Genomic DNA, 72,089 nt, shown 5'->3' with positions numbered 1-72,089 from the left:
TAGTTGGTCCCAACCAAGTTGGGTCCTAAGAGATTAGTCACAATAGGCTTGGCTACCCAAATGGTTCTTTTCTTGACACCACTTTGAGTACCAACAACTTTGGCAAACACATTGCCAACCTTATCCTTCCCAAGAGAATAGATATCATCAATAATAATTGGGTTGGATAAGTTACCACTAGTGCATGAAGAAGCGAGGTGACCTTTCTCACGACATAGGTAGCAACGTCTACTCTTCACTTTCTTCTCACTTGATTTCTCAACTTGAGAACCATTAACTTGAGTTTTCTTGGGAAGAGGCCTTTCTTCAACTTGAGGTTGACCATGAGAGTGAACTTGGGGCCGCTTCCCTTGTTGCTTGTCACTAATGGGCTTATTCTTCAATGGGCAAGATCTAACATGATGTCCTTCTACTTTGCACTTGAAGCAAACAATATTGGCCGAATTCTTGACTTGTTCTTGGCCCTTCTTTTTGTGCATCTTGGACTTCTTCTTCTTATTGGAGTTGAATCCAAGTCCACCTTTTTCATTGGGGGATTTTTGCACACTCAAGATATTGTTGAGTGTGGCCTTCCCTTCATGACACTTTTCCAAGTCTTTCTTCAAAGAGGTGACTTGTGCCTTGAGCTCTTTGATTTCCTCTACATAGTTAGTCTCAACACAAGCACTAGAGGAAGTATAGGCTTCATTGTTATAGAAACAAGGCAAGGAAAGCAATTCATCACAAGATGTACCAATGTTATGCATGGATGAATCATGAGGACTAGCACAAGGCAATATAGCATTTTGACTAAAAGTAGTGCTAGTATCCACATGAGGCTCACTTGATGTTACCTTAGAAATCATGGCCTCATGAGCTATCTTTAGCACATTAAGGGATACCAGAAGATCATCATGGGAGCTTGAGAGCTTTTCATGACTTTCTTCGAGTTTCCCATAATTGCTAGATAGCAACTCAAGTTGAGCCCGTAGCTCAACATTTTCCTTCAAAATGGATGCTTCACAAGAAATAGAGTTAGTAGCACAAGCATCATAATTGACAACAAGAGGAGAAGTCAACTTGGCAAGCTCTTTCAAATAGGAAGCTTTAAGTTGATCATGAGACTCAGTGAGTTCAATGAGCTCACTGTTAATGACCCTAGAGCCATTTTCGAGGTGCTCAAAGTCCTCAAAAAGTCTAGCATGAGCAACTTCAAGCTTAGCATTTTTAGTTTTGAAATCATTGGCCACCTCAAGAGCTCTATAATGAGATTCCCTCACTCTAGATAATTCTAGAGCAAAAGTCTCCTCAAGAGATTCGGAGGTGGTTTGTGCATGTTCAAGAGCTTGAGATAGCTCTGCAATCTCATTTGCGTAATCACGCTCATGAGCTTCCATTTTCTCAATGGTGACCTCATGCTCCTCTAGATGAGATTCCAACTCCTCAATGTATTTCTTGCCTTCAATGGCAATGGACATTATTTCCATGAAGTTGGAACGGGCAATTTTATTTTTATGTAGAGCTTTAAAAATCATTTCCCCCTTAGTTTTTAAGGAGGCAACATTATCATTCTCTTCATAATTATCCTCATCAGCATTAGCATCAGCACCATCATGAAGAGACATATTGGGGTTCAAGGTAGGAGATACCTTTGAAGCCTTGGCCATAAGGCAAAACGCAATAGATGATAATGAATTATCCCTTGTAGCACCATTCAAGACCACATCTTGTTCCATGGAGTGTTGGGTTTCCTCTACATTGTTAGCACACCAACTAGAGGGAATACAAGCATTTTTATCATGGCAACAAGACATAGCAAGCATATCATCATGAGATTTGAGCAAGCAATCTCTACATGATAGGCAAGGAATATAAACACAAGCATGTGAACCATGTAAGGTGCTCGGAGTGTTAAAGTCCAAAGAAGGACCATTGCAATAAGATAGTAATGAAGGATCACCAAGAACAAGCACACTATCATCATTGTAATGACCAATACTACTCACCCTATCATTACCTTGTGGCAATCCACATGTAGGTGAAGTAGAGGAAGTTGAGAAGGCAACACGGCCGGAGGTGGAGGGAGAACAATCATCCCCACAAATCTTGGACACACCATATTTATCTTGAAGCTTTGTCCACAACTCATGAGCATCCCGGAACTGCATGAGTTGAAATATAACTACAGTGCTCAAAGCATCAAAAAGCACATTAGAAGCTTGAGCATTGAGATAAGAGTTTTTCTCATCCTCTAAAGATAATCTTTGGGGATCCTTTGGAGGAGAAAAACCCATATCTACAATTCGCTCTAAATTTGGGTCCATGACCTTAAAGAGATTAAGCATGCGAATTACCCAAACATCAAATTTTGTGTCATCAAAACTAAGAGTGTCACAGAATCCTAAACCCCTAGTTGACATGCTTACTCTCTAGGAGGTTAAACTCTATAAAGAGAGACAAGGCTCTGATACCAATTGAAAGATTGTGGATGTCGCCTAGAGGGGGGGTGCGGAATAGGCACTTTAAAATAATTAAGGTTTAGGCTTGAACAAATGCGGAATAAACCTAGCGGTTAATTTGTCAAGAACAAAACCTACAACAACTAGGCTCACCTATGTTAACCAACAACTTATGATAAGCAAGATAAGTAACTATATGATAGCAAGATATATGACAAAGCACAATATGGCTATAACAAAGTAAAGTGCATAAGTAAAGGGCTCGGGTAAGAGATAACTGAGGCACACGGAGACGACGATGTATCCCGAAGTTCACATCCTTGCAGTTGCTAATCTCCATTTGGAGCGGTGTGGAGGCACAATGCTCCCCAAGAAGCCACTAGGGCCACCGTAATCTCCTCACGCCCTCGCATAATGCAAGATGCCGTGATTCCACTAAGGGAGCCTTGAGGGCGGTCACCGAACCCGTACACTTTGGCAACCCTTGGGGGAGGTCACCGGTACCCGTCAAATTGCTCGGAGCGATCTCCACAACCTAATTGGAGACCCTGACGCTTGCCCGGAGCTTTACACCACAATGATTGAGCTCCAAACAACACCAACCGTCTAGGGCGCCAAGGCACCCAAGAGGAACAAGCTCTAGGGTGCCCAAACACCCAAGAGTAATATGTCGGCATTCTGGGAACGGGGGTCCCCAGACTTGCTTGCCTGTGGCCTGTAGCGTGGCTCAAGCAGTGGCCCAGTACGGCCCGACTTCATCAACCCAAGTTCAAGACCCTCGCGAGGGCCAAGCCTCACGGGGTGGACGACACAAGGCTTCCTTAGGGGAGGCCTAACCAGGCAGGCTCGCGATGAGGCGAAGAGATCAAGGCAAGGAGTACCTCGCGAGGTGCTCGTGACGCAAGCCATGACGATCAAGACCAGGCGGGCGCTAGGTGGGTGCCAGCCAGCGCAGCGTCCTCGTTTCCTCTTTGGTGCAAAGGGGGCAAGCGCAGGCATGGAGTACCGAGGCATCAGACAAAGGTTTCCATATCGGTGCAACAAGACCAAGACCAGTAGAGCGGCAGGACGGAGATCATCGTCGAGCTCAAGACAGCATCATCACGAGTGCCTTTGGCAGACGAAGACCAACTTTAGTCAGGATAGCTTGTACTAGTTGTCCCCCTTCAAAATGGCCGTTGTTGGATCCCTTCCCGCTCAATATTTGGGATGAGGACCAAGGCCTCTATATATAGAGATAGCCACCACAGTAGAAAGGGATCGAATCCTTCCCAAGCAGAACACGGCACCAGCTCAAGAACACCCCTCGCGAGGTTGTTCTTCCACTGTATTATCCATCATCAGCCCCAGAGGCAATCCACCACACCACACACTGGATTAGGGTATTACTCCACATCAGTGGCCCGAACCAGTATAAACCTTGTGTCCCTTGCGTTGTTCATCGTGCTAGCCTAGATTCGCTGCAAGGTTTTGGGGTGTGGATTGGTAGGGAGTAGATCTTCATGCGCACCTGAGAGTCCGAACCTTAAGGGTTTTGCCGGAACTCGATATCCGACATTTTGCACGCCAGGTAGGGGTGCACCGGAATCTTCTTTCCGCGGTACTGTGTTCCATCGCTTCATCGCATCCATGGCGGACGCTCGCCGAGCTCGTGCTGAGTGTCGGGCTGCTCTCGCCGCCCGCGGTTCCTAGACGGCTCCCGTCAGTGGGCCTCCTTGTTGTTCTCCGTCGCCTGCCGCCAACGCTGCCGCTGGCCCAGCGGGGAATGAGAAGCAAGCGTCATCGCTGCATCCCTCAGTGCGGCGGGAAGGCCGCACCACCACTCCGTCACTAACTCCAGTCGGTTTGTCGTCTCACGCTCGTCGCGCTCCCACGGACGCGCAGGCCGCGTTGCTCCTGGCACGCGAGCTCCTGCACTACTGCCCCGTCGACGACCTCTATGAGGAGTGGCTCGCTCGCATCACCAAGCTCGTCAGTGCCGCAGGGGGCTCTCCTACGCCGTCCCTCTCATTGCCTTGCCCTCTGTCTAGCATGGGCGATGCAGCTCAGGAGGTGCCTCCGCCACCTCCTCCCCAAGAAGGCGCCCTGGCCCCAAGGCGCGTGGCCCCTGGACGAGACCCACCGCGTCCAGCACCCGCGCGACAAGAAAGGAGCTGCCAAGAAATCGCTCGGCCTCAAGAAGGCGCTCGCGTGCTCCCTGCTCCAGCACGTCAAGACCACATCCACGCGCCAGTGCGTCAAGACCCCGTGCTACCTCTGGCAGCGGCACGCGGGAACCATCAAGAGCAAGCCCCACGTCTGCAAAAGGCTCTGATGGCCACGACAGGCTGTCGTGCCTTCACCACTGAGTTGTGCAGCGTCGCCTGGCCAGGCAAGTTCAAGCCAGATCTACCTCCCCGCTATGACGGTACTGCCGACCCTACTGAGGTCCTGCAGCTCTACGAGCTGGGCATCGAGGAGGCCAACGGAGATGAAAGGGTCATGGCGAACTGGTTTCCCATGGCGCTCAAGGATGGTGCCCGCACCTGGCTCCTGAACCTAACTCACGGCTCGGTCTCCTCTTGGGACGAGATGCGCAGCCGATTCATCGCCAAATTCCAGGGCACTCGTGACAGTCCCCCGGTCGTGGGTGACCTGCACCACATCAAGCAGCAGCCTAGAGAGACCCTACAAAAGTACATACAATGTTTCAACAACGCTCGCCTCAAGATTCCCAAGGTGACTGAGAAGGCCATCATCTCGGCGTTCTCTGACGGCGTCCGCGACATCAAGATGAAGGAGGAGCTCGCCATCCATGAGGACCTGTGCACATCTCTAGAGCTGTTCAACCTGGCGACCAAGTGCGCGCGAGCTGAGGAGGGGCGCCTCTCCCTCCTCGAGCTTCGAGTTGCCGACCCAGAAGAGAAGAAAGCCAAGGCCAAGGACATGAAGCGCAAAGGAGCAGCCGTACTCGCGGTAGAACCAGACACGAAGCGGGGCAGGGACCAGCCAGAGTCGTCCAGGGGCAACCGGTTCTGCGCCTACCACAACCTCTAGACCCACAACACCAACAAACGCCAGGAGCTCAGAGCCGTTCGAGAAGGATGCATCGGTCGACGCCCTGAGTGCAACGACCGGGGCTACGACCGAGGAGGAAGAGGTGGAGGATGATGGGACGACCGAGGCCCTCGCCAGGAGTGGCGTGACCGACCCCGCGAAGATCCCTGGGAGGACCAGCCTCGCAAGGGGGCTTGCAGAGATCAGCCTCGCGAGGATCGCCAGCAGGGCAGCACAAGCCTTCCTCCTCTGCCACCACTGCCAAGAAGGAACGATGACCACCACCAAGACGAGGGGGCTGGGGGCTTCCAGGAGCCACGTGCTATCGCTTGCATCCTGGGCGGTGCCCAGGCCCCAGCCTCTCAGCGCATCTTCAAGCAGTTTGCTCACGAGGTGAATGCAGTCCTCCCCAAGCTTGAGGCCACGCGCCCTCTCAGGTGGTCCATGTGCGCCATCACTTTCAGCTCAACGGATCAACTCAAGTGTGCGGCTACGGCCGGCATCCTCCCCATGTTCTGTTCCCCAGTCATCAGCAACGTGCAAGTTACCAGGACCCTCATTGATGGCGGCGCAGGACTCAACGTCCTGTCCATCGAGATGTTCAACAGCCTTCAAGTACCATATGATCAACTTCAGCCAACCAAGCCTTTCTCAGGAGTTACTGATGGCTCCACTACTCCAATAGGGCAGGTCTGCCTCCTGTCACTTTCGGACAGCGCAAGAACTACCGCACTGAGCTCATTGACTTTGACATTGCCCACATTCGTCTGCCATACAATGCCATCCTCGGGTATCTGGCCCTGGCCAAGTTCATGGCAGTGACCCAGCATGGCTACAATGTCCTCAAGATGCCAGGAAGCGGCAGAATCATCACAGTCCCCTACGAGGAGAAGGATGCGGTGTGCTCCCTCGAGAGCGCCTTCCAAGCTGCATCAATCAAGGACCCAGACAACAGGAGCGAGAGCCCTCCCGAGGCAGTTCCGAAGAAGAAGAAGACATCGCCCAACTCAAGGCCTCAGTAGGTTGGCATCTCCGGAGGCGTCGCGTCAGTATTTGTGCCCGTGCAAGGGGCGCCTCCCTCCATCGCATAGGAAGGCATGCCCAGCGCCCTCCTCGGGCAGAGCTCGGGGGCTCTCTTCTGGAGGGCCTCAGACTTTGCCAAGATCACGAGGGAGGCATGCCTTACGGCACATTTCCCTCAGGAAGGCATGGGGCAAGGAAGGCCCAACCCTGAGGAGTTCATCACCAAGACCACTCAGGAGTTGCGGGAATCAAGGGTCATACGCGGCAATCACCGTCTGCCTGGCGTAGCTTCCCATCCAGGCGAGGATGGCGGGCTGCGCGTCTGCATCGACTACCTAGGGCTCAACCGAGTCGCGTCTCAGGAGCGCCTCTGGCCTTCGCGCGTGGGACGCTGCGAGGGCCTGCCGCACATCTACGTTCGCATGCCTTTTGGTCTGCCGAACACGGCTGCCGCTCACCAGCGCCTTCTGCGGAGCATTCTGGCAACTCAGGAGGCCAGGCACCACACGATCTTGGCGGAGATGGAGATGGTCCTCGAGGAACTGCCTGGACCCCCAGAGCCTCCCGAGGCTCAAGGCTTCGGTGGCTCGTGAGGGCCGGCCTCATCACCACGTGTCCTTAGCTACTTCAACACCCCCTCTACAATAGTACCAAGTGACATCTTTCGAGTTCATTTCAGCTAGGAGCACCCTCAGGGCTGCATCATTCCCAGGTCGCGTGGATTTGTCCCTACAGCATGTATCCCTTTTGTTTATATCTTTAGTTTACCTTGCTGGGGCGCCCCTCAGGCTGCATCATCCCCAAGCTGCTCGGGCCTGACCCAGTGGCATGCATCCTTCCTGCTTTTATCTAAGATGATTTGCCTTTCACGCTTAATCTGCCTATGATTATCATCTCCTGCCTATCACAGGCCTTTTCTCCCTCATGCTAATCGCTTGCGCGTTAAAAGGGGGGCTCCTGAGCATCGCAACTCAAGAGCTCTTACTGGCTCTCCAGCCCTTACCCCCTGGCCTTGTCCACGGCATCGCGACCTGGCATACCAGTGGCGGCTGAGCTCGCTCGAGGGCCGGGACCTAAGGACGTAGAGCATTTGTATCTAACCATCTCGCAGGAACACGCAGCCGCCCAAGGCTCAAGACCAGGCGCAACCCGCCTTGAGGTAGGGCCTCGTGAGTCCCGCGCTAGCTCACAGGTGCCCAGATACACCTCGTCTAGCCCTGCCGTGCAAGCCACGTGTCAGGGCGGGGCTGTACACGCCCCGGGGGCTCCTCCCGGAGGGGAGCCCCCATCCCATGTACTAGTGGAAGCACCATGCTCCGCGCTGGCTGACGACACTGCCGAGGAGCGGCTATGCCCGTACACACACGGAAGCGCTATGCTCCGCACTAGTGATAAACAACTGAGGGCGGCCCACGGCCGTATCAACCTCAGGGAGCCCAGAGATCAGTGTCTGGCCTCATTGCAACGCCTCCCCTCGGGAGCGCCACGCGAGGGGGTTGGACACGGGGGCTGCGCCCGGGTCACGCCCGAGCGCACGCCACCCAGCCGGATCCCTCGGACCTGGTCCTCGCACGCCCCTCCCCGAGCGGAGCCAAGGTATGAAAACCGCTTGAGCATCAAGGGGGACTCCTGAGCATCGTGACTCAGGAGCCTAACTGGTCTTGTAGCCCATCACACCTTAGTTCCGCAAGGCTAACAACGGTTGAGGTATGCGCGGGGCCGGGCCCTATCGACGTAGAACGACAGATCTACTCCTGCGCCCCCTTCCTATTTGTTGTTTGCGCGTCCAGGGGGACTCCTAAGCATCGCGACTCAGGAGCCTAACTTTTCACGTAGCCCCTCACTCCTTGGTCCCGTCCTGGTGATCTAGCCGGGGCTAACGGCGGCTGAGGTATGCGCGGGGTTGGGCCCTGCCGATGCAGAACACAAGCTAATAGGAAGGAAACCGCAAAATCCAGAAGCAAATATTACAAACCATAATTGTCTTTACGACATCAAACGCAAGTTTAAACGCCTCCACGAGGCACGGTGCATATTGCAGGAATTAAAACAGGAAAGAAGCCGCGGGAAGATCACCCTTGGGCAGCGCCGTCACTCGCCAGGAGCCCCGCCTCCGTAGTGGTGTTACCTCCATCAGCTCCACCTCCCGGGACCACGGAGTCAGCAGCACCTGCCTTGGGCGCAGTAGTAAAGGTGCGGAACTTCTCTAGTAGGGCTTTCGCTCGGCCCTTCACGGCTTCGGCAGCAGCGGCGGAGCACCCAGCGTCCACGGGCTCCAGCAGATCATCGAGGTTGGCGTCGGGGTCGCGAAGGTAGACGTGGCTGAGGACATGTGTCAGCACTGCAGAAGAAACGACGCGAGCTTCGACCTCGGCCATGGGGCCGACACCGGTCACGACTTCCTCAAGCGCTTCGACCAAGAAGGGAAGCAGCTGGGCGGGGCCATCCTTGGCCCCGACCAGCGGCTTCTCCAGGCCATCGTCGTAGAGCGACTTCAGCGCCTTGTGAGACCTCACCTCAAGATCCATGAAGGCCACGCGATCCTCGGCCAGGACCTTCGCCTTGGCGTCCAGCTCGGCCCTTTCCACCTTCAACTTTTGCTCCAGCTTCTTCAGTCGGCTGTGTTCAGTAGCCAGCTCGGCGTCCACGGTCCCCGATGGCGCTCTCCCGAGCCTTCATCTCCTCCTCCTTCACCTGGCAGTCGCGAGCTCCCTTGGCGAGCTCATCGCATAGACCCTGCAGCTTGACCTCCATCGCCTTGCAACGGCCCTGGGCGGCCGTAGTGTCTTTTAGCGCTACATCGCAAGCGGTTGCGGCCTGCGTGGTGATTTGCTTCTCCTCCTTGGAAGCTGCCGCAGCCCGGCTCAGTGCCGCTCGAACAGAGGCGTCAGAGTGAGCCCAGCCAGAGACCAGCTCCAGGCGCCCGGCTACCAGGTGGGAGTTGGCACCATGGAGATCTTCCCGCAGCCGGCCCAACTCGACAAAGGTGCGGTCCAAGACGGCGGAGGAGGCTGAGGAGTCAGGAACCAATGGTGCAGGGGGAGAAGGCGAGAGTGTGACCACAGCTTGGGAGGCTGGGAGCTCCCGAGTCTTGGCAACCTTAGCGACAACATCAAGCGCCTGCACCTCTAGGGTCAGCGGGGCCACAAGGGCTGGCACCTCGTCAGAACGCTCCTTCAGGCCTCGCGAGGACGACTGGGCGGGGGAGGTGAGAGCTCCACTGCCTCCCCTCCCCACTAGCGAAGGCGCAGCTGCGGCACATGAGCCTGCCCCAGGCGGAGCCACCGTGCCCCCTTCAGCTTCTTCGCCGCAAGTGGTGGCCTAACCAAATGATGGAGGACGTCAAGCCCTGACAGCAAAAACAAGAAGAAGACGGAGTTCAAGCACTTACTGGTTAATCGCGGCATGTTCTGGCGGTCGCTTGCCGAGCTTAAAGCCCGTGAGTCTCTTGGTCCGAGGCGCAACCTTGATAGGTCCAGAGCCAGAAGAGGACGCACTAGAAGGGCTAGAGGCGGCTTCGGGCAGTGCCTGGGCAGGAGTAGCCCCTCGGGAGATCATCCCTGACCTGTCCTTCTTCGGGATCACGGGCAGGTCCTCTTCCTCTCGCCTGGCAATGGCCTCGTCGTCATCCGGCAGGGTGCGGAGGATGTTGGCCCTGCGTCGGGGGGGGGGGGGAGTCTCCCCCATCCCCTTGGTGGTCGCCTCCGAGTCGCGCTCCTCTTCTTCGTCGTCTTCCTCTCCTCCACCGCGGGAATCATCAAAAGACAATTCCACCGGCACCGTCGCCTCCTGGCCCTCGGGAGGCGCCTCCTGTACCAGACCGCGCCCATCAAAGGTAGGCATGGCGTCCACCACCTGCTGCCAGTCATCGCGAAGGAACAGGGGGCAGAAGCCCCCTCCATACCTTCCACGTCCTCCCCGACCAAGAGGCAGAGGGCGGCAACCAGATCCTCGTCGGCCAGGGCCACCAAGTTCAGGCAGAGATAGTCGTCCGCACCCCCAAAGCCTCCACAGTGGGCGCGAATGCGCCTGAAGTGGAGCCACCCGCTGTGTCAAGAATTCCCTTAGGAGCGTGGCCCCGGTCAGCTTCGCAGCCTTCATGTTGGCCGGCCTCAGGTCGGTGTTCATCTTCTCTAGTACCGACTTCGCCTGCCGGTCGTCAAGCTTCGCGCGAGACCATGCCTCGTTAGCCTGGGGCTGCTCCGTGGTCAACACCAACCGAGAGTGGATGCATCCGGCATCCAGCATGACCCACTTGCTCTGGAAGCCATCAACCCTCTTCCCGGTCTTCGAAATCGCGTTGGCCTTGGAGTACGCGACGAAGCCGGCGGACACCAAGGTATGGCTACCGGTGATTCGGAGGGAGAAGAAGTGGCACAACAAAGCCACGGACGGCATCACCCCAATGTGCGCCTCGCAGTAGTAGGCGAAAATCGACAAAAGGAGAACAAAGTTTGGATGGAGATGAAGGGCCTGCAACCTGTAATGGCGGAGGACGGCGTAGAAGAACTCGGGGAAAGGAGGCACTAGGCCGGCGATGACGGTGCTCATGAAGAAGGGGTAGAAGATGCTCCCCTTAGCCTCCGGCTGGGCGGAGCCGGCCCAGAGTCCGGTCTCCCCCATCTCGCTGCATTGCACCGCCATCATCAGGCGCGTAGCGGCGAGATTCTTCTCCGTCATGTTGGGGGGATCCAGGGCTGGCGAGTACCAAGCCGACAAGGCCTTGGCCGTGGCCTTGCGGGGCGCCATCACTCGCTGGGAGAAGAAGGATGGAGCGGATTTGGAGATTTCAGAAGCAAGAGAGCAAGAGCAAGGAAGGGGATCTGGAGCAAGGCGAATGAGAGCAATGAAGGTAAGCCTAACCCAGGCTAGCCTTTTGTCAATCGGGCAGTTGCCGAGGCAGCATGGGGAAGCAGAGACACCCACGTCCAATCATCCTCCACGCGGCGATCAAGGCCGCAGACTGTTGGGGCCCGCGGCGCTCCGCGCTTGCCCTTTGGCTTCACTGCTAAGCCAAGTCCGAGCGCGCCTTGGGCCCGGGGGCTACTGTCGGCGTTCTGGGATCAGGGGTCCCCAGACTTGCCTGCCTACGACCTGCAGCGTGGCTCAAGCAGTGGCCCAGTACGGCCCGTCTTCATCAACCCAAGTTCAAGACCCTCGCGAGGGGCCAAGCCTCGTGGGGCGGACGACACAAGGCTTCCTCAGGGGCGGCCTCACTAGGCAGGCTCACGAGGAGGCGGAGAGATCAAGGCAAGGAGTACCTTGCGAGGTGCTCGTGACGCAAGCCATGATGATCAAGACCAGGCGGGCGCCAGCCAGCACAATGTCCTCGTTTCCTCTTTGGTGCAAAGGGGGCAAGCACAGGCGCGGAGTACCAAGGCATCAGGCAAAGGTTTCCATATCGGTGCAACAAGACCAAGACCAGCAGAGCGGCAGGACAGAGATCATCGTGGATCCCAAGACGGTGTCATCACCAATGCCTTTGGCAGACGAAGACTAACTTTAGCCAGGATAGCTTGTACTAGTTGTCCCCCTTCAAAATGGCCGTTGTTGGCTCCCTTCCCGCTCAATATTTGGGATGAGGACCAAGGCCTCTATATATAGAGATAGCCACCATAGTAGAAAGGGATCGAACCCTTCCCAAGCAGAACACGGCACCAGCTCAAGAACACCCCTCGCGAGACTGTTCTTCCTCTGTACTGTCCATCATCAGCCGTAGAGGCAATCCACCACACCACACACTGGATTAGGGTATTACACCACATCGGTGGCCAGAACCAGTATAAACCTCGTGTCCCTTGTGTTTTTCATCGTGCTACCCTAGATTCGTGGTGAGGTTTTGGGGCGTGGATCAATAGGGAGTAGATCTTCGTGCGCACCCCAGAGTTCGAACCTTAAGGGTTTTGCCAGAACCCGACATAATAAGCTTCTCAAACTTCACCTTCACGTATCACCTGGAGAACTCAAACAGATGCACCAAATGCAATGAAAAGGGCACACGGAGTGCCCAAGTCCTTCTCTCCCAAATCCCACCAAAGCAACTAATGCTAGGGAGGAAAATGAGAGGAAGAACGAAATAAGAACACGAAGAACTCCAAGATTTGGATCCAAGGGGTTCCCCTCACTTAGAGGAGAAAGTGATTGGTGGAAACGTGGATCTAGATCTCCTCTCTCTTTTCCCTCAAGAACTTGCAAGAATCATTGGAGGGATTGAGAGTTAGCAAGCTCGAAGAAGGTCAACAATGGGGGAAGAACACGAGCTCAAAGGATAAGGTTCATTGGGGAAGAAGACCCCCTTTTATAGGTGGGGAAAAATCCAACCGTTATGCTCACAGCCCGCACAAAGCGGTACTACCGCTCGACCTCACGGTACTACCGCTAGGGGTAGCGGTACTACCTCAAAGGGTAGCGGTACTACTGCTTGTGAGCGGTACTAAAAAAATACATCCGTGCCTACCACCGCTGAACTTGTGACGAGTTTTTGGTCCGGAGCGATACTACCGCTGTAGTAACCGCGGTAGTACTGCTCTGGAGCAGTAGTAAAAAATTACATCCGCTCCTGTCCGCGGTAGTACCGCTTCAGCCTTTTCAGAACACCAAAACTGCCACAACTTTTGCAAACGGACTCCGAATTCGATGAAACCAAGTTTGTTGGAAAGATAGCGACAAGGGCTAACACAATATTGGTAGAAATAACAATAAGAAGCAAATTAGAAAAGGCCCATAAGAAAATGGTGAGAACCCTTCTTCGAATAAGACCAGTAAAACCTCCAACACCGAAAACGCAATAGAAGAAGCATGTGAAATCCATTTTTGAAGTACTAGAGCTTGTCACGGAGATAAGCACAAGCTCTAAAACCACAAAAGACAAAACAAATAAGAATCAAGAAAGATGATGCAATGGTTTGAGCTCTCGACGAACAATACGATCAAGCTACTCACTTGAGAGCCCCCCTTGATAGTACGGCTATCAATCCTATAACTCGGTATCCAAACTATCACCATGAGACCGGTAAAATATAAAACCTATCAAGGGCAAACCTTTGCCTTGAACGAAGTCCACTTGAGCTAGATGATGACGATCTTGACTCCCTCAAGTTGGACCACCATTCTTGATTGCGTTCGCTCGATGAAGACTAGTTGATTGCTCCCCCATACTCCACTATGGGTGAGCCACTCTTTGGCACATCTTCACAAGTCCATTGATACCATAATGGACGGCAAGCTACAAGCATGATTTCTTCGTGATGCTCCACTTGAACTTGCACAACACAACCTTGATTTAATGTCATCCTCCATGGGTTGTATGTGATCTTACTCTTGACGCAAGCCCATCGAAGCAAACCTAACCCCACATAGAACTCTCGCAAAGACCATGGGTTAGTACACAAAGCGCAATGGACAATGCTTACGAACCCGTGAGATCACTTGATCCCACTCGGTGTATCTTCTACACTTTGTGTTATGATCAACTTGAATCACTCTCTGTACTTAGTCTTGATCAACCTTGACTCTTTCCAACTCTCTTCATTTGGATGATGTCTTGAAGGTAAACATGAATAATCACACAATCTTCTTCTTCAAGACATGCTTGCAATAAGCTCAATACTCACATGACCAATCTTTGGACAATTCCTTAATAGCACCTTGGTCAACTCATAAATTCCTTGAAACCAACACATGTATTTCAAGAAATGCCTATGGACAAATCCTTCAAATATAACTCAATGCAACCGTTAATCCATAGAGAATGTCATCAATTACCAAAACCACACATGGGGGTGCCACTTGTCCTTTCAATCTCCCCCATTTCGGTAATTGATGACAATCACTTTCAAGAGAGTTTATATAAGGAATTATGCATCACCATGCAATGCAACAACCAATGATGCAAGAGAATGAAATGCAAATGCTTAGGAACAAAAACAAAGCAAGGAGAGAACTCTGAAAACCTTCTCCACAAAACTCTCTGAAACTTCTCCCCCATTGGCATCAATTGCCAAAATGGGCAAAAAGCTTAGAAGGCCAATATAAAATGTGTTCCTCCATAAATTATGTATTTCTCAACAATATAGTGGAATGCCATACACATATCCAAAGTTAAATACTTGGAGGAATACAAACTATATTGAGGCACAAAGATTGCTAACGAATGATATGCCACAAGGACATAACAAAGAAAGACGTACATAAGCAATCAAGCAATCAAAAGATACCAATTGAAGCAAGCAATCAAAGGATATCAATTGAACCAACTAGAGCAAGGATCCTACGAGCCAGAGGAATAAAGGATATTATGATATGGGCGACGGAGTGTTCTAAATAAATTAGATAAGCTCCCCATGATTTGTGCACACATAAGAATTTTTGTATTTGGATACAAAGTGCACAAAATAGGATCATAGCTCCCCCAAAATCAATAGAAACTTACAACAAGTGCAAGTGAGCATATAGGAAACAAAGCCTAGCACTTGCAACAAACAAATGATTGAGCAATCATGTAAAAGAGGCAACTAAGAATAGGCTCAACCAAAATGATGTGTGTGAGTCATGGAAAAGCACTTGAGAAGACTAAAATAAGGATGAGCATTAAGCATCGACATAGTCTTGGATAAATGAGATACACGGTGCATGACATGTCCTCTCCACACACACCCAACTAGCAAATGGGTTCACAAGCTCACTAAAAAGATAACAACAAAGCTTGCGACAACCCATGGTAAAGATAGAAGATGAAGGCCTCATCAAGACGAGGGATACCAATTAAGATGGCAAAAGCCTCGTAAGATAAGCATGAGGAAAATAATCTTCACCACACAAGAGTGCATCAAGATGCAACAATATAAGACACACACTCAAGGCAAAAGCTTTCACGGAGCCACCAAAGAAATAACATAAGAAAGACAAGGTGGACGTGAAAGAAAGGATATCATCTAGATATGCAACTTCTCTCAAGTGTATAAGATTCTAGGTAGACGAAATCATGGTGATATATATCTACAAAGAAGGATGTACACCCGAAATAGTTACAACACGAAGGAACGGGATATCCAAAAGGAAGTCATACGTATACGATAAGATATTTGCTTGGAAGCATAGCACATGGCTAGATATGGTCTTATTGTATATAAATGAATTCCTACCACACAACCATCAAAGACATCACAACTAGAAACATGAGATAATCGTTGAGATGCTTTAAGAAAGGAAACAAGTATCACAAGATGGAATGAATAGGATGCCAAGATGCAACCTACACAAGGTTGAATGCAAGAAAATAATGCATGAAAAGATACTTGTTACCGAGATATCGTTGGAAGGATGTAGAAGAAACCAATTGAAGGTAGTAGATAGTAGTTCATTGAGCATCCTAGCTTGACTCCAATAAGCTCATGGTGACACCACCTTCCTTGTGAGTGAGACGAGCATCCAATGTATCTCCAATTGTTCCTAGAACAACAACACAAACAAAATGGTACCCAACTTCATTGGGACCAAAGAGTTAGAGAACCAACAATACATAGGACAAACTCCACATAAATATGTGCATATAGATATGAAAATGAATTTCATGCACATCTCATCCAATTTGAGACTTCGTGGAGTTTCCCCTATATATTGGGTCAAAGAAAGAAAGCATGCCAAAGAGACTACATGAAGTTAATATACATGCTCAATACTTTCAAGAACCAAAACCAATTGACAAAGAAATACCAAGTGAAGAAAAGATACCAAATGAATAAATCAACACTTCGAGGATATCCATAACAGATACATCGAGGAAGGAGATATCCATTGATAACAGTAAATAAAAGATATCAAACTCCCAAAAGATAGGATGGTTCCAAACAAACCAAGCTCTCTACAAAGTTTCATGATGGTAAAAAGTACCAAAAAGAAAACAGCTTGCCTTCCACCAACACACACTTGATAAGGATCACAAGACGAGTGTTTTATAGAAAATAGGATAGCTCCCCCAAGACTAGTGCATTAGCATTTGAATACAAAATGCACAAGGTGGGATCACCACTTTCACTATATCTAGAAAACACTAGACAAGATCAAGAAATTAACAACATCCACGAGTGGTATGGAAGACATAGGGAGTTGATACATTCCTTGGCAAGAGAAAAGGCAAATAAAAGAAAAAGTCAATGTAAAGATGATCAATAAATTCTACCACACAAGTGAGTACCAATTGTCAAAAGACAAGAAGTAAGTGGAAATAATTCCCGGTGGTAGATAGCAAGGATATCCAACATAATCTTCACACCATACACAAGCAAATTGCAGCTTGTAGAGCTAACATGCCACCTAGGAACAAGATAATTTACAATATCAACTCTAGGTGACAATATCTCAAATGTACACATTTTCTAGGCTTGTAGTATGCGCATAGCATATTACTCCCCCATAATGTGATACCAATAAGAACTTAACAAGAGGCAATAAGAGGATCCAACAAGAGATAATTAATGGACTATTTAGAATTTGAATTTCTCATGAGAAGACATACCACATAGCGACTAGATAATCTTGTAATATCAATACTAGATGGTATTCCTCATGTACACAAATTTATAGGACTGTGAGGTGTACAAACAACATCACTCCCCCATAATGGGATATTCCATTAATCTCTCACAAGATCCAACTAAGATATAAACAAGATGCATAAAGGCTCAATGTATGACACACATGTTCATGATGTGCAAACCAACACACACATACTTGATTACTCAAGATAAGCAATTGGAGGCACAACATATACAAACACATGCAAGGAACAAAACCAAAACATGAAAAGGGCAAGTAACTTTCAATGTAAACAATGTAAGTACAAGTTACCGGAAGGAGGCACATTGGATATAGTATAGAAACTTTATAACCCAATTAATTTGGCTTGAGACACTAAGAATGATGAAGTCCCCTTAATTCTTCATAAAGTAGCCAAGTCTCCAATGCCCTCCAACAACACCTATTGATCAAGTTTGAGCTAGTTGGTCCCAACCAAGTTGGGTCCTAAGAGATTAGTCATAATAGGCTTGGCTACCCAAATGGTTCTTTTCTTGACACCACTTTGAGTACCAACAACTTTGGCAAACACATTGCCAACCTTATCCTTCCCAAGAGAATAGATATCATCAATAATAATTGGGTTGGATAAGTTATCACTAGTGCATGAAGAAGCGATGTGACCTTTCTCACGACATAGGTAGCAACGTCTACTCTTCACTTTCTTCTCACTTGATTTCTCAACTTGAGAACCATTAGCTTGAGTTTTCTTGGGAAGAGGCCTTTCTTCAACTTGAGGTTGAGCATGAGAGTGAACTCGTGGCCGCTTCACTTGTTGCTTGTCACTAATGGGCTTCTTCTTCAATGGGCAAGATCTAACATGATGTCCTTCTACTTTGCACTTGAAGCAAACAATCTTAGCCAAATTCTTGACTTGTTTTTGGCCCTTCTTTTTGTTCATCTTGGACTTCTTCTTCTTATTGGAGTTGAATCCAAGTCCAGCTTTGTTATTGGAGGATTTTTGCACACTGAAGATATTGTTGAGTGTGGCCTTCCCTTCATGACACTTTTCCAAGTCTTTCTTCAAAGAGCTGACTTGTGCCTTTAGCTCTTTGATTTCCTCTACATGGTTAGTCTCAGCACAAGCACTAGAGGAAGTATAAGCTTCATTATTATAGCAACAAGGCAAGGAAAGCAATTCATCACAAGATGTACCAATGTTATGCATGGATGAATCATGAGGACTAGTAGAAGGCAATATAGCATTTTGACTAAAAGCAGTGCTAGTATCGACATGAGACTCACTTGATGTTACCTTAGCAATCATGGCCTCATGAGATATATTTAGCACATTATGGGATACTAGAAGATCATCATGAGAGCTTCAGAGCTTTTCATGACTTTCTTCCAGTTTCCCATAATTGCTAGATAGGAACTCAAGTTGAGGCCGTGGCTCAACATTTTCCTTCAAAATGGATGCTTCACAAGAAATAGAGTTAGTAACAAGCATCATAATTGACAACAAGAGGATAAGGCAACTTGGCAAGCTCGTTCAAATAGGAAGCTTTAAGTTGATCATGAGACTCGGTGAGTTCCATGAGCTCACTCTTGATGACCCTAGAGCCATTTTTGAGGTGCTCAAAGTCCTCAAGGAGTCTAGCATGAGCAACTTCAAGCTTAGCATTTTTAGTTTTGAAATCATTGGCCACCTCAAGAGCTCTATCATGAGATTCCCTCACTCTCGATAATTCTAGAGCAAAAGTCTCCTCAAGAGATTCGGATGTGGTTTGTTCATGTTCAAGAGCTTGAGATAGATCTGCGATCTCATTTGCATAATCACGCTCACGAGCTTCCATTTTATCAATGGTGACCTCATGCTCCTCTAGATGAGATTCAAACTCCTCAATGTATTCCTTGCCTTCAATGGCAATGGACATTATTTCCATGAATTTGGAACGAGCAATTTTATTTTTATGAAGAGCTTTAAAAATCATTTCCCCCTTAGTTTTTAAGGAGGCAACATTATCATTCTCTTCATCATTATCCTCATCATCATTAGCATCAACATCATCATCAAGAGACATATTGGGGTTCAAGGTAGGAGATACCTTTGAAGCCTTGGCCATAAGGAAAAATGCAATAGATGATAATGAAGGATCCCTTGAAGCACCATTCAAGACCACATCTTGTTCCATGGAGTGTTGGGTTTCCTCTACATTGTTAGCACACCAACTAGAGGGAATACAAGCATTTTTATCATGGAAACAAGACATAGCAAGCATATCATCATGAGATTTGAGCAAGCAATCTCTACATGATATGCAAGGACTATAAGCACAAGCATGTGAACCATGTAAGGTGCTCGAAGTGTTAAAGTCCAAAGAAGGACCATTGCAATAAGATAGTAATGAAGGATCACCAAGAACAAGGACACTATCATCATTGCAATGACCAATACTACTCACCCTATCATTACCTTGTGGCAATCCACATGTAGGTGAAGTAGAGGAAGTTGAGACGGCAACACGGCCGGAGGTGGAGGGAGAACAATCATCCCCACAAATATTGGACACACCATATTTATCTTTAAGCTTTGTCCACAACTCATGAGCATCCCGAAACGGCATGAGCTGAAATATAACTACATTGCTCAAAGCATCAAAAAGCACATTAGAACCTTGAGCATTGAGATAAGAGTTTTTCTCATTTTCTAAAGATAATCTTTGGGGGTCCTTTGGAGGAGAAAAACCCATATCTACAATTCTCTCTAAATTTGAGTCCATGACCCTAAGGAGAATAAGCATGCGAATTACACAAACATCAAATTTTGTGCCATTGAAACTAAGAGTGTCAAAGAATCCTAAACCCCTAGTCGACATCCTTACTCTCTAGGCGGTTAAGCTCTATAAAGAGAGACGAGGCTCTGATACCAACTGAAAGATCGTGGATGTCGCCTAGAGGGGGGTGAATAGGCACTTTAAAATAATTAAGGTTTAGGCTTGAACATATGCGGAATAAACCTAGCGGTTAATTTGTCGAGAACAAAACCTACAACAACTAGGCTCACATATCTTAACCAACAACTTATGATAAGCAAGATAAGTAACTATGTGATAGCAAGATATATGACAAAGAACAATATGGCTATCACAAAGTAAAGTGCATAAGTAAAGGGCTCGGGTAAGAGATAACCGAGGCACGCGGAGATGACGATGTATCCCGAAGTTCACATCCTTGTAGATGCTAATCTCTGTTTGGAGCGGTGTGGAGGCACAGTGCTCTCCAAGAAGCCACTTAGACCACCGTAATCTCCTCACGCCCTCGCACAATGCAAGATGCCGTGATTCCACTAAGGGACCCTTGAGGGCGGTCACCGAACTCGTTCAAGGCACCCAAGAGGAACAAGCTCTAGGGTGCCAAAACACCCAAGAGTAATAAGCTTCTCAAACTTCACTTCCATGTATCACCGTGGAGAACTCAAACCGATGCACCAAATGCAATGGCAAGGGCACACGGAGTGCCCAAGTCCTTCTCTCCCAAATACCACCAAAGCAACTAATGCTAGGAAAGAAAACGAGAGGAAGAATGAAAGAAGAACATGAAGAACTCCAAGATCTAGATCCAAGGGGTTCCCCTCACTTAGAGGACAAAGTGATTTGTGGAAACATGGATCTAGATCTCCTCTCTCTTTTCCCTCAAGAACTTGCAAGAATCATTGGAGGGATTGAGAGTTCGCAAGATTGAAGAAGGTCAACAATGGGGGAAGAACATGAGCTCAAAGGATAAGGTTCATTGGGGAAGAAGACCCCCTTTTATAGGTGGGAAAAAATCTAACCATTATGCTCACAGCCCGCACAAAGCGGTACTACCGCTCGACCTCACGGTACTACCGCTAGGGGTAGTGGTACTACCTCAAAGGGTAGCGGTACTACTGCTTGCGAGCGGTACTAAAAAATACATCCGTGCCTACCACCGCTGGACTTGTGACGAGTTTTTGGTCCGGAGCGGTACTACCGTTGTAGTAGCCGCGGTAGTACCGCTCTAGAGCGGTAGTAAAAAATTACATCCGCTCATGTTCGCGGTAGTACCGCTTCAGCCTTTTCAAAACACCAAAACTGCCACAACTTTTGCAAACGGACTCCGAATTCGATGAAACCAAGTTTGTTGGAAAGCTAGCGACAAGGGCTAACACAATCTTGGTAGAAATAACAATAAGAAGCAAATTAGAAAAGGCCCATAAGAAAATGGTGAGAACCCTTCTTCGAATAAGACCAGTAAAACCTCCAACACCGAAAATGTAATAGAAGAAGCATGTGAAATCCGTTTTTGAAGTACTAGAGCTTGTCACGGAGATAACCACAAGCTCTAGAACCTCAAAATACAAAAAAAATAAGAATCAAGAAATATGATGCAATGGTTTGAGCTCTCGACGAATGATACGATCAAGCTACTCACTTGAGAGTCCCCCTTGATAGTACGGCTATCGATCCTATAACCCGGTCTCCAAACTATCACCATGAGACCGGTAAAATATAAAACCTATCAAGGGCAAACATTTGCCTTGCACGAAGTCCACTTGAGCTAGATGATGACGATCTTGACTCCCTCAAGTTAGACCACCTTTCTTGATTGCGTTCGCTCGATGAAGACTAGTTGATTGCTCCCCCATACTCCACTATGGGTGAGCCACTCTTTGGCACATCTTCACAAGTCCATTGATACCATAATGGATGGCAAACTACAAGCATGATTTCTTCGTGATGCTCCACTTGAACTTGCACAATACAACCTTGATTTGATGTCATCCTCCATGGGTTATATGTGGCTCGCCGTAGCAGCAAAAGCTCGTCATGCCGATGTGTTGCACGCGGCGACGGAGATGGAGCTAAAGTAGTGGTTGCTCTTTACCCGCAAAAAAAAGGAGTGGTTGCTCTCCCTCGTGCGGGAGAAGAGGATAATGAAAAAAACAATACGAAGGAGGAGTGCTCCCTTGCCTGCGGGACACGCGATCAAGAGCGATTACAAGGCGTGCCTTCATAGGTACATGTAGCAGGAATTTTCATCCGTTTCCTGTCCAAAAAAGTCCAACTCGGTTCTCTGTCTCCCGTTCGAATGTGCCTATTAGTCTGGGGTGCATCTAAAAACAAAACAGTAACAAGTCTAGGGTGGAGGAGTACTTGCCATCTCAACGGGCGAAGGTTCCAAGGTCAACGGAAATGTTCTCGACCTGTCCATGTGCACTGACGAACGATCGAGGACTACAGCACGAGCCTTTGGTGTCGGCGATCTTGCGATGGTGGTCGAGACAAACAAGCTCCATGAGCCTGTGGAGATTGAACTCTGCGTGGAAAACTAGGCGCCCGCGCGCGCTCCGGTGACGTACGTGACCCCACTTGCCCGCTCGGATGGGGGCAAAAATCACATATTTGACCTGAGGACGAAATCAAATCACAAACTGACCTGGTCACGAAAAAATTTCACTCTGCTGACCCTTTGGTGTGGTGCCCGGCAGCTGGGCGCCGCACCCTACTGTGCAACGCCCATCACTTAGGCGTCACACTTCCTGCCAGCGTGGCAGCCCTGGTCCAGTTGCGGCCCCACAGACAGCACTGCAGCGCCTAAGTCTTAGGCGCCACACATGTAATGTGCAGCGCCTAGCTCTTGGGCGCTGCACAGTCTGTGTTCCACTTGGGCTGGCCCCACCCTCTTTCCCCTCCCACCCCCACCCCACACACCCCCACCCCACCCAAACCCTTAGGCTTGTGGCCCTCCTCTCTTCCCCTCTCCCCCCCCTCTCAAATCATTCTCAAATCTTGCAAATCCGGAGTATTTGACCGTGGATTTCGAAGCCAACCCCTCCCTTAAGGTAATCTCCTCCGATCCCCTCGTTTTCATCCATAGGAATTGTCACATTTTCTCAAATCTTGCTAGTTTGGGGGAAACCCTAGTTTTGACTTGGATTTGCAAATTTGTGTTGAATGATGTTATGTTTCTTTGCTAAGTAGGGTTGGTTAAGCTTCCATAGTATGCTAGGGTTAGGGTTATGTGTGTTTGATGTTGGTGTTAGGGTTATGCTATGGTTATGGTTGTTATGTGGGGTTAGGGTTATTAATTCATATATATGTTAGGGCATATGTGTGCAAATATTTTTCTTAAGTATTTACTTGATATATGTGTGTTTTTATTATTGTAGGGATGGGGAGAACATGTGTTTATGTTCATCATGTGGATAGAGAGGCCTTTTTGAAAGGCAATGTTGAGACGGACCCGGATGAGCTTGACATGGTGTTTGAGAGTAGTCCTAGCTATGCGGAGCTTTTGGAACAAGTGAGGAAAGATTTGAATTGGATGGACCCAAGTGACGTTGTTGAGTTCGAGGGAAGGCATAATGTTGGTTTTGGAATGCACATCCGTTGGAAGACAATGCGTGTGAACTCCGAGCAACGTTGGGTTGCATACAAGGAGACGGTTGCCGAATCTCTAGACAAGGCTCTTGAGTTATTTGCCTCCAAGAAGGTTGAGTCTACTTTGAATTTAGACTTGAACCGGAACCCCTCCCCGTTGGTTGCTAGCACTCCCCCACCCATGAACCAAGATCAAATGAGTGAACCTCAATTCACGCAACAAGATTGGCCAACATTGAGCCCGACTCCAAACAACCAAAATGAAGGTTTTGAAGAGGAGAATGATGAGTACGAGGAGGATGACAACGAAGTTGACCTCCATGACAACAATGTGGGTGATCTCGACCAATATCATGTGCAAGAGACAATGGACCAATCCATCCCTTTTTCCCGTGCATATGCATCGGACTCGGATGACGATGGTCCCGATGAAGAAGTTGATGAGGAGGGGTTCACGCCGAAGGAGGCCGAAGCATTCAAGAAGGTATTCGGGCGGGATCACAAGACACCATTGTTCAAGGATCTTAGTCTCGCGGATGAAGCCGTTGTGGATGGTGGCAAATGCATATCTCTTGGAGCTAGGCCAAGTTCTCACCGTGATTTGGAAGACGGCAAGAATGGGATATATCCCAGTTGTGAGTTTCAATCCTTCTTGGAATTGAAGATGTGGCTCGAAAACTACTCGGTTACACATTATCGTCCACATAAAGTGGCCAATTCGGATGTTAATGTGCGTTACACGGTCAAATGTGAAGTGCCAACATGTCCATGGATTGTGCGTGCAAGGCCATGGAAAGGAGGTCCCACTTGGCGCATAGTGAGTTGTCTACCAACTCACATGTGCCCGCACAAGAATGCAGATGGCAAGCTTGTGTACCAACAACACCGACAACTCACGTCCGAGTTCATTGCTTACAAGCTGTCCAACCAAATATCCACACTTCCAATAATGAGCATCAAGAGTGTCATTGACCTTGTGAAAGCCATCTTTCATTACAAGGTGAAGTACGACAAGGCATGGAAGGCGAAGCAAGCCGCATTCAAGATGTTGTATGGCAATTGGGAGGAAGCATACAACTGACTCCCTAGGTTGTTGTTAGCTATGGCCGCCACAAACCCAGGCATGGTTCACGTGGTTGAGCCTCATGGGCACCAAACTTTGATTCATAACGGGAGGACCGTCCGAGTATTTGGCCGTGCATTTTGGGCCTTTGAGCAATGCGTGAGGGCTTTTGAGCATTGTCGGCCCGTCATCGCCATTGATGGCACGTTCTTGACTGGACAATACAAGGGCACTTTATTGGTTGCAATAGCAAGTGATGCCAATAACCGGGTGTTGCCTTTGGCTTTCGCTTTGGTTGAGGTGGAGAACAATGATAACTGGGAGTGGTTCTTGCGTCAACTGAGAACTATTATATTGTCATTTTCATAGGTATGGAAACAATGAAGGGGTGGAGGACACGGAGGGGGAAGGTGAGATCCCTTGGTGGTGCGAGGAGGGAGAAGAATAAGAAGAAGAAGAGAGGAAGAAGAAGAAACTACATGGACCGTGATTTGGACAAGTATATGTGCTATGTGTGTATGACTATGTGAGGGGACTAATATTTCTGTGTATGACTATGTGAGACCCTATGTGTGTATGACTATGTGATTTGGACAAGTATATGTGCTATGTGTGTATGAGTATGTGATTTGGACTAGTATTTCTGTGTTTTGGACAAGTAATTCTCGGTTTTGTAGGCATGGCTTCATCCGGTTCCATGACGAGGCCACCGTGTGCTAACCAAGAAGACATGCCGAACAAGTAGGAGGACGCATCTTTGGACAAGGTGAAGGAGAAAGATGTCAACATCCCGCCATGTTGGTGTGGATGTTTGCAAGGTGAAGGTGTCCACCGACCGAAAGAAAGCATGGACGGAAGGGCGGAGATATTTTGTATGCCCGAACTATGCTTATGATCGTGCACTTCCAACTAACGCCTATGACCAACCACCGGTAAGCTCGAGAAGTACTTCACCGCCTCCTCTATGCAACACTAAGCTCGAGAAAATGTTACTCTCAAATGTGTGTCAACACTAACAACAAATTTTTATGCAGTCACCGCCTCCTCTATGCAAGTACTTCACGTGGATAGATCTTGAAGTGCCAGAAGATGTGAAAAAGGACCAATACGCAGATTGTCTTAGGCGGCAATGGCGGTTCGAAGAATCATTTCGAAGAGGCTTGGAGGAAGAGCGTCGTCGGAAGGAGAGGATGGAGCGGAAGAAACGAGAAGAGGAGAGGGCACGCCAAGCGAAACTTGCTCGTGAGGAGGAGAGGGCAAGAAAGCTTGCAAAGGCTCGCGAGGCGCAAGAGGAGGACTCGGAACGTGACAAGAAGGGGAAATGGCATCGCTCTACTCAGTAGGGACTTCGCTTCGGTGCACTCGTCGTCAACTATCTTCTAGGGCAAGCTGCCATTTGTCATTTGTAATGAATGTGTCGTGAACCATGTCGTACTAATGTTTGAATTATCTTAAGTTATGAACTCGTCAGCATAAAATTTGTGTTGGTTCAAATTGTTGTGATGCTGCAGTCATTGTAAGTATTATGGATGTGATGCAAGCCATGTGAGTAGTGCAGCGCCTAAGGGTAGGGCACTGCACTGTACAGTGCAGCGCCTAACGGTTGGGCGCCACACAGTACAGTGCAGCGCCTAACTATTGGACGCTGCAGTGCTGCTATAAGCAAAACTGCAGAAACAGATGCCATTTTGGCCTCCTGCAGCAGCACTCACATAACTAGAACATCAATAAAAGTACTATAAACTGGACATGCTAAGCAAAGAGAACTAATAACTTGAACATCATATCATTTAAGACAATTCAACATTACTTCAAGTTTGCAAACACAAATACCATAACATAACCTCACAAGTTCACAAGTTCATCATATAACATAACCTCACAAGTTCATCAACCTAACACAAAGCACTAATGCCTTCCGCGCGTGTTCTTGGTGCCACGCCTGCAGGCAATCTTCTTCTTCTTAGGAGCATGAGGCTCCTCTTCGTGCACTTCCTCCTCCGCCTGCGGCTCCGCCTCCGCCTCCTCCTCCGCCTCCGCCTCCTCCTCCGCCTCATCATCCAAGCTAGCCATTCGCGAGGTCCCTACGACCACCTTTGGGTTGCCTCTGTTGTCATAGTCGTTGGGCGTGTACCGGCGTCTGGGCTGCCTAGGCTTGAACACATATGCGGACCGAGCTTGAGCGTCCGCCAAAGTCATGTCATCATCAAGTTCATGGCCCTATCACACAACGAAACAATATGGTGAAGGCCGGTGTCGTAATCAAGTGAGAATCACATCTAAAGGATTAGTCATACCTCTTGGGTGATCCCACCCTCATCATCCATATAAGCATATGAGGAACTCACATCGTCCCCCTCATGGTGAGATGCGGGGTCTGATGGTGTACCAAACCTAGAGGTAGATGGTTCATCATATTCAGGATCACGGCAACCGAGAAGGTTCGATAACCGCCTTAACTTCTTGGCCTGGCGCTGTAACATGAACAAGTGTGTAAGATATCAAACTTCGCAACATAGACTGGCTCTCATAGTGAATGCGATATGTACCTTGAGGAATGCTCGTAGTGAGCCATCATCATTGCCAGTTCCAACCGGTGTCTTCTCCAGAATAGACTGGCTCTCATCGGCTGCTTTCTTGATCTCGGTGCGCTATGGATGAGAAAGAATGAATGCCTTAGCCATTCAAACATGTGTTACGGTCAACGGGAAAGTAAAGAAGGGAACACTTTACCACATAGTTAATCACCGGAACAGCAGGGACTCCGTGCCCTTTCTTGACATCTCTGTTGTACTTCCCCTTTGCTAGATCCTCAAAGTTTACAGGTTCTTCAAGAATATCCTCATTATATGCCGGTGGGCATATCTCAACTCGAGTAGTTCCAATAAACCATCGTACGTAGTTATCAAAAGCTTGTTGGCTGTGCTCACGAAGCGGGGCGCGTGCAGTGCTACGAGCTTGCTCCACAGAAAGCTGGAAGCGGGTAACATACGGAGCATGATGCTTGCCCCAGTCCTTTATCTTCCGCTGCCTTCTCCTGTCCAACCTGCGTGGTATAAAACCAAGCATTAGCACAATCAAAAGGAGTCCCGATGCTTAGACAATATGCAGACATGCTCTCTTACCTATGAAGTTCTTTGTCCGTGTCCACCCAGTCCGGCGGGTGAGGCTGGAACAGACCAAACTGACGATACACGCGATGCGGCAAATGAAACTCAACCGCCCAGTTGCATATAAATGGGCACCGCATAAGCCAGAGATCCTTATCCTGCAAGCACATCGGGTTGAGGCGGAACTCCTGGGTGTACCGCAAGCTCTCACCCGCGCCATATGGCTGCCATTCCACCTATGAAACAGGGCAACAATGCAAATTTGATGACTATTTTTCAAGCAAGCATGAGAAAGGACTGAAGTAATGACCTCCTTACCTGCTCAGGCGTAATCGTGTCCAACTCGGCAATGTACTTTTGGTACATGAGATTGACATCGTTCGTCATCTCGGAAACGATATCCCACTTGTAAGCCCACGTGGGGCGCCGTAATTCGTCATGTTCATCTGCATACCAAGGATCAAACCTGACGCTCTTCGGGCGTCCAACAGGCAGACGCTCCCAGCTCCATACAGAAAGTAGAAGCAGATTACCACCAATGCCTGCACTATCTGTGATCCTGCAACACGCATCGTCCAGCTACATATGAAAGAAAAAACAATGTTAACTTGACAGCAAGCTTGCATTGCTAATGAAGAAATGAGTTGATCACAAAACAGACCAACTACCTGCCGGTACAAGTAGGCAAGAGTCGCTGAACCCCAGCTCCATTTGCTATCGAAGACGGTCAACGCCTTCAGCCACATCCATGGAGCGTTCTTGCCAGTGGAGTCAGGAAACAAAGTCCTAGACACAACGTACCACATATACACACGAGCATGTGTCTGGATCACATCATCAGTGGCATCCGGAGGGCACGTCGCAAAGTTATTTTGAATCCACGTGAAAGCAGCTCCGGCTGCTTTCCTTTCCCTCTTCTTCTTCTCTTCTCCCTCCTCTACATCAGCCTCAGCCTCGGTAGGAGCCATACCGATAAGAGCAATCATCTGCTCGTGCCACCCATCAGAATCAGTGCTCATACAGAGAGGCCTCCCGTCGATAGCAAGACCGGTGATCAACGAGACATCCTCGAGCGTCACGGTCATCTTCCCAGTCCGAAGATGGAAATTGTGCGTCTCCTGCCTCCATCGATCAACAAGAGCGGACACCAGTGGAGCGTTCAGATTCGGCGTGGACCGGCTGACCAATAGAATCCACGGGAGTAGTCCTGCCTGCTTGATGTACGGTGTGTACCGCTCGTCGTAAGGCATGGCAGGACCAGAAACCCCGTGATACCGAATCTTCAGAGGTTCAAGCTTCTGCAAAAAATAAGTAATGACAAATCTTAGGGCATGTAAATTTCAACTAAAGACAAATTTGCAAAAGATTTAGATTACTCATTATTACCTTATCCTTCTCGCGCATCATGTAGGACCGGTGTTGCACGTCGTAGACATCGTCCAGAAGCCAAACCATCCTTACAATTTCAAACAATAAACATACATGAGTTCATCTTCATCTCAAATATACACTAAACATATAACATGTGTTCAACTAAAAGAATCTCAACATCTCCTTCTCACACAATGAATATGTCATATTTGTTCAAATACACTAAACATCTAATATTTCAAATAAACTAAACATCTAATATTTCAAATGAACTCAACATCTAATATATATCTAAACAAACATCTCATATATGTCTACAAAAATCAACATCTCATAGTTATCTATAAAAATAGGCATCTCATATATATCTAAAAAAACTAAACAATCTAGGGTTTCACTAACAAGAATCATATATTGTGAACTAATAAATAACACTATGGTACTACCAATATGAATACACATCCTAAATCGAGCAAATCAAACAAATCAAGGGTTCCATCAAATCTTGGACAAATCTCTAAAATGGCAACAAATTTACGGAGCAAAAGAAAGAGAACGGAAGAGTTTACCTAGTAGGATGGATTGGGGATCGAATCCACGGATCAAATCTTTAGATCGGAGAGGGATGAGGGGCGGGGGGATTAGATGGGGGCGCCGCCGCTGCTCTCTGTCCAGAGAGCGGAGAGATGAAGAAACTGCCTGGTCGGGCTAGGGCGGCCGCGCTTAAGTCACCGTGCAGCGCCTAAGGTATAGACGCTGCACGTCACAGTGTGGCGCATATCCCTTAGGCGCTGCACAGGTGCGTGTGGGACCGCAACTGGACCAGGGCTGCCACGCTGGCAGGAAGTGTGACGCCTAAGTGATGGGCGTTGCACAGTAGGGTGCGACGCCCAGCTGTCGGACGCCGCATCAAAGGGTCAGCAGAGTGAAATTTTTTCGTGACCAAATCAGTTTGTGATTTGATTTCGTCCTCGGGTCAAATATGTGATTTCTGCCTCGGATGAGCGGCGGCGGGGCGACTCCGCTTTGCAGCTAGCCGATTGCAAGACGCGCTGGACGCGGGGCGGGCCGGTCTGCATTGCAACCGGCAGACATCCGACATGACCCGGTGTCTGGGCGCGCCGGGCGCCACGTTCCCGGCTGGACCGGCAATGGCGTGTCCCATCTGAACGTCCGGTTCTTCACCGTTGGCCGGTGTCAGCAGAAGGGTCAATACTTGAAACCTACGCAATTCCCTTGGGAGTGAGAATTTTTTGAAGTTGGAATAATCTAGCCAAGTCAAGGATTCAGGTCCGGAAAGGAGATAAAATCCGCTCCCTCTGAAACGGTTCATGGAGCTTGTTTGTCTCGACCTCGAGGGGGAGAACAAGTCTAATTGTTTTCCAGTCACTGTCGGCGGGCCAGGCGCCACAGTGCATGCCATGTAGGCGCTGTTGAGCGGCTACGAATGAAACTTGCACTGTGAATGAAAAAATTCTCAAAAAAGAATGAAACTTGCACCGTAATTGCATCGCGAAAAGTTTGTGCATCATTTTTTTAACTTTAAGCATTAAAGTGCTCATTCTATGCAATTTGATGGATCATCAGTGTTTTTTTCCCTCGAAAAGATCAAATTTATTATAAAGATTCACCGCAAGTATAAAACACCTCAAACATAATAAAAATCACATCAAATTTTGTGGACCACCGAACGACCATTGCCGCCGTCAGAACAAGTCGTTGACGCACCCTGTCGCCGCTCCCATACTGGAGCCGATCTGACCTTGTCGATGACAGCCGAGAAGTGTTCATGCACGTTCCCCTAAGGACCAGCGCCTTGGTGCCGCAGTCATCGCCGTTGAATCCTTGAATAGATCTGAAGAATCTGCCACCAAATATCACCGTTGCGTACGCAAGATGACAAACCCTAACCTCGCCGCCCCGAGAAGCTGGCAAGGGTCTACGCCGGAGCTGCGTCTAATCCATCCCAATGGACGAACTTGAGGAGGACAAAAAACTATTTATCTACTAGCCAGATTCGAGGTACCAGAAATCCCCTCCTCGACACCGGCCGCCGAAGCGGCAAGCGGAGGGGAGGCGAATCCACGGACTTGCCGATGGAGATCGGGGGAGGAAGGCTTTCCCTAGTCACCGGTGAGTATTATAATGATCCACTATTTGACAAGAAAAGCCCAACCAAAAAAATCATCAAAAATCAAAACAAAAATTGCACTTCTGTGGTCTTTAGTACTCCATGGTATAATTGGCCGAAGGGGTCGTGCTTCATGGACCAGCCCAAAAGCACGCATACTCGCACATCACATGCTCGGCCCGAGACACGACAAGCCTAGGGCTATTCATGGGCTGCGAGCTAAGGAGAGACCCCTTTTTTTAGAACAGATGGAAACATAAAAAATAGATCTAAAATAGCCCAAATAAAAAAATAGCACGTGGTCCACCTGTCATCCGACACGTTTAGCTAATGTATCATGCTTGGGCCTCAAGAAGAGGTACGCGTGCTCGACTCGACCCGTGGTCGCGAGAGCTATATCTCGCTTATAATGAGCATAGCTCCCGCCTCCCCTGAAGGATCTGTAGGTATGGGTCGGCCCATTTAACACGTTTTCTCGCTGGTTTGCTCGGTCGCTGGTTCATTCACTAGGTCGTTCACTCGGCTACTCGGTATTTTTGTTTCTGTTCTTTTCTTCTGTTTTTCACTTTCTTTCATTTTTGTTTTGGTTTTCTAATTAGTTTTCTTTGTTCCCGCAAAAAAAGAAAACTATTTTTTTTTCTGTTTTTCGCTTTTTTTTGTTTCTTTTCTCTGTTTCCACTGCATATTTTTCCTCTTTTTCTGTGCTTCTTTCCTCGGTTTTCACTATTTTCCTTTTCTTTCTTTCTTTCTTTTTTCATTTTTGGTTACTATTTGTTTTGCTTTGTTTCCTCATCGGTTTTCAGGGTTTTCTTTGGGTTCTTTCTTTGTTACCGAGGTGTTTATTTTGTTCTTTCTTCGGTTTTCACCATTCTTTCTTTGTTTTTGTTTTTTTTGCAACACATGGCTACATTTTTTCACACACATTTGTACATTTTAAGTATGGATCAAGAACTTCTTTTATACCTCTTTAACATTTTCCAAATGCATGATTAATACTTTTTATGACTACATTTAATGAATACTTTTTTCATAAACATTGTACATTTTCGATATATATTAGGAACATGTTCTAATATATGTTTAAAATCTTTAAAATATATGATTGCAATGTTTTTGATACACTATCACGTTTTCGTTGAAAAAATTGTGTTTTTCTTTTCAAATTTTTAAGTACATGTTCTACATTCTTTTGTATACATCACATACATTTTTACACCTTTAATTTTTTCAATAGACAACTAAAATTTTAATAAAAATTGTGTTTCTTGACTACTTCTTTCATACACATCGTACATTTTCAATATATCCTAGGAACTTTCTATAATACATGTTTAACATTATTGAAATATATGATGACCATTTTTTGTATCAAAATAATTTAATATTTTTGTCCAATTGTTTTATTAAACGTTCTAATTTTTTAGTATACATCAGGAACATGTTTTTGTACACCTTTAACATTTCTGAAATGGATGATTAACATTCTTTAAAATAATTTGTACATAAGGACTACTTTTTCCATACACACTGTATATTTTTGGCATATATCAGAAATATTTGTTGATAAATGTTTAACCTTTTTTTGTTGCATGATCAATATTTTTAAAAATGCTTGATTTACATTTTTTAAATACATTATCAACTTTTTTCATCCATGTTATATATTTTTTGGATAAATTTTCCGCATATGTAAGAAACATGTTTTCTATACATATTTAAGATTTTTCAAATAGTAAAGTAACATTTTTCTAAAAAAAATTATGTACAGCGGTTTTTTGCAATATATACCCTTTTCCTAAGTATAGGACCTTTTAGAGAACATGCGGAGCAAAATGAATGAATCTACACTCTAAAATATGTCTATATACATCCATATGTAGTTCATAGTGAAATCTCTAAAAGGTTTTATATTTAGGAATGGAAGGAGTATATTTAGAATATTTGGGTGTGTAAAAAAAGAAAACAAAAAGCAAAGTAGAAAACAAAAAAGTGAAAGAAAAACAGAAAGAAAAAAACTAGGCTGAGGCCTCCCACGAGCTGGGCCGGCCAGTATGGCGCTCCCTCACGCGAGACTAGCATCCAAACTCGTGTCGAGCGAGACCGCGCCCGCCTGTTGCGGCCAGTTTGTCGTGCCAGGCACGTTTAAGGGTGGGCCGGCCCAGAGGACGAGGTCTGCTCCACGCATCGTTCTTCCTTCCCCTTCCGCGCTGCCGCCGCACCGCCACTGCCGGGGACCCGCGCCTCCCGTGTCCCAGCAAAGACCTGCCAATTTGTTTCTCCTGCAGCTGCATGTGAGTATGTCCAGCGCGCTGGCGCGGGTGCGAACAAGCAAGATCGGTCCAACGACGGAATCTCGCTAGCGCTCACCAAGTCCGACGTCCGGTCGGAGACCGTCCAAAATTAGGCTGGCGCATCCCATTAACCCTAGACTAGACGTCGCCAATTCCCCCCACCTCTACTCCATTCCGATCCACGAATTCATAGGAGCTTTGCTGCTGCTGAATCTCCAATGGCTCGGAAGGATCTCTACCGTCTCCGGCGGGCCTGCGACAATGACCGCCTCAGCGCGCTCCCTGACAACCTGCTCCTCCTTATCCTGCGCCGTTTGGACAGCTGCACCGCACACGGCGCCCCAGCGCTCTCCAAACGCCGGGCTCACCTGCCCGATAAGAGCATTTAGATCACTATTTTAGTTATCTAAATGCTTTTATATTAATTTACAAAGAGAGTATTACTGTCAGCCTCTTTACAATTTAGAGCAAAGAACTTCAGGGGTTGTTGTGCACTGGGTCCAGATGAGATTGCTGCCGGTGTCGATGAGGGCGTCCGCGTGCTGGGCGGGTCGCCGATGAGGTACTCGGCGATGTACTGCAACACTTGTTCTTCTTTCTTTTCTTCGGTTTGGGTCGTGTCGCTTTGGGTTCTTTCTTTCTTTGTTTCTGAGGTGTTTATTTTGTTCTTTCTTCCGTTTCTTCGGTTTTCACCGTTCTTATATTGATGTTTTTTTTAAATCCATGAACTTTTTTAAATTCATGATATTTTTTATCAAATAATGAAAAAAAAATTAATTAGAAACTACGTTCATAGGGATAGGGATACAAATGGGGTCATGAGGGGATAGAAGCCACAAATGGTCTGGCCAAGTCAAGGATTCAGGCCAAGTCATGGATTCAGGTCCGGAAAAGAGATACCGCTTCCTCTGTAACGGTTCATGGAGCTTGTTTGTCTCGACCTTGATGGGGAGAACAAGTTTAATTGTTTTCCAGTCACTGTCGGCGGTCCAGGCGCCACAGTGCATGCCATGTAGGCGCTGTTGACGGCTACGAATGAAACTTGCACCCTAATTGCACCGCAAAAAGTTTGTGCACCATTTTTTTAACTTTAAGCATTAAAGTGCTCATTATATGCAACTTGATGGATCATCACTGTTTTTATTCCTCGAAAAGATCAAATTTATTATAAAGATTCACCGCAAGTATAAAACACCTCAAACGTAATAAAAATCACATCAAGGTCTGTGGACCACCGAACGACCATTGCCGCCGTCAGAACAAGTCGTTGACGCATCCTGTCGCCGCTCCCATACTTGAGCCGATCTGACCTTGTCGATGACAGCCGAGAAGTCTTCATGCACGTTCCCCTAAGCATGGGCGGAGACAGGCCCCAGGCAGCCCAGGCGGCAGCCTGGGGCGTGCGGCCCATCTCCTTCATAGCCTGGCCCAATTCGCCTGGGGCGTAACCGCGTAAGGCACTGAGGCCAATCTCCTTCGTTCGCTTGGCTTCGTTGCCTGCCTGCCTCGCGTCCGCTGTGCTCGTCTTGGACGAACGAACCGGCCGCCCGCCGCCCCTTCCCCCTACTTGGACGAGCCCTTGGCGTGGCTGCGTGACTTGCGCTCCGCCGCCGCCTGCCGTCGTGCGTGCCTACCCAGCCCCTCCCCCCTCCCCCTTTCGATCCCCTTCTGCGGGTAGCTATAAATTCAGTCATATAGCTTGCAGCAGTTTCTGTAAAAACGTTGATGATGATTTACTGTAATGCACTGTTAGATAAAGATGGAATATGTCAGCGTAGTCCAATTTTGACTAATTTGAATGGATTCACTTTTATCAAATAGGAGCATGTCTTCTACACAGTACTTCATATGTTAGTCATTCTTCCAAGTTTATTTAGAGAGGTAGTAGAAACAGGCCAATGGGGTCACTACAACCGATCCAGCTAACCTACTAACTCAAAATCTTTGCGGTACTGATCTATATATATACTACATATTGTTCTTTGATTTGTCTTGCTTTATTAGTTGACCTGTCATGGAACAAATGTTGCCACCGAATATTATGTTTACTTTCTTATTAGTTATGCAACATAAATTCACTTTTGTATGCCTTGAAACTAGAGTTTCTTTAGGGTAGTTTTTAGCTTTTAAGTTTCTCGACTGGGGCGTCAGCCAATCCTGGCTCCGCCACTGCCCCTAAGGACCAGCGTCTTGGACCTGCAGTCATCGCCGTCGAATTCTTGAATAGATCTGAAAAACCTGCCACCAAATATCACCGTTGCGTATGCAAGATGACAAACGCTAACCTCGCCGCCCCGAGAAGCTGGCAAGGATCTACGCCGGAGTTGTGTCTAATCCATCCCAATGGACGAACTTGAGCAGGACAAAAACCTATTTATCTACTAGCAGGATTCGAGGTACCAGAAATCCCCTCCTGGACATTGGCCGCCGAAGCGGCAGGCGGAGGGAAGGCGAATCCACGGATTCAACGATGGAGATCGAGGGGAGGAAGGCTTTCCCTAGTCACCGGTGTATTTGTCTCTAAATTTTATTATGTGAGGCTTTGTACTTCTGGTGAGTATTATAATGATCCGCTATTCGACAAGAAAAGGCAAACCAAAAAAATCATCAAAAATCAAAACAAAAATTGCACTTCTTTGGTCTTTAGTACTCCATGGTATAATTGGCCACATGGGTCGTGCTTCATGGACGGGCCCAAAAGCACGCGTACTCGCACGTCACATGCTCGGCCCGACACACGACAAGCCTAGGGCTATTCGTGGGCTGCGAGCTAAAGAGAGGCCCCTTTTCTTAGAACAGACGGAAACATAAAAAATAGATCCAAAATAGCCAAAATAAAAAAATAGCATGTGGTCCGCCGGCACACCTGTCATCCGACACGTTTAGCTAATGTATCATGCTTGGGCCTCAAGAAGAGGCACGCATGCTCGACTCGACCCGTGATCGCGAGAGCTATATCTCGCTTATAATGAGTATAGCTCCCGCCTCGCCTGAAGGATCTGTAGGTATGGTGATGCGGAGCATCCCACGTTCATCCCCATGTACACTCCGACTACTCCCCAAGCCCTAAGGATACATAAGATGAGACCTCAACTATGCGTCATTGAACACAAGGTGAATTCACTCCTCTTCGAACCGTCACTTTCCGCATGTGAGACATGGCTACTACCTCATGCATGGACCTTGCATACACTCAGGTACAACCAAGATGACCATGAAGAATCCAAGGACCAAGGCCAAGCATGGAAGAGAAGACGGAAGAAAGAAGGAAGAAGAAGATGGGGCGGCTGCTGGAGCCAGGCCGGACATCCGGACCGACGTCCGGATCATCCGGGCCCAGCCGGATCATCCGGACCCTCCCCCGGATCATCCGGGTAACCGTGCCCGAAGACACCCGAAGCTGCTCGACGAAGCCGGATCATCTGGACGGTCACCCGGATCATCCGGACCCCCGACACCCGGATCATCCGGATCATCCGGACCCCGCCTGCGTGCGTGACTTGGGCCGAAGCCCGTGTACCCCTTCGCCCCTCACTTACCCCTTCGTGGCTTAGCACTATAAATAGACCTCCTCCTCCCCACTTTGAGGGTTAGCGTTGATTTAGCTCAAGTTAGAGATAGAGCCTCGCTCATCCATCGGATCTCCTCCTCGTGAGAGACCGCGGCCTCTTCGGAGTAGATCCTATCGGATTCAAGACCCCCTCGTGGGAAGATCCCTTTGTGGATTCAAGGCCTCCTCACGGAGAAGATCGGTTACCTTTGTATCCTTACCTTTGTTGACTTTGGATCTCGTGTATCTCTTTGTGTTCTTCGATCTAGCACTTGTGTGACCGATTCCTTGTTGGTTGAGTGTTTTCCCTCGTTCCTCCCCGTGATTTCCTCGTGTACTTCCGCTCGTTCTTCGTGTCTCCCCGTAGGATCCACTCCAAACGTGAAAGATCGACGCTATAGGGTTCCACCCTACATCATCATGGTATCATGAGCCACGTTGATCACGTTTTTGGAGCCCCTACCCCGTGTTTTCTAGCTTGATTTTGTTGGTTTCGTCCTAAATCCGAAAATCCCCACCAAAAATAGCCCCAATTTTTTTTGTGATTTGTTGGTTTGATGATGTTTTGTTGATTTTGATCCGTGGATTTGCTTGGTTTCAAGTGGATCTAGCATTTCCCCAAATTTCCCCACCTTCCATCCACGAAATCTCGTCAATTTTGACCCCAAAATCCCCAAATTCCGCCCAAAAATTCGTCCCCGAGAGGAAATCCCGAGCAGTTTGACCTGCCCGGATCATCCGGACCTTCTCCCGGATCATCCGGACATCTCCCGGATCAGCTGGACCCTCTCCCGGACGTCCGGATAACCCACGCACCCAGAAAACAGAACCGGAGCTGATGAACCCGGATCATCCGGATGTACACCCGGATCATCCGGACCTCCTCCCGGATGTCCGGTTAACCCTGAAACTGACACGGCTGAAATTTTGTTTTGGTCATAACTAATTCATCCGGAGTCCGTTTTTGACGTTCTTTAGCTCGTTTTGAAGCTATTGACATCCCCCATCCCACAAAAATACCACCAACACCATTTGACACCATCAAATTTTCTGGATTTTGGCATCTTTGCCTAGGGCTTCCACCATATCATCCGCATAGCCACCACCGACTTCCGCAACCTAACCCATTTTGTTCCCCATTGCATATGTGGTTGTATGCGTTGTGATTAGAGTCTCCTAAGGTGTTTCGGCTACTTAGGGACGATTACTTCTTCATCAACCACCACCATCACTTCCACATAACCTTGCCCATCATACACTACCACCGACTTCCGCAACCTAACCCAATTTTGTTTGAGCTTGTTTGAGTTGTGGCTTGTGTCTCCTAAGTTGTTTCGGCTACTTAGGGACGGCAACTTCAACTCCGACTCGTGTATAGCCCATCATTCCACTTCCGCATTGCCTAGTGCAACACCACCACCGCTTTCCGCTACCACCATTTTGACATTTGACGTGTGAGATTTTGAGTTCGCGGTTTTTCCGTTTCCTAAGGTGTTTCGGCTACTTAGGGACGAGTCTCCATCATCTTGGTATCTACATCAAGAACACCGCTACTCATCATCGTCGGACGGTAACCTCCATATCATCTTGGTATCATGGTATCCCTCCATTGTATATTCCCTTGCTATTGCATTGTTAACCCCTAGCCTTACTTTTGCGTCGCTTGCCTATCGAGACTAGCCATTTGAGTATTGCCGGCAACGTTACTTGTGCACATTAGTGATCATACTTCCCATAGCATACATACCATATCATCGTGGTGCATATATTGCTATCATATCTTGTGTCACAAGTTTGTTCCCGCATATACACAATTGCTATCTTGGTTTGTGCATTGTGCAAAGTGGCCATAGGAAAAAAAGAAGAAATAAAGCTTTTAAGCAAAAGAGAAAGAGAGCAAAGAAGCTTGTAAGCAAGTGACATAGCATCATACCACATTGCATATAAGATTGTCATATCCGATCATCTTGGATCATCTTGAGAGAAACACCGGGAACCATACATACATAGCATACTTGGGATAGAAGTTTATCCATTTTGCATCTTACAGGTTGTGCACAAGTGTCGTATCCGCCTATTGAGCAATCGTGCTAGCGTCTCTCTTGAGTTGTGCAACACGAGCGTTTTTCGTGGATTCCACATTTTGTGCTCATTCCTTGGTTGCACGACCCCATTTATCTATCCGTGTGTGCGTTTCCGTGTGCCTTCCATATTGCTATTGGTCTACTTGTTTCACTTACGAATTTGTGAATCTCTTTCAACATTATTGACTCTTGCTAACATTTTGCATTAAATTTTTGTGCCACTATCCTCACCGAGCTCCACTATAAGCTTTACTTGTGTAGGTGTGAGAACCGACAAGGATTGGTACCAATAGTGCTATTTCATTGTCCGCATTTGAGTGAACTTGATTCATTGTCAACATCGGTCAAGGTACATTGGTATAAGTTCTTCTCTTTCTCCCACTCATATTTGCTCGAGTCTTGTGATGGATAGGCAAGGCATTTCCTCTCCGGTCCTCGACAACAACGACGGCGTGAACAACTACATAACCAAAGCGTCTATCTTCGATCTACAACGACAAGTGCAAGGCACACAATCAAGATTGCGAGAGCGCATCGAGAACATCTCCATCGACATTCATCACTCCGAAGCAAGGAGAAGGGACTACTTCGACAAGAAGCTTGCCACACATAAAGAGGAGCAAGATGCAAGGATGGAGGAGATTAGGGCCTTGATCAAGTCTTCTTCCACTTCATCATCCTCAAGACGACGACTTTCAAGCCACAAGTCTTCGGAGCGCGAAAAAGATGCAAGTGCAAATCGTCCTCGTCCACATCTACATGGCGTCCACCATCACGTTCGTGATCAACATCGTCATGAAGGGCAAGTCACCTCCAAGCATCATGTGCACGACGACGACGAACGCCTTCGAGCTCAAGCGCGACAACGACACCATCATCATGAAGATGCTCCACAAGCACAAATGCACAAGTCCCAACACGCCAAGTCGAAGCTTCATGAGCATAAAAGAAGACCGCGAGATGACCACCACCAAGACGACGCTACGGCTACATCAACCACTTCGGCATCTTCGCCAAGTGTTCTCAAGGCATCTTCGCCTTTGGACGTACGGCATCTTCGCCTACTTCCCACGAGTACGCCTACAATGACTTCATCAAGTCCAAGGCGACTACCTACGAGCGAGGGTGACACTTCCATCTTCGGAAGCCCCTCAAGGAAGATGGCCGAGCATGGGAAACTCCCTTCGGTCATGGAGACGAGCTATGAGGTGCCACATCATATGGACCTCCAACACCAAGACAGCGACAAGAAGGTCGAGCAAGGGCCATCCCCTTCGACCACGACTATGAGCGTGAACCTCTTCAACAACATGAAGACGGTGCCCACATTAGACTCATAGTCCGAGTCAAGCTACGCGACCGCGCATGGAGACATTTGCACCTACACCTCTCCGACACCCACATATGAAGAGATGCCCAAAGTGCCATGTGAGGAGAGCCACCACCACATGAGTGACATGAGTGACTCCACCATACGTGACATTGAGAGCATTTCCTATGAGAGGATGAGTGTGACCACCACTAGCCCCACACATGAGAGCATGCCGCACATCCTATGTGAGGTTGAGCGCCATTTGAGTGACTCCACCAACCATATGAGTGAGAGCACCCTTGAGGGAGTGAGTGAGCCACAACACTTAGTGAGTGAGGTAGTTGACACAGCATGTGAGGCCACTATGATTTCTAACGACTTAACCTCTACTCCTAGTGTGTTTTCTTCTTTGGTGCTAGGTCTCCTACATGACGACATGCCTATCCTCGACGAGTCCATCCCTCCAATGGAAACACCGATGGCCATGGTGGACAAGGATGCACCCCCCACATGGTTCCATCAAGATGAAGATGACAATGATTGGATCTTCAACACCTCACCTACAACACATGAGCTATGCTCCAAAGGTAACATAGGTGATGGTGCTTCTCTTGTTCCACTAGTGGACTCTCTTGACATTGATTGCTCCCATGATGTTGACCCACCTATTACCATGCTTCATGCTAGTGCGACTTCCTCATGTCTTGACTTACCTATTTATGATGAATATGATGATGAGCATGTTGAGTTGCCTAGTTGTGATGCTATGCTCCATAGGATAACTTGTGAAAATTCTATTGGTCACTTCATGTTTGACAATCCTTTGAACTTGTCATATGCTATGAGTGAGATCTCCCATATTGCTTCATTTCAATCTCAACATAGTAACTATGCATGCCCCATTAAGATCAATCCCATTTGCACTTATGGCATAGATGACGAGATGATGGTCATTGGCTTTTGCTTCTCTTGTGATGATATTGCCATGCTTCCTTTACATGATTTGTGCAATTCATCTACTATGTCATGCCATGATCACATTGTTTCGAATATGCATTGTTTTGGATGTTGTCAATATTCTCCATGTGATGTTGCTACTCATGCTCATGAGGAGACCCCCATAGTTTCCTCATACATATTAGGAGATCTTGATGCATTTCATACTTTGCATGATTCCCATGATTGCTTGCACCATATGCATTCCATGAATAACAATGCTCTAGATATTTCTCATGATGCATTACACAATTTGAGTCTCCATTATGCGATACATAACAACAAACCTCTCATGATGGATGACATGTTTCTATATCACGCATCTCATTTATTTGAGCATTGGCTATTTAGTACTAATCGACACATGCACGTGTGCATCATGATGGATGATGTGTACATATACCATGAACACACAATTTTCTCTTTGTCTTTGTTTTGTGTAGGTACTTATGAACACTCGTCAACCTCACAATCCCATGAGCGATGACTTGGGATCCCGTGGACTATCCTTACCACCATTCCTTTCGCGCAAGGACTATGCGCACCTCTTCTACTTGGCTCTCAGACGGCTATGGGCTATATACCATTTGTCCCCTTATGCCCATACTATTGTGTTCCCTTTGCATGTTATGCTTGCTCCTATGCCTTTGCCATGCAATTGTGACCCTTGCTTGCATCTACCCATGATTCACCATTATGATATCCCTATGTGTATTTGCATGCTTGGTGGAGATCCTTGTTGCTTTTGCCATGTTTATCATGTGCCCCATGCTATTGATGCTTGTTGTGTTGGGAGAGTCATGATGACCCATTGCTATTTACATATGGTCTCTCGCCAATACATTGATGACATTTTACTCATATCTTGCTTTCATGCTTGTGCTATGACATGTGAATTATTCATGCCCACCATTTGCACACATGACATGCTTGCCATGATTCCTTCTAGTATGTTGCATCTTCGCACTACTAGCTTGCTTGACTTGATCACTATGATTGCTTGCTATGTTGCATCACCCATGTTCCACTATTACTTGCTTTCTTGGGTTGATGACATATATGCTCATGCCTCTCACATGATAAATCATGATCATTGTCTCTTGTCTCCATTAGTTGCATCTCTCATATCACCTTGTATTGAGTGCCAACTAGCTATGCTTATTGATCTTGGAGACTTGGACACTTTACTTGTGATGCATACTTGTTTGATTGAGCCTCTTGTATTTGGATGTTCTTACATCATATGCCTCCATACTTTGAAATGCTCCCTTGTACTTTCTTATGATGAGCATGATGCATACACTTGTTTGGTATCTTACCACTCGAATGATAGGTTTTGCACTTCCGCTAACCTCATTTGTTTTTCCGAGTGTTTGCCATGTTCTTTCGTTTTGAAGGTTTCACAAGGCATTACCGTCATGAGACATATTAGTTATGTGAAGGCATACATGATGTGCAACTCCAACATCTTCCAGAACATTCATAAGGTGAACTCCTTCTCTTTGAGCCATCCTCAAGTACGCATATTGGATGGGTCACTCTTTCATTGTTGTTTCCTTCTTGTTGTCTACATGATACATCTCGTGAACGGAGGAGTGACATTGGAGATTGGCTCTATGGACCTTCACATTGAGGAGCGCTCGCACTTATTGGATGCATCTTCGGAATTCCACTCATGCCTCGACATCGAGCTTTGGTACACCAACACCTCCATATTTGTTGATTGTGCTCATACATGTCATGCTCGATGGACATTTCATACCCACCACAAGTTTGCACCGTATGCATGGATTGACTCACTTTATGATTGCCTTGTTGCATCTTGTATTCCCATGTCATCCATGATATATGATCTTGTGCATTTCCTTAGCAAATTTGTTGTGATCTTCCTTGATGGCATATTCATACATCATGATCATATTGTCCACCATCAATTGCATGATAGCTTACACATATTGAGCATCCATTGCCATATTCATGCTATTGATGAACCGTCTCTCTATGACATCATTTTGCACAATGGTAGAATTTGTCGCTTTGTGCACCATGCTAATTATCCCATGAATGCTTTGCATATCATTCTATATCATCTTGATAAGCTTCATGCGCTTTGTCATGCAATATCTTGCCGCACGGACTCATTCTTACATGATGGACATTTTGTGTGCGCTAACCATTGTATTTCCGAGTGTCGCTTGTGTTTGCTCATTTTGCATGTACCACATACCGGAGACACCTGGGAGTACTTGGGTTGTGCAATGCCTTCAACTTCGTCCAACTACAAGTCCGTCCACGACAACCGTTTCCATGGTGATGAGGATCACGATCCGAGGTCGGATCTTTCACAAGGGGGGGGGGAGATGATGCGGAGCATCCCACGTTCATCCCCATGTACACTCCGACTACTCCCCAAGCCCTAAGGACACATAAGATGAGACCTCGACTATGCGCCATTGGACACAAGGTGAATTCACTCCTCTTCGAACCGTCACTTTCCGCATGTGAGACATGGCTACTACCTCATGCATGGACCTTGCATACACTCAGGTACAACCAAGATGACCATGGAGAATCCAAGGACCAAGGCCAAGCATGGAAGAGAAGACGGAAGAAAGAAGGAAGAAGAAGATGGGGCTGCTGCTGGAGCCAGGCCGGACATCCGGACCGACGTCCGGATCATCCGGGCCCAGCCGGATCATTCGGACCCTCCCCCGGATCGTCCGGGTAACCGTGCCCGAAGACACCCGAAGCTGCTCGACGAAGCCGGATCATCCGGACGGTCACCCGGATCATCCGGACCCCCGACACCCGGATCATCCGGGCCACCATCCGGATCATCCGGACCCCGCTTGCGTGCGTGACTTGGGCCGAAGCCCGTGTACCCCTTCGCCCCTCACTTACCCCTACGTGGCTTAGCACTATAAATAGACCTCCTCCTCCCCACTTTGAGGGTTAGCATTGATTTAGCTCAAGTTAGAGATAGAGCCTCGCTCATCCATCGGATCTCCTCCTCGTGAGAGACCGCGGCCTCTTCGGAGTAGATCCTATCGGATTCAAGATCCCCTCGTGGGAAGATCCCTTTGTGGATTCAAGGCCTCCTCACGGAGAAGATCGGTTACCTTTGTATCCTTACCTTTGTTGATTTTGGATCTCGTGTATCTCTTTGTGTTCTTCGATCTAGCACTTGTGTGACCGATTCCTTGTTGGTTGAGTGTTTTCCCTCGTTCCTCCCCGTGATTTCCTCGTGTTCTTCCTCTCGTTCTTCGTGTCTCCCCGTAGGATCCACTCCAAACTTGAAAGATCGACGCTATAGGGTTCCACCCTACATCATATGGGTCGGCCCATATAACGTGTTTTCTCGCTGGTTTGCTCGGTCGCTGGTTCATTCACTAGCTTGTTCACTCGACTACTGGGCATTTTTGTTTGTGTTCTTTTCTTCCGTTTTTCACTTTCTTTCGTTTTCCTTTTGGTTTTCTAACTAGTTTTCTTTGTTCCCCCAAAAAAAGAAAACTATTTTTTTTTCTGTTTTTCGTTTTTTGTTTCTTTTCTCTGTTTCCACTGCATTTCCCCCTCTTTTTCTATGTTTCTTTCCTCGGATTTCACTGTTTTCCTTTTCTTTTTTTTTCTTTTTTGGTTATTATTTGTTTTGCTTTGTTTCCTCATCGGTGTTCAGGGTCTTCTTTGGGTGCTTTCTTTGTTACCGAGGTGTTTATTTTGTTCTTCTTCGGTTTTCACCGTTCTTTCTTCGTTTTTATTTTTTCTGCAACACATGGCTACATTTTTTCACACACATTTGTACATTTTACGTATGGATCAAGAACTTATTTTATACCTCTTTAACATTTTCTAAATGCATGATTAATACTTTTTATGAATACATTTAATGAATACTTTTTTCATAAACATTGTACATTTTCGTTATATATTTGGAACATGTTTAAAATCTTTAAAACATATGATTAAAATGTTTTTGATACACTATCACATTTTCCTTGAAAATATTGTTTTTTTCTTTTCAAAATTTTAAGTACATATTCTACATTCTTTTGTATACATCACACACATTTTTGCACCTTTAATTTTTTTCAATAGACAATTAAAATTTTAATAAAAATTGTGTTTCTTGACTACTTCTTTCGTACACATCGTACATTTTCAATATATCATTGGAACATTTTTTAGTACATGGTTAACATTATTGAAATATATGATGAACATTTTTTATATCAAAAAATTTAATATTTTTGTCCAATTGATTTATTACACGTTCTAAAAAATTTGTATACATCAGGAACATATTTTTGTACACCTTTAACATTTTTGAAATGGATGATTAACATTCTTTAAAATAATTTGTACATGGGGACTACTTTTTCCATACACACTGTATATTTTTGGCATATATCAGAAATATTTGTTAATAAATGTTTAAAAGTTTTTGTTGCATGATCAATATTTTTTCAAACGCTTGATTAACATTCTTTTAAATACATTATCAACTTTTTTCATACACGTTATATATTTTTTGGATAAATTTTCTGTATATGTAAGAAACATTTTTTCTATACATATTTAAGATTTTTCAAATGATTCAGTAACATTTTTAATATTTTTTATGTAGAGTGGTTTTTGTAATATATACCCCGTTCCTAAGTATAAGACCTTTTAGAGAACATACGGAGCAAAATGAGTTTATCTACACTCTAAAATATATCTATATACATCCGTATGTAGTTCATAGTGGAATGTCTAAAATGTTTTATATTGAGGAATGGAAGGAGTATATTTAGAATATTTGGATGTGTAAAAAAAAGCAAAGTAGAAAGCGAAAAAGTGAAAGAAAACAGAAAAAAAAAACCTAGGCTGAGGCCTCCCACGAGCTGGGCCGGCCAGTATCGCGCCCGCCCGTTGCGGCCAGTTTGCCGTGCCAGGCACGTTTAAGGGTGGGCCAGCCCAAAGGACCAGGTCTGCTCCATGGATCGTTCTTCCTTCCCCTGCCGCGCTGCCGCCGCACCGCCATCGCTGGGGACCCGCGCCTCCCGTCCCAGCAAAGCCCTCCCAATTTGTTGCTCCTACAGCTGCACGTGAGTATCTACAGCGCGCTGGCCCGGGTGCGAACAAGCAAGATCGGTTCGACGACGGTAGCCCCTTGCCTTGACGGAATCTCGCTCGCGCTCACCAAGTCCGACGTCCGGCAGGAGACCGTCCGAAATTAGGCTGGCGCATCCCATTAACCCTAGACTGGACGTCGCCAATTCCCCACCTCTACTCCATTGCGATCCACGAATTCACAGGAGCTTTGCTGCTGCTGAATCTCCAATGGCTCGGAAGGATCTCCTCCGTCGCCGGCGGGCCTGCGACTATGACCGCCTCAGCGCGCTCCCTGACGACCTGCTCCTCCTTATCCTGCGCCGTCTCGACAGCCGCATCGCACACGGCGTCGCGGCGCTCTCCAAGCGCTGGGCTCACCTGCCCCCGGAGCTCACCGCGCTGGATCTCAAAGTGACCGACACACTGCCACCGCGGTACCGCCGATGCCTCCTCCGGCGCCACGAAGCCACGAGATCGCTGCGACTTGCCCAGAATGACAGAAAGCTAGAGGATATCGCCGGGCGGTACCAGCGCTGCGCCATGAGCTCCATGGTCGCCTGTGTCCGGAGCCTCTTGGCCAGCGGACTTCACCGGCGTGTGAATAGGCTATCGCTCGAGATCTTGAAAGACAACACCTCGACCTGTATCAACAGCCTTATAGTGGACGCCGTCGATTCCTGGGGCGTCCAGGATCTGGTGGTCGTTGCCACGCCGCCCGAGCGGACCGTGAATACGCCGCCGGCCTACGATTTCCCACATGGTCGCATCAGCAGAAAGCCAGGCGAGTCTTGCCTGCGAAGCCTCAAGCTTTCCAACTGCTTGCCCCCGCCGCTTGAGGGGTTCATCACGCTCACCACGCTCGTCTTGCAAGATTTGCCCAGATCAACGCCCGCAGCCGTCTACCGGAGGGTGATTGCCGCGTGCCCGCAGCTGCAAATTCTGCACCTCATCCGCTGCGGGTACAAAAGCAAAGCCTTTGCACTGATACTCAACGCACCCATGTCAGGAATCAGGGAGCTGCTCGTGGACGGCCCGTTGATGCTAGTTGAGATCCTGTCAGCATTCTGGGAACGGGGTCCCCGGACTTTCCTGCCTGCGGCCTGCGGCGTGGCTCAAGGGGCAGCCCAGCGCGGCCCATCTTCATCAGCACGAGCTTAAGACCCTCGCGAGGGGCCAAGCCTCGTGGGTTGGACGACATGAAGCTTCCTCAGGCACGACCTCGTCGGGCTGGCTCGCGAGGAGGCGGAGAGATCAAGGCGAGGTACCTCATGAGGTGTCCATGACGCAAGCCATGACGACCAAGGGCGCCAGGCGGGCGCCAGCCCACCCAGTGTCCTCCTTTCCTCTTTGGTGCAAAGGGAGCAAGCGCATACGAGAGCATCAAGCAAAGGCATCCGTTTCGGTGCAACAAGACCAAGACCGTCGCAACGGCAGGAAGGAAGTCATTGTGGAGCCCAAGCCGGCGTCACCACCAGAGCCTTTGACAGGCGAGGACCAACTTTAGTCAGGATAAGTGTACTAGATGTTCCCCTTCAAAATGGCCAATTGTTGGCGCCCTTCCCGCTCAATATTTGGGAAGAGGCTCAGGGCCTTTGCCTATAAATAGGACTAGCCACCCACAAGGAGGATGATCATCATCTAGGAAACCAGTAGGAAGAGCGACTGAACTCCCCCTAGCAGTTCATCACACCAGCCAAGAACAGACCCTCGCGAGGCTGTTCTTCCTTGTATTGTTCATCATCAGCCCAAGAGGCAATCCACCACACCACAAACTAGAGTAGGGTATTACACCACAATGGTGACCCGAACTAGTATAAACCATGTGTCTCTTGTGTTGTTCCTTTCATAGCTTAGATCCTAGCAAGGCGGCGAGGCGCAGGTAGGTAGAGGGCGAGATCTCCGCGCGCACCCCAGTGTTCGAACCTAGAGGGTCTGTCGGAACCCGAAATCTGACATTTGGCGCGCCAGGTAGGGGTGCGCCGGAATTCGTCTTCCGCCGCCCTGTTCTTCACCGACCATCGCATCCATGTCAGACGCTCGTCGGGCCCGCGCCGAGCGCCGAGCCGCTCTCGCTTCCCGCGTCGCCCAGACGGCCCCCGTCGGCGGCCGCCCCCGCCGTTCCCCGTCGCCTGCCGTCAACGCCGCCACCGGCCCAGCAGGGAACGAGAAGCAACTATCGTCCCAGCATCCGTTCGTGAGGCGAGACGGCCGCACTGCTACTCCCTCACTCACCCCAGCTGGTTCTTCGTCCCGCGCACTCCGCGCTCCCATGGAGGCTCGAGCTGCACTCATCGCGGCAAACGAGCTCCTGCGCTACCGCCCAGTCGACGACGTCTACGAAGAGTGGCTCGACCGCGTCGCCGAGCTCGTCCGCGCCGCAGGGGGTTCCCCCGCGCCGTCCATCTCGCTGCACCGCGCCCCGCCCTGCACGGACGATGAAGCTCCGAGGGCGCCTCAGCTGCCTCCCCCTCAAGAAGGCGTCCTGGCCCCAAGGCACATGGCCCCTGGGCGGAACCCGCTCCGTCCGGCGCCAGCGCGGCAAGAGCAGAGTTGCCAAGAGTTCCCTCGTCCCCAAGAAGCTGCCCGAGTGCTCCCTGCTCCGGCCCATCGCGACCACACTCCTCTTCCAGCACGCCAAGACCCCGCGCTGCTCCTAGCTGCAGCACATGGGGACCCGCAAGACCAAGCTCTTCGTCACCAAAGGCCTCCCGTGGCCACCGCAGGCTGCCGCGCCTTCACCGCCAAGCTGCACAGCGTCGCGTGGCCCGGCAAGTTCAAGCCAGACCTGCCTCCTTGCTACGACGGCACGGCCGACCCTGCGGAGTTCCGCCAGCTCTACGAGCTAGGCATCGAAGCCGCCAACGGGGACGAGAAGGTCACGGCGAACTGGTTTCCCATGGCACTCAAGGACGGGGCCCGCACCTGGCTCCTGAACCTGGCTCCTGGCACGATCTCCTCTTGGGATGAGGTGCACACCCGCTTCATCACCAACTTCCAAGGTACTCGCGACCGGCCACCTGTCATGAGCGACATGCGTCGCATCAAGCAGCAACCAGGGGAGACCCTGCAGAAGTACATCCAGCGCTTCAACAACGCACACCTCAAGATTCCTAAGGTGACCGAGGAGGCCATCATCTCAGCCTTCTCAGACGGTGTGCGTGACGTCAAGATGAAGGAGGAGCTGGCGATGCATGAAGATCTGTGCACTTCCTTGGAGCTGTTCAACTTGGTGACCAAGTGCGCCAGGGCTGAGGAAGGGCGCCTTTCCCTCCTCGAGCTGCTAGCCGCAGACCCAGAAGAGAAGAAATCCAAGGCCAAGGACGTGAAGCGCAAGGGGGCTGCCGTGCTCGCGGCAGAACCAGACACCAAGCGGGGCAGAGATCAGCCCGAGTCTTTCAAGGGAAGCCGGTACTGTGTGTACCACGACCTCCACACCCACAACACCAAGGAATGTCAAGAGCTCCGAGCCGTGCGAGAAGGGAGGATCGGCCGACACCCCGACCGCAATGATCGAGGCAACGGCCGAGGAGGAGGAAGGAACGCATGACGCTGGGAAAACCGCGGCCCTCGCCAAGGGTGGCGCGACCGACCTCGCGAGGATCGATGGCAGGATCAGCCTCGCGAGGGAGACTGGAGGGATCAGCCTCGCGAGGATCGTCCACAAGGAAATGCAGGCCTCCCTCCACTTCCACCGCAACCAAGGAGAAACGAGGACCATCATCAGAAAGAGGGGGATGGGGGCTTCCAGGAGCCGCGCGCGATCGCCTGCATCCTGGGCGGAGCTCAAGCCCCAGCCTCTCAACGCATCTTCAAGCAGTTCGCCCGCGAAGTGAATGCAGTCCTCCCCAAGCTCGAAGCCACGCGCCCCCTCAGGTGGTCGGCGTGCGCCATCACGTTCAGCTCAGTGGATCAGCTCAAGTGCGCGGCCACAGCCGGAGTCCTCCCGATGCTTTGCTCCCAGTCATCAGCAACGTGCAAGTCACCAGGACCCTCATCGACGGCGGGGCAGGGCTCAACGTCCTATCCGTAGAGACATTCAACAATCTCCAAGTGCCTTACGATCAGCTTCAGCCAACCAAGCCTTTCTCCGGAGTCACCGATGGCTCCACGGTTCCGATTGGGCAGGTCCGCCTCCCTATCACCTTCGGGGCGCGCAACAACTACCACACCGAGCTCATCGACTTCGACGTCACCCACATTCGCCTGCCATACAACGCCATCCTCGGGTACCCAACTCTTGCCAAGTTCATGGTCGTGACTCATCACAGCTACAACGTTCTCAAGATGCCAGGAAGCGGCGGAGTCATCACGGTGCCTTGTGAAGAAAGAGACGCAGTGTGCTCCCTGGAGCGAGCTTTTCAGGCCGCATCACTTGAAGACCCGGATCACGAGAGCGGGAGGCTCCCTGAGACCGCTCCCAAGAAGAAGAAGCCATCGCCAGGCCAGACCCTCAGGAGGCAGGCCCCTCAGGGTCTGCGCCTGCTCAGGGGGCACCTCCTTCTGTCGCATAGGAAGGCGCATCCAGCGCCCTCCTCAAGCAGGGCTCGGGGGCTCCCTCCTGGAGGGCCACCGACCTTGCTAAGGTCACGAGGGAGGCGCTTGGGCACCACTTGGAGGCGTGTTTCAAAGCACGTTTCCCTCAGGAAGGAGCAAGGCAAGGAGGGTCAAACCCTTAGGAGTTCATCAGTCAGATCACGCAGGAGTTGCAGGAGTCAAGAGTCATGAGTGGCAGCCGCCGCTTACCCGCCGCAGCTCCCCATCTAGGCGAGGATGGTGGGCTGCGCGTCTGCATCGACATCCCAGGGCTCAACCGAGCCGCCTCTCAGGAGCGCTTCTGGCCCTCACGCGCGGGGCGCTGCGAAGGCCCACCCCACAGCTACGTTCGCATGCCCTACGGCTTGCCGAATGCGGCCGCCACGTACCAGCGCCTCAGGAGGAGCATCCTGGAGGCTCAGGAGGCCAGGCGTTCCGCAGCCCTGGCGGAGATGGAAATGGCCCACGAGGAGCCACCAACGCCTCCGGAACCTCCCGAGGCTCCTGGGCCTGGGGGCTCGTGAAGATCGGCTTCCGCAGCCCACGACGTCTGCTACTTCAACACCCCTTCGCCTTCAACGCTGTCAGGTGACATCCTTCAAGTTTTGTTTCCAGCTGGGAGCGCCCCCCAGGGCTGCATTATTCCCAGGCCGCGTGGGTCCGTCCTTGCGGCATGTATCCCCTTTTTACTTTATGTTCCTAGCTTGCTTTGTTGGGGGCGCCCCTCGGGCTGCATCATCCCCAAGTCGCTCGGGCCAGACCCAGCGATGTCTGCCTTTCCTGCATCTATCTAAATGAACTCGCTTCTTCGTGATTAACGTGCTTGACCTAGTTGCCCGCTCAACTGACACCAACCGATGGAGCTGCTCCCCAACGGCACGACGCTTACGCATGGGTCTATCCCTGCAACGCCGGAAAATCTGAATGGCTGAGCTCTGGCCGCGACAGCCCCGCACAACGCCACCTCGTCAGGCCTTCAGTGCCTCATCACCTCTCCAAAGCAACCAACGGCTGACCGCCGCTTGTCATAGCAGACTGTTGTTCTTCTTGTGGTGGGCCTGCAGGATCCCTTCAAGGAGCAGCGTCAGGCGAGGCCCTCACGGCGTCTTCTTCACTCTCGTCCGCGCGAACCACTTGCACATTAAAGGGGGGGGGTACCTGAGCATCGCGACTCATGGGCTCCTACTGGCTCTCCAGCCCTCACCCTCTGGCCTTGTCCACGGCATCACGACCTGGCATACTAGCGACGATTGAGACCCGCTTGAGGGCCGGGACCCGAGGACGTAGAGCAGAAAGGGGAGCAAAGGCGAGAGGGAAGAGGCAGCGGGGACCTCGCCAGGCAACCCCTCGCCGGCCAATGCGCGGACCTAGCGCCGCACCAGGAAGCGGTTCCTGACTCTCGAGATAAGTCACCCTCCGGAAACACTAGCTATCGCAGCATCGTCCCCGCATCCAATGCAATCCCGTGTTAGCAACGTCGCGCTCCTTTCTCACCGAACGATGGCTGCTTGAGCGCTAAAGGGGACCTCCTGAGCATCGCGACTCAGGGGCTCTTACTGGACCCTGGGCCACTCACCTCCTGGCCTTGACCATGGCATCACGACCTGGCATACCAGCGATGGCTGAAGCCTGCCTTGGGACCGGGACCTGTCGGCGCAGAGCACCAAGCCCTCGTGAGGTTCGAAAGGAAGAACTAAGCTAAGACGAAATAAGTATCTCGCACTACTTCATGGCAAGGACTATATTAACAAACAGAACCACAGGCATCTTACAAGCCCCCACGAGGCGCGCTTTTCGATTCCTCGCAGGGAACAGAGGGAACATGTCCTAGAGAACGCTAACTACACGTGCCTCCGCAAGAGACGCCATCATCAACAGTGGGCTGTCAGGCACCGGCGCCAACCTCATCCAGATCAAAGGCGGCGGCGGCCTAACGAGCCCGTCCTGCTCCGAGAGCGGCGTAGGCTCGGGGGCTCGTAGCTGTCCTCGCTCGTCTCCGGAGTCGCGAAGAGCTCGGCGGAGTCGCTGGATCCTCCGGCGCCCCCGCCGCCTGAGGAGCCGCTGAGGGAGCGGACGGCGAGCCTGGTCCTCGCCGCGGCAGGGCCCCGACCACCTCTCTCAGGGCAGCACTCCAGCCGGCGTCCGTCCGCGTCGAAGACCTTGAAGAGCATCATGGAAGCACCGTCGTACTCCAGGTGGATCACGAGGGCGCCCCTCGTCCTGCAGTCCCGGGCGATCTCGCCCCAGCCTCGAGTCATGAAGACTTTGCCCGGGGCGACGACCGTGACCTCCGCTTCAGTCGCGAGGGTGTTGCAGCCGGCGTGCTGCAACCAGAGCTCCAAGTATCCCCCCTGCGGCATCACGAAGGCGAAGGAGGGAGGAAGGCGAATCCAAGACTGAGGAGGCATGGCGGCGTGGAGCACAAACTCTCGGGAGGAGCCCTCGGCGTGAACTCCAGGAGAGACAACGCGCACCGCCGTGACCCACCGACGCCGACGGCGGCGTCGTCCATGGCGCTCGACATCAACTCCTGCAGGGCCCCCAAGGTGGGCGTACAAGGGCAGCGGGAACCCTGGCGGCGGCCGCTCGCACCAAGGCCTCGACACCTCCTACCGGGCGCCCTCACCTCAACAGCATAGGGCTAGCCGTTTCTTCGGCAGAAGCGGGTGGGGACCCTCTCGGGGAGCCTTCCCCTTCTCTTCCGCGGAGAACCGGCGGATCGGAGCCATTGCGGCAAGGTGGAGCAAGGACGGAGAAGAAGGAGAAGCAACAAGAGATGGACTGGAAGGGCACGCGCCGTTCCATACTTATAGCCGGAGGAGGCCAACCGTCGGCCTCCACGATCGCAGGTAATCATGACCCGCTTTGCATGCAGGGACTTGTCAATTCGTGCAGTCACCGATGCGTTGTGGGGAAGCAGGGCCACCCACGACCAACCAACCGCCACGCGGCGCCCGAGGCCGCAGGCTGTTAGGGCCCGCGGCGCTTCGCACTTCCCCCTTTCGCTTCTCTGCTCAGCCAAGTCCGGGCGCGCCTTGGGCCCGGGGGCTACTGTCGGCGTTCTGAGAACGGGGGTCCCTAGACGTGCCTGCCTGCGGCCTGCGGCGTGGCTCAAGGGGCGGCCCAGCACGGCCCATCTTCATCAGCACGAGCTCAAGACCCTCGCGAGGGGTCAAGCCTCGCGGGGTGGACGACAGGAAGCTTCCTCAGGCACGGCCTCGTCGGGCTAGCTCGCGAGGAGGCGGAGAGATCAAGGCGGGGTACCTCATGAGGTGCCGATGACGCAGGCCATGACGACCAAGGGCGCCAGGCGGGCGCCAGCCCGCGCAGTGTCCTCCTTTCCTCTTTGGTGCAAAGGGAGCAAGCGCAGGCGAGAGCATCAAGCAAAGGCATCCATTTCGGTGCAACAAGACCAAGACCATCGTAACGGCAGGAAGGAAGTCATTGTGGAGCCCAAGCTGGCGTCACCACCAGAGCCTTTAACAGGCGAGGATCAACTTTAGTCAGGATAAGTGTACTAGATGTTCCCCTTCAAAATGGTCAATTGTTGACGCCCTTCCCGCTTAATATTTGGGAAGAGGCCCAGAGCCTTTGCCTATAAATAGGACTAGCCACAAGGAGGAGGATCATCATCTAGAAAATCAGTAGGAAGAGCGACTGAACTCCCCCTAGCAGTTCATCACACCAGCCAAGAACAGACCCTCGCGAGGCTGTTCTTCCTTGTATTGTTTATCATCAGCCTAAGAGGCAATCCACCACACCACAAACTAGAGTAAGATATTACACCACAATGGTGGCCCGAACTAGTATAAACTCTGTGTCTCTTGTGTTGTTCCTTTCATAGGTTAGATTCTAGCGAGGCGGCGAGGTGCAGGTAGGTAGAGGGCGAGATCTCCACGCGCACCTCAGTGTTCGAACCTAGAGGATCTGTCGGAACCCGAAATTCGACAAATCCGCTCTCTCCCGAAGCTCCAGAGCCTTACTGTTGTGCACGCCACCCTTCTTCTGTTGAGCTCCGCCGCCTCCCCTTGCCTCGAGCATGTGAGCTTCGTCTTCTCCGTTGATCAGCGGGAAGGTTCTTTCCGGTACAACTCGAAGCTGGAGACCATCTCTGCCAGCCTCATGCGGTTCTTTCAAGGCGCCGTCGGCATGACAGACCTCGCCCTGCGGATTGCCGGGCCAGGTATGTGGATCGCCCTGAAGAATCCGGTCTGTCAAATGGCCAACGTCAGGAGGCTGCTGATCGCGGATGTGCCTTCCTCCTGGGACGTCTCGGGCTCAGGGCCCCACCTGCTCATCGACGCTGCGCCATTGCTTGAGAGCATTCACGTCCATGTCCCCAAACCCGAGGAGGAGCCGTGCCGGAAGATGCCGCGGCTGCCCTCGACCGCGCGCCACCACCGCCATCTGTAGGAGCTGGTGGTCATCGGCTTTCAGGGAACAGAGAGGCATCTTCACCTTGTGAGGTACGCCGTGGAAGCGTCCACGGCGCTCAGCCGTGTTGCCCTGTTCAAGCATGGGCATGTCAAGGAGAAGGGGCCCTGCGGCTGGGAGATGGTGACTCTGCGAAGCAAGTGGAGCGACGAGGAGAAACGCGCCGTTCTGGATAGAGTCTGCTACCCCACGGCCCAAATTGAAGTGGTGCTAGGTTGAATTCAGTCTCTGCAGTGTATGCAGGAATTATTACGCTTCTGGGATTAATTTGTGTTCTTCGAGTAAGGATGATCGATGTTTCTTTCTCTGGTTTCTGGATTTTGCTAATAAATGAGAAGAAAAAATGAAGGTTGTGTGATGTAATCTGTATGCTATGTAACTGAAATGTTTCGGGCCTTAGAGCATCTCCAACAGAAGCGCTATATGAGCGACGCGCGGTATAAAAGTTGCTTTTAGCCTGCACGGGTCCGATTTAGAGTCTCCAGCGGCCGCACAAAAAGCACGCGCGCTATAACTAATGCAGCGCGCGCATTAAAAACGCATCGCGTGTAACATATTTAGTGCGCCCGGTCGCGCGCGCTACAAAATCTGGGCTGCTGCAGATGGTACCGCTTGGATTGGAACCGCTGGACTCGCGCGCGCAGCATATTTTGCAGTGTTTGTTGGAGCAAACGTCTTCTAGCGCCCTAAAAAAATTTACGTGCACGCTGTAAACCCGTTTTTTGGGCGCCACACATTGGGCGGCGGTTGGAGATGCTCTTACTTGCTGCTGTTTTGTACTACCTCATGGCGAGGTCAATATGTTGGAGTATCATGTCAATTTAGCAAGGCCCTAAAATGAGATGGCCATCATTGTAAGAATCAAAGGTGGTCTATACTCTATACATGGGTGGTCAGCCCTGGAGGCATCAAAAGGCAAGGTACCGTTTTTCACTCAACTCGTTTGTGTTCTACAGTTATATGCTCTTCTTATACCAGTCACATGCTTTCTTATAGGACCTATAGATAACCTCAGTTTATAACTATACTTTTACTCCCTAAAAGAATTTAATCATGTCTCTGCTTTCAGCCTAGATAAATCTTTGCCCTGACCCTGATTATGAATTTTATGTTCTGCTCTTTGCATGTCGTTTCATTTTACTAGATGGAATAGCACGTCTTTGTTCCACGACTCTGAGTCTGACACTCCTCTGTATTAGTTGGGTCACGTCAATTGGTAATTAGTTGATGAATGTCATAAATTCCATGGTCTAATATGACATCTGGTGCTTGATACTGCAGCTGTACTAATAAGGTCAGATGTTAATTTTTACTTTCACAATTGTGTAATCCAAATTGCCAGATGTTTCTGTATCACCTTTAATTTGCTGGATACAAAACAACATAGCTGTAATTTGGCCTGATGGAGTTCTCTCATTTTCTATCTCATATGCTAGACGTGTTCATGGGGTCGCCTTGATTTTGGCTTTCGACAAAGGACTGAACTTAGTTTTTGTGCTTCAGGTCATTGAATATCTAGCAGTATAATCATCTTCAGCAAACATCAAAGGATAGCCTGATGTTTCATGTGCTCTCTGAGTCAAATTGCAGCTCGTGTCGCCTATCCAATCTTCTCCTGCTTTGGTAACTCTACCAGCTTGCTGCCATGTATTGTGGATTATGTAGACAGTTTATTGTTTCCATGAAATCACCAAGATAGTGTCTAAAAATCTGAAGCCTAGATTCATTTGAAACAATTCACCAGTTTATCGGCGCATTTACAGGGCTAATGTCTTTCATTCATTCACTAAGCTAGAGTAATAATCCTAAACATAGTAGCTATCCAAAAAAACAAGCAACCATCAGTTGATAATTGGTGTGTAGGCATAAAAGCTCCTCTCGGGGTCTGAATGCCATAGGCATAGAAGCCCCTTCTGAACGCCGTAATCGAAAAAAAAACGTGTTTCCTGCTTCCTTTGTGCACTTGGGTGGCGCAATCCCTTCTTTATATTTCCCTAATTGCTATTTTCTGTACACAAGTTTCAGCAGCAGCTACCTATATGAGCAATTGAGCATTGTTGTAACCGTTGGTTGGTATCTACAGTACTTTACATGTTTGATTTATATACTCCGTCTATCGGAGTTCATCCATGCCTAGAATCTGGGCATAGATGTTCTGAACTTGAGAAGAGATCGGAGTGAAATCTCACATATCCAAGTTGCTAAATGTAGGTTCTTCTGGAGGACGGAAGATCCCCTGTTTTTTACCAATAGTTGAACTGTGCTTGCATATCTTGTATTCTTTTAAGACGCTAGCAGTACAGATGCGCGCATCCTAGTTATTTGGCTCTCTGAAAACTTGTTTTTTTGTGTCATCGTTGTTTCAGATAAAATTCACAGTTGAGCAAACTGCTTCGTCTCCGTCTTGCTCAGGTACATGGTGCTACATGCATGGTCCAATGCCACACGTGCTGGGAAACTATAAGGGCATCTACAGCCGGACTCAGAACGGCAAAACTGGCCGGACAGCCCCTCATTTAACATGTCGCATATTCACACACATTAAATATGAATCCTCAAATTCATGTAATTCATGCATGTGGATCATACGATACAAATTCATCACGATTCAACAGTTTGGAACAAATACGACAAAGCAAAACAAATCATAGTTTAACAATCCGGATATGCCAAAACAAAACCAAAGTCCGAACGTGATGGATCACTCACCGGACGCCATCCATGCTGCCTGCTCCGTGACTGTCCTTGCCTCATGTTCCGCTGTTGCCATAGTCGCCCTCGCCCCTCGTAAGCCCTATGTTCGTTGATCTCCTTCTTCACCCTCACAAGCCACTTCTTTGCATGTTTGTCCAAGAGACTTCCGTCCGTCAACATTATCTATCTTGGCATCCTCCGCGTCCCATGCGATTTACAACCTCTCATTCTCAAGCTCAGTCTCTTCAAATGTCTTGGCTTTCTTGAGCTCCCATTTGATTGCCGCATCTTTCTTCTCCTTCTCTATTTGTAGCTTCTTGTTCTCCCTCTCCCAGTCCCAATCCATCTCCTTTTGCGCACCCAACATGAACGTGTATCTCTCCTCTTTCTTGTTCTACCTAACTGAAAAAATGCTCGTTCATCTGAAGGACATTTTTGTAGCCGTGGTGTCATGAGGCCCTCGCCTTCTCCCACTTGTTTCTCATCACTTGCCGATTATCCTTTGGCACGGTGGCTCTTCCATTCTCCTCTACTAGATCTTCCTCTTTTTCGTCAAACCCAATTGATTGGTGGGAGCTTGAGCCATCATTCTTGTTCTTGCCGGCCTTGAGATCGGCCTCAAGTTATGTCCACTTTGTCTTGCCATTCAGTATCAGCCAACAATGGGTAAAATCAAATGGCTTCTCCTCCGTTTCTTGATACGTAGTGGCCGCCACCACCGTCTAGCAAACAAAATATGTATGACAATGAGAATGTAAAATAAAACATGCACATGCAAATGATGACAAGATAAAGTAAGTTAGCTTGTGTGAGTTGCCATTCTCATCCCACTTTAAGGGTGGCCAAGCACTCGTGAATAGTAGCCGACATACTTGTTTTGTTCACTTTCCCTTGAATGATCCCTCATCGATGTTGAAGAAATGCAAAATTGCGGTTGGTGATGATAGGATGCGGCTCCACATATTGCTTTTGTTCATGATACTCCTTCCAAATCTTTTTCCAATACTTATTCCCCTTTTGCTCCGTGCCGCATACGGGGTCCATTGTTGTGGCCAACCAATATTTAACCAACAAGATATCCTCGAACATTGAGAATGTCGGACCTCTTGTATTTGCCGCCTTTGGCTTGTTTTTGTACTTGCTCGGACCGGGATTTGATGTTGCTGTCGTGGAAGTAAGTCTGACAGTACGAGTAGGGGGTACGTAGGAGGAGGCATGATCCTAGCTACGGTGAGATTGTGCACGCAAGGTTTACGAGTTCAGGCCCTTCTCAGAGGAAGTAACATCCCTACGTCTCGGTGCCCAGAGGCTCAGTCGACTGGATTATGCGTGAGAGTTACAGGGGGTGCGAACCCTTGTGCCAGAGGAGGGGGGTTGGCTTATATAGAGTGCGCCAGGACCCCAGCCATCCCCCGTTACACATGGTTCAATATACAATAAGACAGGGCGTTACTGATAACGCTGGCTATAAAGAGCTATAAATGATCTTTAAGACTACAAAGTGAACACCTGACCGTTGCCATCCTGAGTGGCTTTAGGTTTTCTGTACTCTGAGTGGTTTCTTGTATGGTCGAGTGGCTCCATCTTGGTAGAATGGAATTGGGGTATCTGAGTGAGATAATTGGTCGAGTGGATTGCACTCCAAGGTTACTTCAGTCGTTATCCTTTGTTATACTTTGAATGTTCTTGATTCTAGAGTAGTGACCTTGGGTAGGGTGTCTAGGTCAGGTCTATGACCCTACCCTAGGTCCATGGCATCGTCATTAGCCCCCGAATGGATTGAGGTCCGAGTGAAAAGAGAGTTGAAGTTGATCCCGACCTGATTTTTATGCTTTAGAGGCATTTTACCGGAGTCTTGAAATCATGCTGAAACTTCAACTTTATTTCAGTCGCCTTGATCGATTCAGAGGTTGTCGAGTGAACTATGCTGATAATCTTCGAGTGTTGATATGGTACGAAATCTTCGGCGTGATTGGTCACTCTATGGTTCCCGGATCTCACGGGGATTCAAAATTTCAGGGAAGCGCACGGGACAAAGCGCGCCGCAGTAAATGGAGTGGATAGACAGGGGTGCCTTGATTCTTGTGCCACCTTTTCCGCCACATAACGGGCGCGCGACTGTTGCGGGATTTGACAGGATTGCTTGGGCCGATGAGTCAGCCACTCGGAAGCAGGCCCATAAAAGGCGTTAGGCCGATGTGTTTGCGCAGTGCGCCTTATTCCCCTTCTTCTTCCTCTGCTTCTCCATCATGTCTTCCTCCGCTCTTGACGCTGCCGCCCCGCCTATGCGCAGTCCGCCGCAATGGGAAAGGACAAGACATCGGCCCTGGAGCGCGCGAAGAAGGCGACGGTGACGACGAAGGGCAAGGAGACGAGTCGGGGGTCATCGTCGAGGTCTGGATTGCCGCCTGGTTGGATCCAGGGGGACTGGCTTTGGTCCATGATCCAGAAAGATGATTTGGAGGATCTGGCTGACAGGACTTGATTGCTCACGGGACTTGGAGGTTGCCGGGGAACGAGACCGAGCCTCAGTCGCAGGATGGTGAGTGCGTCCTCCTCGCAACCCATGTCGACCGCGGTTTCACTCTGCCTCCACATCCTTTTTTCTGGGGTTTCCTGAACTTTTTTGGTGCCCAACTTCATCATTTCTCTCCCAACACCATGACATATCTCGCTGCGTATGTCTCTCTGTGCGAAAACTTCTTGGGTTGTTGACCGCATTGGGGTCTATTCAAACACATCTTTACCTGCCGTTCTCAAAGTGTGAAGAAGGCAAATCTGAATGACGAAAAGATGCACGTGATCCAAATGTGTGGGGGTTTAGGGAATCAGATGAGGGGTAGGAGTACTTTTCCTTCTACGACTCTTCTCGAGTCGGTTAGGGGGTGGCAGTCGACCTGGTTCTATTGCCGAGATGTTTTGACCCCTGGCCAGTCGACTGGCCTTCCCCCCTTTACCATGGATCGAGTCCGCCAACCCTCTTCATTGACCGTGACTCTAGAAGAGAAAGTAGAAGTGTCCATGCTAGTTGACCGGGTAGTTCAATTGGTCCGTGATAGTGTGACTGGCATGGATTTGTTGGAGGTGTTTCTCAGTCAATGCATCCAGCCCCTCCAAGCTCACGATCATCCAATGTGGATGTACTCAGGCACCAATGACACCGCTCGGGTCCACCCAGAGGAGTACAGTGAGGAGACGGCGACACAGTGGCTGTGGAGCATCACTGGAAACAAAGACAACCCCAGGGGGTCTAGAAGAGTTGTACCATTCGACGCCGAAAATGAGCCGGACAAGGTCTGACCTTTGTTACCGAATGTCTTTTCATTCTGATTTGCAACTGCCCTTGAATCTGATTGATGCTTGTTTAACTCCTTACCTTGCAGATTTATACTGAGATGTATTTGATGCCAAACGGGGAGCAAGTCCAGGAGGGGACGGAGAGCACAAACGAGAGTGGCGACCGGCAATCCCCTGATGATCATGAAGACGACAACGACGACTCGGATGACAGTGAGGAAGTCGACTCACCACCTTGCTCAGAACACCGATCCAAACAGTCTCAAGACCCTGCAGGAGGGCGAGGCAAGGTAGATCCTCCAAGCACACAAGTGCAAAAGCGCACTCGGACTTCATCTTCGGAACCGTCTGAAAAGGCCGCCAAGCAGCCCAAGGTCGCCCCCTTAAAGCCTCGAAAGGCCTTGCCCAAGATCAAGGTGGACGTTCCCCTCACTTCTGTGTAAGTGTTTTGCTTTCTCCCTTTGCTTTTGCATCGCTTGGGAACTTTCTATGTTATCGTCGACTCATTCTCTTACTTGACCGAGTGGGTTCTGAAACTTTCAGTGCTTCAAGTTCTGGGACCTCCATGGATATTTACAAGGATCAAGATGATGAGAAAATTGAAGATGCGGCCACTTCCAAAGCAGGTACAACTATACAATATTGCGCTCATTTTGTCGATTGTACTGTCGGTCGACTGAACTCTTATGGTCGAGCCTTTTGTAGCACCATAAAAGGTCATTGAACTTCCAGATGACGACGAAGACGTGCCCCAGAATACCACGGGAAGAAAGGGCAGGACTTCGAGCAGGAGAGTGCCTGCCAGCAAGGTACCTCAGTCGACATCGGTGCCAGAAACAGTGATCCAGCAATCCGGAGATCCGATTCGGGCTTCTGTTTCTTTTGCCGATCCTATGTCGACTGATCGTCCTTCGGCATCGACCGCTCGAGTCCTTGCTCCGTCCATGCAACTCCATGTCTCAGATCCCCTGACTGCTTTGGCTGTTCCACCAACTCCGCTTTTTGTTGCCCATCATGTCCCAGAGGACCCGGTGAACGCTGCTAAGGAAGCTATATGCCAAGCAGGCTTTATGATGGAGCAAATGAAGGTGGTGCACGAAGCTAGCAAGGCTGCCTATGATGCCAGCTCTGATCTTCAGACCAATGTCAAGGTGAGTTGTTTTTCGACTAATCTTTCAGCTTGACCTTTGCTCTGTTAGGATATGGTACTTGAAAACTGCTGCTTTATTATCCGTAAGATGTCCGTGGATGAGCGTTTTGAAACCTTTAATGTGCATCTATCATGAGTCTGCACTTTATATCTGTTCACTCACTGGGTGCTTTAACTCTTGCTAAATAGTTCTTCCACTTGAGTCGACCAGGTCACGTCGAGTGTATCTTTGAATCAGTGTGGGAACGCAGAGTGCACCCACTGGGTGTAGTACCCGAGACCGCCGTCGAATGTTTGATTCGGCGGGGGTCTTTATCAAATGTCTATTTGCAGATTTTCCACTCGGTCGAGATAGATTGTGCCGAGTGGGATCCAAACCAGTGGGGGCACGCCGAGTGCACCCACTGGGTGTAGTCCCCGAGACCGCAGTCAACTGCGGGCAGTCGACAAGGGTCTGAGAATTAATGTTGCCATTTTTTTATATATTTATACTCATGCTGGGAAGACCATGCCGAGTGAGAAATCGGACCAGTGGGGGCACGCCAAGTGCACGCACTGGGTGTAGTCCCCAAGACTATTGTTGAATGTTTGATTCGGTAGTAGTCTTAAAACACTTCTTGCTATTATAACTTGAACGTGTATCTTATCGCTCAGAAGTGATCGGCCTTTGTTTCTGCTGACTGACGTGTCTTATTTGTTGACTGCAGAAATCTTGTGAGCTCGGGGCCCAGTTTGCTGAATTGGAGAGGAAGCAGATCAGTCTCAACCTCGACCTGGAGCTAGCCAAGGAGAATCTTTAGAAAGCCTAGGATGAAGCAACTGCCATGGGAGGTAATGACTTGTCGACTGTTTGCCTTGCCATCTTTTCTTTTCATCTTTTGAACCGAGTGAATCCACTCGAACAGATGTGCGTAGTGAAAATAGACAACTCCAAGCTCGTCTGAAGAATGTTATTTATTTATACAAAATGAAGCAGGCTCTGGAGCAGAAGGATCTCAACCTTGCTGCAGCGCAGAAGACGGCACGGGAGAGAACTGAACTTGCCGATAAGAAGCTGGCTTCAGTCGGCAAGTTGGAAGAAGAAAACGCCAAGCTGAAGACTGCCATTGGCAAGGCCAACAAAGAAGTCGTGCAGCTGAAGAAGGACAAGGTGGCTCTGACCGACAAGGTCGGAGATATCACTCGAAATAGGGACAAACTGGAGGCTTATCTGGGAGGACTCGCCAAAAAGATGTTCCTTATGCTTGAAGGTACTTTCCCTTGTCCGACTGATTTGCAACCGTTGACTCATCATATAACTGCCGACTCACCATTTTTCTGTGTGTGCAGAATTCTGTCAAAACTCCGAGGAAGAGACTGGGCAGATCGAGACGAATCTGGACCCCATAAACTCCCCCGTCAAGGATGAAGCTATGATGAACGTGCTGCGATTGGAGTCTCGTCTTGCTAGTGTTATGGATTATCTTACTCGTTTGAAAGTGGCGGTGTCACGGATTGACGCGGAGCTCTGGCCAGCTGTGACGTTCCAGAATGATCTCGAGTCTCTGATGACTCGAATCAATGAAATCCCTGGTCCAGTGCAAGAGTGGAAGAAGTCGTCTGCTCGTTGTGGCGTTGATGTGGCTTGTCCCTGGTCCGAGTCCATTGCAAGGAGGTCAAAGAAGAGAAGCTGGCGGCTCTCAAGGTCGCCAACACCAAGAGGCATCAATTCCAGTCCTTCATGGAGACCTTCATCGATGCTGCCACTCGTATTGCAGACGACATCGACCTTGATAGTTTCATCGAGCCAGCTAGCCCTACTCCCGCCGAGTAAACAAACTTAATGCCTCACTTTTATTTGCCTCAGAATGCCAAGAGATTTTGTAACCGTTAAACTTTTTCGGGCCTGACGCCTGAGTACTTCTGTTCATGGTTATGAACTTTGCTGGATTTATCTGAACTTGGTTTTTCTTTGAACATGGTTGCTTTGTCTTCACCACTTTCAGATCTCTTAACCCCGAGTGGAGCTTGATTCTTCACTCGGAATAGATGTTGTACTTGTGACGCAGCTCCGACGAGAGGGCCGTGGATACGAGCACTAGGTGCCGTACACGACCTGCACCTCGTCGTCCTTACGGATCAGGATGGAGCGGACGTTGTACTTGTGATGCAGCTCCGAGGATCTTTGTAACTTAGGCGAATCGTATTCGCAGCTAAGTCTCCGAGTGAGAGGGTTGCTCTTCACTCGAAGTGTTTTTTTAAACTTAGGCGAATCGGGTTCGCGGCTAAGCCCCCAAGTGGGAGGATTTCTTCTTCACTCGGAGAGGTTTTTTAAACTTAGGCGAATCGGGTCCACGGCTAAGCCCCTGAGTGGGAGGATTGCTCTCCACTCGGAGTGGTTTTTTAACTTAGGCAAGTACGGGGTCGTAGCTAAGCCCCCGAGTGAGAGGGTCGCTCTTCACTCGGAGAGGCTTTGAAACTTAGGCGAATCGGGTTCGCGGCTAAGCCCCCGAGTGAGAGGATTGCTCTCCACTCGGAGTGGTTTTTTAACTTAGGCGAGTACGGGGTCGCAGCTAAGCCCCCGAGTGGGAGGATTTCTCTCCACTCGGAGTGGTTTTTAAACTTAGGCGAATATGGGGTCGCGCTAAGCCCCCGAGTGAGAGGATTGCTCTCCACTCGGAGTGGTTTTTTAACTTAGGTGAGTACGGGGTCGCATCTAAGCCCCCGAGTGAGAGGGTCGCTCTTCACTCGGAGAGGTTTTGAAAATTAGGCGAATCGGGTTCGCGGGTAAGCCCCCGAGTGAGAGGATTACTCTCCACTCGGAGTGGTTTTGAAACTTAGGCGAATCGGATTTGCGGCCAAGCCCCTGAGTGAGAGGATCGCTCTTCACTCGGAGAGGTTTTTGAAACTTAGGTGAATCGGGTTCGCAGCTAAGCCACCCGCTGGGGGAGGATAACAATCCTTAAGATACTGCAAAAATCTTGTCTTTGATAAACAAACCGAAGGATTCTTATTACAACTCGTTGATCCGAGTGTTTTAGGTATAGAAACGGCGGAGCAGCTCCGCATTCCATGAGTGTGGCTCGTCTTCTTTCTTGGCTACGTTGTAGAGGTGATACGCCCCGTTGTGGAGCACCTTGGTGATGATGAAGGGACCTTCCCAGGCCAGAGCGAGCTTGTGAGGTTGTTTCTGATGCACTCGGAGCACAAGGTCTCCTTCCTGGAAAGCTCGACCTCTAACATTACGGGCATGGAATCGACGCAAGTCTTGTTGATAGATGGTCGACCAGATCAGAGCCATCTCACGTTCCTCCTCTAGGAGATCAACTACATCTTGGCGTGCTTGTTCAGCTTCAGCTTCTGAAAAGAGTTCCACTCGGGGGGGGGGGGGGGCATTGTGCAGCAAGTCACTCGGAAGCACAACTTCAGCACCATACACCATGAAGAAAGGAGTTTGGTTAGTCGACCGGTTTGGAGTTGTTCTCAGTCCCCATAAGACAGACGGCGGTTCAGTCACCCAAGCTCCAGCAGCATGCTTGAGATCGCACATCAGTCAGGGTTTCAGCCCTTGAAGGATCAGGATATTCACCCTTTCTGCTTGCCCATTCGACTGCGGGTGCGCAACGGATGCGTAATCGACCCGTGTGCCTTGGGAAGCACAAAATGCCCTGAACTCATTAGAATCAAAGTTGGAGCCGTTATCTGTGATCATGTTGTGAGGGACTCCATATCTGTATATCAGCTCCCTGATGAAAGTGATGGCAGTGCTTGAATCAAGGTTTTTGATAGGCTTGGCTTCGATCCATTTGGTGAATTTGTCGACTACTACGAGCAAATGAGTGGAACCACTTCTGCCAGTCTTGAAAGGTACAACCATATCTAACCCACAGACTACAAATGGCCAGATGACTGGAATGGCTTCAAGGCAGATGCAGGCTTGTGAGATATGTTTGAGTAGAACTGGCAGCCTTCGCACTTGTCGACTATATCTTTTGCCATCTCATTTACGCGCGGCCAAAAGAATCCCGCTCGATATGCTTTGGCTACGATGGTCCGAAAGGACGCATGGTGACCACAGGTCCCCGAGTGGATCTCATTTAGAATCATTCGACCTTCTTCTGGGGAGATGCAACGCTGAGCCACCCCTGTGACACTTTCCCTGTAAAGCTGTCCACTTATCACGGTGAAGGCTTTCGATCGACGGACGATCTGGCGGGCCTCATCTTCATCTTCTGGGAGTTCCTGCCTGAGCAGGTATGCGATATATGGCACCGTCCAGTCGGGGGTGATCACTAGAACTTCCATGATCAAGTCGACTACAGCTGGGACTTCAATCTCAGTCGGATTGGTTGAACTTATCGGTTGTGGGGGCTCTTCCGTGAAGGGATCTTCTTGAACTGATGGGTGTGGAGATGCTCCAAGAACACATTACTGGAGATAGGCTTCCGAGTGGAACCTATCTTTGCCAGATCATCAACAGCTTGATTCTTGATTCGGGGTATGTGGTGGAGCTCTAACCCCTCAAACTTCTTCTCTAGCTTTCTTACTGCATTGCAATAACCGATCATAGCTGGGCTCCTGATATTCCACTCTTTCATCACCTGATTGACCACTAAGTCTGAGTTGCCGTAGACCATCAGGCGACGGACGCCGAGTGAAATGGCCGTACCTAACCCATACAAAAGTGCCTCATACTCAGCTTCATTGTTTGAAGAATCAAAATGAATCTGGAGGACATAGCTGAGCTTATCACCTCTTGGGGATACCAAAACCACTCCTGCATTAGAGCCATTCAACATCTTGGACCCATCAAAGAACATAGTCCAATGCTCCGAGTGAATCTGAGTCGGTTGCTGCTGTTCAATCCACTCAGTGAGGAAATCTGCTATTGCTTGGGATTTGATTACTTTCTTTGCATCAAACTTGATATCCAACAGAAGGAGTTCAATCGGCCACTTTGCCACTCAACCAGTTGCATCCCTGTTGTTCAGAATTTATGATAATGGAGCATCACTGACGACTGAAACTGAGTGGTCTGAGAAGTAGTGTGCAACTTTCTTCGCGGTCAAGTAAATCCCATAAACAAGCTTCTGATAATGTGGATATCTCTGCTTGGACGGAGTCAAGACTTCAGAAATATAGTATACTGGGCGTTGAACATTGTAGGCTTTGCCTTCTTCTTCCCGCTCGACCGTGAGCATTGTGCTAACAACTTTTCCAGTGGCTGCAATGTATAGCAGTAGAGGTTCTTTATTGATTGGGGAAGCAAGCACCGACTGGGTGGAAAGCAGGGCTTTGAGCTCTACAAATGCTGCTTCGGCTTCAGTAATCCACTCGAATTTGTCAGACTTCTTCATCAGTCGGTAAAGAGGCAATGCCTTTTCACCGAGACGAGAGATGAATTGGCTCAATGTAGCCAAACAACCAGTAAGCTTCTGAACGTCGTGCACACGCACGGGGAGTTTCATTCGGAGGATTGCTCCAACCATTTCCGGGTTTGCGTCGTTCCCTCGTTCGGAAACGAGAAAACCGAGTAACTTTCCACCTGGGACTCCGAATGTGCACTTTAACGGGTTGAGCTTGATATCATATCTTCTCAAGTTGGCAAAGGTTTCAGTGAAGTCGGTCAGTAGGTCGGAACTCTTACGTGACTTGACCATGATGTCATCCATGTATGCTTCCACATTCCGACTGATTTGAGTGAGCAAACACTTTTGAATCATGCGCATGAATGTGGTGCCAACATTCTTGAGACCAAAAGGCATGGTAACATAACAAAAACACATGAATGGGGGTGATGAAGGCTGTTTTTATTTCGTCGGGCCCATACAGTCAGATCTGATGGTACCCGGAATATGCGTCCAAAAAGGACAAACGCTCACATCCAACAATCGATAGTCGACAATTTGGTCGATGCAGGGGAGAGGGAAATGATCTTTCAGGCAGGACCGATTGATGTGTTTGAAATCGATACACATACAAAGTGAATCATCTTTCTTGGGGACCATGTCAACATTGGCGAGCCACTCGGAGTGGTATATCTCACGGATGAACTCAGCTGCCAGAAACCAAGCCACCTCCTTGCCAATTGCTTTCCTCTTCTACACGGCGGATCGGCGGAGATGCTCTTTAACGGGTTTTTCTTTTGGGTCGACTCGCAAACGGTGCTCAGCCAGTCCCCTGGGTACACCCGGCATGTCAGATGGTTTCCATGCGAAGATGTCCTAGTTCTCACGGAGGAACTGGATGAGCGCTTCTTCCTATTTGCTGTCGAGTGTTGTTGAGATATGAGTCAGAGCAGCATTGGGATCGGTCGGGTGAATGTGAACTGGCTTTGTTTCACCGCACGACTGAAATGCAAACTCTGAAGCAGGCTTCTTGGCACGCAACAAATCACTCGGATCTGCATTCTTCTGGTATTCTTGCATTTCTACTACTGCCATTTGTTCATCAGCAATCTTTGAGCCCTTCTGGAGGCACTCTTCTGCTCTCTGCCGATTTCCCGTGACTGTGATCACGCCTCTGGGACCAGGCATCTTCAACTCGAGGTAGACGTTACATGGTCGAGCCATGAAACGAGCATATGTAGGACTGCCCAGAATAGCATGGTAGGCACTATGAAAATCCACCACCTCAAACGCCAACTTTTCCTTGCGGTAATTCTTTGAATCACCGAAAACCACATCAAGAGTGATCTGACCGAGTGAATCAGCTTTCTTCCTAGAGATGACACCATGGAATTGCGTGTTGCTTTCACTGAGCTTGGACATCAGAATACCCATCCCATGTAGGGTCTCAACATACAAGATGTTCAAACCACTGCCACTGTCCATCAAAACCTTGGTTAGTCGAGTGCCCCCAACGATTGGGTCGACCACCAACGCTTGCCACCCGGGGGTAGCAATGTGTGCTGGGTGGTCGGACTGGTCGAATGTAATGGGAGTTTTTGACCACTTTAAATACATCGTTGTTGCCGGAGCAACCATGTTTACTTCCCTGTTGATAACTTTCAGTCGACTTTTGCTCTCAATGTTAGCAAAAATCACCAAAGCGGAATTGACATTGGGTTAACCATAATCCTCCTCTTTGTCCTTGTCCTTATCAGATTCTTTTTCCTTTTCATTGGGCTGACCCTTCGGAAGCTCTGAATCATGAATCGACATTGTCGAGTGGTATGCTTGGGGTAAATCAGGTTTCCCTCTTCATCTTTCTTGGTGTGTATATGACATGGCAAATCAAGCACATCATTACTCGCTTGATCTTTCACTTTCTTGGGGATCCATGGCCTCTTAGGCTTTCCTTTGAATTTCCCTTGGTTCACCACTGCTACCTCACCAGGACCTGCGGGTTCGGCTTTGTGCTTCTGCTTCCGACTGGAATTTCCCCCTCCATTGTCCTGGGCGACTGGTTTGTTCTTGCCACCGCAGAGTCGGTCTTCTTCCTCGCCGTTAGCATACCGAGTAGCTGATACGTCTCCAACATATCTATTTTTTCTCATGCTTTTCCTCTTGTTTTGGACTCTAATTTGCATGATTTGAATGAAACTAACCCGGGACTGACGTTGTTTTCAGCAGAACTACCATGGTGTTGTTTTTGTGCAGAAATAAAAGTTCTCGGAATAAAGTGAAACTTTGCGAGGATTTTAATGGAATAAAAGAGGATTTTTGGAGCCAACAACCACCGCAGAGGGGCCCCTGGATGGGCACAACCCACCAGGGCGCGCCCCCCTCTCCTGGCCCGCCCAGGTGGGTTGTACCCACCTGGTGGCCCCGCTGACAACCACCCTGACACTATAAATTCACATATTTCCAGAAAAAATCAGAGAGAAAGAATTATCACATTTCACGAGACAGAGCCGCCGCCAAGCCCTGTTCTTCCTCGAGAGGGCAGATCTAGAGTCTGTTTGGGGCTCCGGAGACGGGGATCTTCGTTCTTCGTCATCACCAACCAATCTCCATCGCCAATTCCATGATGCTCCCCACCGGGAGTGAGTAATTCCTTTGTAGGCTCGCTGGTCGGTGAGGATTTGGATGAGATTCATCATGTAATCGAGTTAGTTTTGTTAGGGCCTGATCCCTAGTGTCCACTATGTTCTTAGATTGATGTTGCTATGACTTTGCTATTCTTAATGCTTGTCACTTTGGGCCTGAGTGCCACGATTTCAGATATGAGCCGTTTATGAATTGATCATTATATCCATGTTTTAGATCCGATCTTGCAAGTTATAGTCACCTACTACGTGTTATGATCCGACAACCCCGGAGTGATAACAACCGGGCCCACTCTTGGTGATCACCGTAGTTTGAGGAGTTCATGTATTCACTATATGTTAATTCTTTGTTCCAGTTCTCTATTAAAAGGAGGCCTTAATATCCCTTAGTTTCCAATATGGACTCCGCTTCCACGGGAGGGTAGGACAAAAGATGTCATGCAAGTTCTTTTAATAAAGCACGCATGACTATTTACGGAATACATGCTTACATTATATTGATGACCTGGAGCTCGTGTCATATCGCCCTAGGTTATAACTGTCACATGATGAATATCATCCAACAAGTCACTGATCCAATGCCTACGAATTTACTTATATTGATCTTGTTGCGTTACTATTGCTATCATCACTGTTACACTTGCTACAAATTACTGCTGTCACTGTTACTGTTACCGTTCTGCTGCTACTACTATCAAAACTATCATATTACTTTGCTACTGATCACTTTGCTGCAGATAATTAATCTCCATGTGTGGTTGAATTGATAACTCAGCTGCTAATACCTTCAAATATTCTTTGGCTCCCCCTTGTGTCGAATCTATAAATTTGGGTTGAATACTCTACCCTCGAAAACCGTTGCGATCCCCTATACTTGTGGGTTATCAAGAACTTTTTCTGGTGCCATTTCCAGGGAGCATAGCAATATTTGTTGAGTCACTCGGGATTATTATCATATTATCACTATGAAGAATCTGAAGGATCCAAAGACTAAGATATTTCCCTCAAAGACGAGGGGAGTTAAGGAACTGACATCCAGTTCTGCTTTAGATTCACCTTCTGTTATGAGTAAACTTGCACCACCACCACCACATGCTATTAATTCTGATATGTCGCAAGTTATTAATGATACTACTTCTACTATGGATAATGCTTATGATGATGCTAGTACCTTGCTTGATAATGATGATGTACCACTTGGTGAATTTCTTGGTGAACAGATTGCTAGAGTTATACAACATGATGTTGTTGAATCTGATGATGACCTTGAAACTGAAACTTCTAAAAACACCTACTAGAACTAGCTTTCCTAGATATGAATTGCCTAAGGTACCAGAAGGTTATGTTATGAATGAGGAGACAACTAGAGATATTCTTGCTTGTAGGGATAGAGATGATGTAGAGAAATTATTATGCAAGTACAAAGAAAAATCTCTGAATGCTAGAATGAAGTATGATCCTAAGTTTGCTACTTCACCTATCTGTATTTCTGATAAGGATTATGAATTCTCTATTGATCCAGAGTTAATTACTTTGGTTGAATCTGATCCTTTCCATGGTTATGAAACTGAAACTATTGTGGCACATCTTACTAAGT

At 48.9% G+C, this 72,089-nt stretch overlaps 1 pseudogene; it reads left to right on the top strand.

Moving 5' to 3' along the window:
- The first annotated feature begins 46,634 nt into the window (after positions 1 to 46,634).
- LOC123116217 (uncharacterized) lies at positions 46,635 to 55,601 on the top strand (annotated as a pseudogene).
- The last annotated feature ends 16,488 nt before the right edge of the window (positions 55,602 to 72,089 follow it).

Source organism: Triticum aestivum, chromosome 5B (genome assembly GCF_018294505.1).
Source record: "Triticum aestivum cultivar Chinese Spring chromosome 5B, IWGSC CS RefSeq v2.1, whole genome shotgun sequence".
Classification (NCBI taxonomy): Eukaryota; Viridiplantae; Streptophyta; class Magnoliopsida; order Poales; family Poaceae; genus Triticum; species Triticum aestivum.
This window is presented reverse-complemented; position numbering and strand designations above follow the sequence as displayed.